The following is a 60,948-nucleotide window of genomic DNA, read 5'->3' as shown; positions in this document are numbered from 1 at the left end:
ACCAACTGGTGGGGGTATCCTACTTATTGCTTTTAGACATGCTGTCTTCAAGAAGGGGATTGGTTACTGTACAAGTCTGTAGACAAAAGAGAAGATGAGAGGCTAGAAGAGACAGCACCCAAATGTGATGTACTTGACACTTGAAATGAGCCCTGAATGGAATCCAGGCATTGTGGTGTATGGATCTTACAGTTAAATCATTAAATTAAATGTAAATGCAAAAGAATCCTGAGTCTTCCCACCTCTCCTATTTATAATTCACCTACTTTATGTAAGTGCTGCCACTGCACAGTACTGAGGACCAATGAGACATTATTTAGCAGTGTTAAGGGACCAAACAGACTTGAGATGATGACTGGCTTGCAGGTACCAAAGCAGTTAAACAAAAATCAGATAAAAGGGGCTCAACAAGTAGTCAGCTGCTGCTCTTACAAACCATGAGGCTGTCAGTTTGGATTGACGAGACTGCAAACACAGTAAAAATCATGGTTTTGGCATGGAAATGTAGCTTCTATCCTGTCTGCACAGACTAATTAAACAGATTTGTTATGTATGAAAATGCTTAGTATAAGCAACTTGAGTATATCTAATATATGAGCTTCCGTAAAATGAACGACAACATGAAAATATTTTAGTTCTCTGAACAAAATGAAAAATGCAGGAAATTTTGGGTTAGATCCACCTAAACAAACAAACAAAAACATCTTCTCTGGTAAATTAAAATCAAAGATCGTTAATGTTGTAAGATGAGTTTTGTGCTACCCATTTCAATGCTAGGAAATTTAAAATTAATTTTTAAAAAATCTGTCATTAAATTATAAAATTGAATTTAGGCAAATTTAAAACACAACACTAAGTTAAATTAAGTGACTATTTTATTTAGGGAATATTTACAAAGAACATTCTGATTTTCCCAAGAATAGTCTGATTTTTCACTCTGCTTACACTCTGTGTACAGAGTCTACATTGAACTCAGTGCTGTCAAATTTCAGATAATGTAAACCTTTTTTTCAGAATGTTTGTGAAAAACATTGCACTTGATTACCTTGAGAAGTAGACAGGCATTATTTGCATTTGCCTCTCCTGTACTGAGGTCAGATTCTATTATTAAACATTCCAAACAGCACTGAAAGTATTACAAGAACACAGGTGACCCCAAATGGAACATATTTCTGATTGAGCTGTGCCATGACTACAGGGCCAACTGTGTTCCCCTTCTCAGCCATATTCCCACTGAAATTTCTCCTCACCGACGTCAGTAGCAATGACCAATTTAGCAATAGACCAGGTCCTAAAATTTACAGTTAAGAATTATTACAACTTACAAACATATTTTACCACTTTTTTTTTTTATTTTTTGCAGAAGACTTTGATTGTGGCAGAGGAGGAGGTACCTAATAGATGTAGGGCTTTGTTGGCTGAGCTTTCTTATCCCAGCATCAGGATGGGGCAGCACAGGTCTGACTTTGCTGCTGGAGCAAGTCCTTCTGTGCTACTGTTTGCTTGCATTCATTCCCTGAGAGCCATTACTGATACAAATGCAGTCCCCAAGAGTACCTGCAGGACTGCAGTAAGGTTTAATTTGTCCCCAAATACCTCTTCCTATTGCAACTAGCTGGATGAAGACAAATTAATTTTTGAAATACTGTAAACTGAATTGTTTTAGACCTGGATATTTTCATTTTATGAACATTCTCTGTATAGGGAAGTGTGATGAGCCTAACCAAATAATAGCAGCTGAAGTCTCCTTGTTTACACCAGCACAAAACTAGATCGTGCTCAATGTCTGCTAAGGGACACAGAAGCTCAAATTTCCCTTTGGGAACAAACGGTACCATTCCACACATCACTGCATCTGGCATAACTTTGTAGTATCCAATTCTTTGTAGTTCCCCAATTTACTCTGAGATATTCCCAGTAAGTCTAATACTCACATAAAGACCCAAATCATACTGAGCAGGTGCAGTTACTTCACGGGGAATGAGTTCCTCAGGAAGGGCTTAAAGACTACTTATATTCAGAAACAGGCAAACAAGAGCCATTTTCCTTTAAAATTTTTGCATGGTATTTCTCTTCTTTAAGTGATTGACACTACATGGTGTTTTATCAGTACTTGAAAAAAGATTCATTTGGCGAGATGTGTTCTCATATCTGTAGTCAAATGGAGAACATGCACAGGAGCACAATTAACTGAAGATAGTGAAATGTTTGATTTCTTGTGTACACCCCAGCATGCCATCATCCTTCTCACAACTCACTGCAGTCCTCACTGCATAGTTTGTATCCCAACAGGAGGCTACCAGACTTCAACTCTTGTATTTACCACTTTAATTAGCCTTTAAGACTTTGTTTTTGAAAAAGAGTAGTTACTGAAGCTGTGGAGAGACAGGGTTGAGAAAAGAGCTTGCTGTTTTGTACAGCCTCGCTTTTCTTTACACACCTGATTCTTATTACCAGGGAGTGGCAAGAGAGAATGGACTGCCCTGGTCAACAGGGCTTACAGCTCACAGGCAGGAGAAAAACCTTTACAGCAAATAACTGTGAAATGCACGGCCGAGGTCCCCACAGGCACTCGGTTGCTCTCAGACGTGCTGGTTGTGCCATCTAGTGACTGCCACGTCTTCCATCCTTCACCATCCCTTTTTCCTGCCCGTTGCCTGCACACTGTGATAAATCACGCACAGGAATCAGGAAGCAGAAAAATGAAATACCAACAGAAACCTCCCCAAGAGCTCTGCACCTACATGGATGTTGCAGTTCTTCTAGAGACACGGGTATCGCTGTAGCGTGTTTTCACTGTTCAGGGAGTTGTAACTCGCTGGCCTCAACAGAGGACAAAAGGGGCAAGGAACAACAAAGGTAGCTTATGCCACCTGGTGGCACAGTCATGGCTCACGCCAGGAAGCTGCCCGGCTCCAGCAGTTCCAGGGGGATGACACCATAGCAGGTGAATCCTCTAAGACATCGAGCCTCCGGCTGGTTCCTCAGGCTGGTTCTCTTCCTCCCCACCCTATCACGATCCGTGCTTGAAAGGTTTCAAAGGACTTAACTTGGAGGGTAGAAGAGCAGGGCATGTCAACCTTTAAGACAGGACTCGAGTGAAAATAGCATTGCCATGTAAGAAAATCTTCTGCCTCCAAGAGCTTGTAATCCTAACACATGAAGCCGAAGGGTAATTACACACTCCTATTGTTTCTATTTGATTTGGGAGTGCGGGAGACGATACAGAAGCCGCCATCAGAAAGGAGATACTGAAAAGGCCCTGCCGCTGATTTACACAGCTTTGTCTGGAGGCAAGCAGCGGGGTTCCTGGGCTCCGTCTGTGCCTAAGCACGTTACCAGCTGTTCTGGTTAGCAGTTTTGGGACATTTCCTTTAGAAATACTGGGTAGGCTGGGAAAGGGAACGTTGAGCATATTGATAGTGGCAACGGTGGTGCTCTTGAGAGTGCTGAGCGGTCAGAACACGCAGCACAGACCCACCAGTCCTACGGGAACGCCTCCAGGACAGCGGGGCGGGAGTCTCCACACGCCAGCGCCGTCCCGTCCTGGAGAGGATTCTGTCACCGCACGCTACGGGCTCGTCACCGGGGCCCACAGGTAGGCGGCTGGACACCGAGCGAGCGGTCCAGGCCTCAGAAGAGACACCGATCCCGCTCGCGGCCCTCCGCTTCCGCTCCCAACCTCCATCGATTGCTCTGCGCTCGGCAGCTTCAGTCTCGGACGAGCCCTCCTGTCTCCGCCCTTTCCTCTCATCGATGGCTCAGCGCTTGCCCCGCCTTCAGCCGCGCTCTGCCGCTCCCGGCAGCCGGGACGGGCCGCGGCCGCCCTGCTGTGGAGACAGCCGCCTGCCGCGCGGGCGCTGAGGTGAGGCGAGGTGAGGCGGGCCGGTTCCGGGCGGTGGCTGGGCCGCGGCCCCTCAGGCGGGCGGGGCAGCCCCAGCGCGCTCTGCCGCGGGGGCCGCAAGCCCCGCCCCTCTCCCCTCTCCCCGCGCGTGCGCAGCCGCGGCCCCGCCCGCGAGAGAGGCGCGCGGCCGCTGCGGGCCGGGCGGGGATCCCGGCAGCGCCTCACGCCCGGCCCGGCCCTTTCCGCCCCCGCTCGCGCCGCCGCTCGTACGGCGCTGGCCCGCTTCGTTTCAGGCTGTGCCTAAGGACGATGCTGCTCGCGCATCCCGGCAGCCGGTGAGGGCAGCGTGCGCGGCCGCGATGGCTTCGGGCTGTCCGGCGGCCTTCGGGGACCCGAGCGAGGTGCGCGAGGGCTTCCTGTGCCCGCTGTGCCTGAAGGATCTCCAGGCGTTCCGGCAGCTCCAGGCGCACTACGAGGAGCAGCACTCGGGCGAAGACCGGGACGTCAGGGCGCAGCTTCGAAGTAAGGGCGGCCGCGGTAAATGCATTCGGCTTGGACGTGGGACATCGCTCTTCGTGTGCTCCCAAATGTCTGACAATAGTAAAGTATTAATTAAAGGGACTTACAGGCGAGGCACGTAGTTCCATTCTTCCGTAAACCTCCTTGGGCCAAGCTTAGTATTTACCTTCCCTCGATACTTGCCAGAAATCGGTTCTAAAGTAGGCGCGAAAGGACATTGCTTTTCAAATTTACAATTTTTACTATTGACCTTTTTGGGGTTTTTGTTTTGTTTTTATCTGAAAACTCGGAATTATACTGTAACCCAGTGAATACCCAAGAATTACTTGAAGACTGTGGAGAATATGGGGAATCTCTGGCAATTGTCAGATTCCAGTTAATTAATTTCTTGTTTTGACAGTAGATAAAACTGTGGTTGCTGTTAAAATGTGAAGTTAAGAGAGGTTGTTGTTGGGAAAACATGGAAAAGTATGTGAGTGGTGGAGCTGGCAGGAGATGCTGGGAGTGTTGCATGTCTGTTACGGATTTCCACCTTTCAGTAGTGTTTGGAAAATCTCTTTGAATTTTGTTTTCCTAAGATATTTTCATTTTTTATCCCCTCGTGTACACAGTGTCGTTTTATATTGAGAGAAAAATGTTTAAAATCATTATTTATAGCATTAATTATGTGTATTTCCTGCAAAAATCTCTGTTTTTGTTTTAGTATGCTAGAAATAGTGGCCTGGCAGTCTTGATTATTTTTTCTCTCTTGAGATAGATTTTTGAATTATTAATCAATTTTCTTGGTGAAACCCTAACAGTGGGCTGTTTAGTACTTTAAAAATCATTTATGTGTACAGGCTCACTGAAATTTGTAGTTTGTGCAGTAAGACAAGGAATGTGTTGAACATCCTTGAATCTGAAGAAAATAATTGGAAATTATGAGAATTATGATAAAATTACATGATGTCCTGTGCTGTGAGACCAATCCTGTAGTTTAAGACGTGACGCTGTTTTAAAGTGAAGTTCCACAATGCAATGTTCTATTCTGCTTCTTTTCCTTAGGACCTCATGCTGCTTTATGACAGACAACAGAGAGTATTTTGTGTCATCTGTGGTGCTCTGAACTGTATTTTTGTTCTAAGAATGATTTGAGGATAATCTTATCCAGGAAAAAGATTTGTGCTAAAAGAAGAGAAATATTCTATACTGGCTTCACATGACAAATATTTGGTGACTACCTGATATGTTAGATAACTTGAGTTTATCTTTTTCAGATCTAGTCCAGAAGGCCAAAAGAGCAAAGAAGAAATTGCTGAAACAAGAAGATGACAGAACTGATTCTGGATCTCAGGAACGATATGAGTCATTCAGCTATGGTGGAGTAGATCCGTACATGTGGGAGCCCCAGGAAGTAGGTAGGAGAACTAGAAAGTGATACTCAGTGGGGATAACTTTTGATCTGAATTGGGAAGGTGCTACAGTATTGCTGAAGTGTGGAATTGTGTCTGTGCTGCACTGGGTGGTATGGGGAAGACTCACTTAATGGGGAGAAGAAAAGACATGTCTAGAATCAGTACCCAAACTACTCTTTAGGTAGCTGTTTGTCATGTCTTTGTGCCTGTGCTGCTGAGATCTGCTTAATCCGTGTTTAATTCTGTGAAACTAGCTTCATCTTGTGACTTTACAAAATGGATTATCCACTAATTAATACTAAGGTATAAGTATATAAAATCTCCAGCTTTTGGGCTACACTTCAAGTTGCTGTTACTTTGCCTGTTTGACAAAAAGATTATCCATTGATTTAAACTTTCAGCCTTTTCCTTGGATTTGAGGTGGCAATCACCTCTAAATAAAAGGGGACTTACTTTTAAAAAAACAAACTAAAATAAGCAAACAACAAAGAAACCCCACTCCTCTGAACATAAATCTACATTTGTAGAATTTCAAGGATAAGCTGACTGAGCCTGTAATTATAAAGAACTTTTTTTGGCAGTTGCCTGAACTATAACTGAAATATTATGGTTATTTTTGGAAAAGGAAGCAGCACCATCTCTTGTGGATCCTGGGAAAATTTCCACTATGGTGTTGGCAGACTAGGACTGAGTCCTTTGGGTCTGCAGGGTGTGAGGTCTGTATGTTACTTTACTTTTGACTTTTTAACTATTGGAGCAACAATGATAGTGTAAATATTAGTTAAGAATAAATTTAGGGAGAAGGTTTATGACCATTAGAGAAGTGAGAACTGCTTTCTATGAGAGTTGAGAAGATGAACCTTAGGGATTTGATGGATCAGTGAAAAGGGTTGTGTCTCCAGAGCAGTGGCTTAAATCAGCTACCCAGAGTGACTCTTTCACTACTATAAATACATCTTTGGATATTTTTTTTTTTGTTATTTCATTAGCATGAGGAAGTGCGATTCTTACATTTACATAGGTAGCATCAAAAAGCAACATCTAATTTTGAGTTCTGCCAGCTGGAAGAAAGATGGTTGGTTGGTTGGTTGGTTGGTTGGTTGGTTGGTTGGTTGGTTGGTTTGGGGTCTTTTAAATACCTCACCCACCTTGCTTGGAAAAAGAGTAATCTTACTTGGGAAAAGAGTAAACCTACATTATCGACTATGAATTGTACTGTATTGTTCTTTTCAACACTCAGTGATCAGTTTTCTGGAAATCTAAACTGTCATCAGGTATTTGATTCAGACCCCTAAAGGTGTAGAGATGATCAGAATTCTGAAACAAAATTGCTGCTGCATAGACCTTCAGTAATCCTTAGGCTTGCCTCTTCCCTTTGTTCAACATGTAGCCAGGAAACTAAAGAGAGTTGGTTTTGAGAACACTACTACTAGGTAACAGCTGGCCAAGTGTAACTGACAAATGAAAATGGAGAAAAAAATTGTTGCAGATGTTCTCTCTAACATAGTGTTACTTGTTTTCTGTAGACGTAAAACACTGTTTATTGCTAACCTGAAGATTAGTCTTTAACCTGCATGTTTTATTTACAGCAACACTGTTAAAATGTAGGATTCCAATGTGTCTTTAAAACTGAATTTAAACATGAGAAATAAATGGTGAAAAGAAGAGACATCTGTCTTTCAAGTGGCATTCAAATCCATACAGAGTACTTGGGTGACCAGGACAACTTTCTATTATCCCTGCAGGTGCTATGAGAAGCCATCTTTGTGAATTCAAGAAACACCGAGCAGCCAGGATTGATCACTATGTAGTTGAAGTCAATAAGTTAATAATCAGGTTAGAAAAGGTAAATTTGGTGCTTTTTAATATTCCAGCCTTCTAAATGTTTCCTAGATCTAAAAAAATTATATTTCAGTATGAAGAGTGCCCATTTATCTAAGAATACACTTCATAAAGGATACTAAACTGTGACTCTCTTTACACATTACCCTGAGTACTGCACATGGTTTGACCTTGTACTGTGGGTATGATTTCAGGTTCTATGCACCATTTTCAAGCTGAAGATGCTACTTCCACATGCTTCAAGAACCATCTGTTTTCCTGTTTTATTTTCTCCATCTTTTACTTTACTAAATGTTGGCTGCAATAAGGGTTATTTATAAAATGTGCTTATTTGTACAGGTTTGACAAGCCATTGTTTAGCACTATATGAATATGGAATTAGAAAAAAATATGAAAATTGCATAAGTCTGATGTAAAACCAGCTGAAACTCCTTTCTCTTAAAAATGCCAGGCTTCTTTTTCTTGTTGGGATGAGTTGTGCTGGGTTTTTTTTCTTGCAAAAGTATAATTTTCTTGACTGTATTGTTTATCTTCTACCAGCTTACATCATTTGACAGAGCAAACACTGAGTCAGCTAAAATAAGAGGTTAGTGTGAGCTTACCTGAGACTATTTGCCCCTATAGTTTAAGCAGTTGAGGAATTAATTGCATACTTACGTGGTGTGTATTCCTGCTCACAGCTATAGAGAAGTCTGTTGTGCCTTGGGTCAGTGATCAGGATGTCCCATTTTGCCCAGACTGTGGCAGTAAGTTCAGTATCCGAAATCGACGCCACCACTGCCGCCTTTGTGGGTCTATTATGTGCAAGAAGTGCATGGAATTTGTCAGTCTTCCTTTGGCAAGTAAGAACTGTAGAGTTAATTCTTCACTTCTTAACTCACTTGGGGTGCATCTTGGCTTTTTCACCATTAAAAAAAATATGCTGGTAATAGGCTAGCTCTGCAGAAAACCTCTATTGAGTTTCACACAGACTGTGCACAGACTGGTCTGTGAAACAGCATACAATGAATGATTTCTCCATTCTTTGTCTCTGTTCCTTCTTCAGATTTGGAAATGTTGCATAACCCTGAAAAATTTACTAGAAGTAATAGTCGTAATGGCAAATAATAGATAAATAGTAAGTAGCAAAAAAGGAGTAACTTCTGGTTATACAGCTGTTATTTATTCTGAGTACTGTAACTACAGAGCTATTAACTTTAGGAACTGTCAAGCTTTTTGACATTTAAAAATATTGTGGATATTTCCAGTTTGGTCTGTGTTGTCTGAATGTCGGACCTTGGGACAATAACTTTGGGAAATTCATGTATAGGCCTTTAAGAGCCACTTTAAACTTTTATTTTTCTTATCTGGTGCACTGGAGAGGAGACTGTATTTTCTGTGGAGATAAATGACATAAACTGGGCCTTTCAGAGTATTCAAGCACAATGCCTGGACGCCATTATCATACCTGTTCACATTTGCATTGTTTTCTGAATGTACAGGCTCAAACATGAGAATGCTTCTAGGCCTAAGCAAAGTAGGTGCTGCTCAGCAGTCTGCTCCCTAGCTAGTTTTAAATACAGCAAAATTTGCAGTGAAGACCCAAATTCTGACTTGCAGTCATGGTTGTCGTGCAATCCTTGTATGTCTTTCAGCAGTCTTGGAACCTAGTTTTCTAGTACCACCTGAACGTAAAGTTTCTTTTAAAGGGCAGTTTATTTGTGTTGGTAAAATCTGTTGGCTTCTCCAGTTACTGTGAAATTCCGTCTGTATAATTTTTAGGCAAACTGACCAGTGCCAGCAAAGAGGCCTTGGGCTCTCATGTGAGCCCGAGCTCGTCCCCCAGTAGTGTGCACGGCTCCCGCCGCGGCAGCATTAGCAGCATCAGCAGCGTGAGCTCTGTTCTGGATGAGAAAGATGATGAACGAATCCGTTGTTGTCAGCATTGCAAAGACACCCTGTTGAAAAGAGAGCAACAGATTGATGAGAAAGAGTATACACCAGAGATTGTGAAACTCTATGAGGTAAGTCAAGCTCTGTGCTTCAGTCTATATGTCTGCAGTCTACTTGACTTTTGGCTTGTTACCTCATGTCTGAACTCTTACTTTATGACTTAGTACTGACTTGTGTTAGAAGACACTGTCGGGTGTTCATGCCATGTAGCAAAGACATAGCTGAAATGTTGGAATCAGTTGCAATATAGTATTTTTAGCCCACATTGACTTCATACATCTTTTTGAAATACATCTTCATTCTCATCATCTGGAACTAGTAGTTCAGACATGCCTCTTTCTTAAAATGGTGAGCTTGTTTAAACCAGTGAGTGATATGCTGTGCATTTTATTGGTGGGCTGCACTGGAACCATGGGACTCGATGTCACCACTGTTTGTCCTTACACTGTTGGCAAATGCATTTTTTTAACCATCTCTATCAACATTACATTCAAATGCTTCACAGCAGGTACTGATGGTCACCAGAAACCTTTTATAGTCCACAAACTGCCCGGGTTAGTATTAATGAGAGTTTTTTTGGTGCTCGTTGGTGAAGAGATGTAAGGCTAGAAGTTGTCCAAGTCATCCATTCAAACAGTTTCTTGATTCAAAGTCCACCTTGCAGGGGTACAGCGAGTCTTTCTCTGTTCCTGACCATGTGTTCTGGAAGTAACTGGAGAGTCTTGTCATCCTGAATAATTAAGGTGCCTTTCATCATGGCTAACTTTACATCTGCACAAACAGCATGAAAAGATTTCACGTCAGCATGTTCTTGCATTAGTGTTTTAATGTCAGTTTTTTTTTTATACATTTTGTTTTAATATTATAACAAGAAACTCCGACTCTGCATGGAGAAAGTTGACCAAAAGGCACCAGAATACATAAGGATGGCAGAATCACTAAAGTAAGTCCCATTGCTGGTTATGTTTATGAATATGAATATAAAGGACTGGGAAGATAAAATCTTGTGAAGAGTTTTCCCCACGAAGTCCTAATTTGTTTTATCAATAAAGTGGAGATTCTAGTATAAAGTGCCTGTAATGATTGTGTCCCTATGTAGACAGACAGTTACTGGCATCTTAAATACTACACTACTGTCGAGCATAGTATTTTGCTTTCTGACAAATGCTAGTGGAGGTAACTATTGTGCTTTAATGGTGTAGTTATTTACTCAGTCAGACATTTTTCCCACCAAGATGCATTGAAAGAAATCTCCACAGAATAGATACATTTGCTAAGCCTGTGTGCATTTTAGATATTACTTGTAAGTGGCATTTTTGTGTTAGAATACAGTTTCTCCTAGAGTAGTAAGTAATAATATATAAGTAATAGTATAAGTGATAATCATAATATATAAATTATTAAATAGTTGTATTTAATAATAAATACAGTTATCCTCTCTGAAGTGTTCATGTTCACAAAATTATTATAATTTTCCAATTCTGTCACAAAAAAAGGTTTTTTAAACGTGAGCTTGAAATAAAATCATTCAGCCCTTTAGTGTTAGCAGTTCTTATTGTTGAATCTTGGTCATCTTGGGATAACTAGTATGTGTTGTTAACTGGATGCATGGCTTACAGTAAAGTTCTGTTTATTCCTTAGTGCTGGGGAGACAGCCTACAACCTTGATCATGCTAATGACTTGAGGGTGGAGATTCAAAAAATGTATGAATTTATAGATGCCTTAAGGTAAAAGATTGTCTCTCTCCCTTTTCCCCCCAGCATGTATGTATCTTTGTTATGACTTTACTGATTATATGGATAATCAATTTGTCTGCTGAGTTTTAAAGAGCATTTGAAAAAGGTAGATGCTGTTCCTGTACACTACCAATTTCTACTTTCTTCTCCAGCCTTAAAATTCATGCATTCCTCTGCAGTAGGAGCAACTAAGCATAGAGGAAACAAGTAGCAGCACCATTTAGGGGGAATTGTTTGTTTGGGGTTTCTTTGTTTTTCTAAGGCTGGGAGGGAAAAGTGTTACAAGTTGTAATATCCAAAATTGTTTATCTAGAAGAACATCACAAGTTGTTGATTCAATATTGTCTCTCCACTTTTGTGGCATTTTTCTTGATTTTGTTTTTGAACTGATGAGGCTGTATGTTTTCTTTGATACAGTAAGAAGATTTTGAGTCTAGGCTTGCACGAAGATACTCAACCTCATCCTAAAATACTACAACTTCAGCGAATGATAAGATATTCAGCTACACTTTTTGTTCAGGTAAATAGAGCATATGCTGTGAGATGAATGTACGTTTTAGATAATGTTCTTTTCTTTGCCAGGCATCCCTGTGGTTTGAAACCTTTTTGACAAGAGCCTTAGTTCTATATTTTCTGAATTTTATTGTAGTTCCCCTGTTGACTTATGATAGCCTTAAATAAACTGTCTTGAACACAGATCTTTTACTCAAGGCAGCATTGGGCCTGAGGAACCCAAGAGTTATGTGTGCCTTAGCTCTTCCTCTTGCTGAGGTGTGAACCCACCCAGCAGTGCAGCTGTGGCAGCAAAGGTGTGTGCAGACCTGGAGCAGGGATTGCAGTGTAGAAGCATCTTCGATGTGTTTGTGGGGTTTCTGCTGGTAGTATCTCTCTTCTCAAGGACTTGAAAAATGGGCTGAATACCTGCAAGCAATATTGTAAATATTTCAATTTTTGCCAGGAAAAACTGCTTGGCCTAATGTCCCTGCCAACCAAGGATCAGTATGAAGAACTGAAGAAGAGAAGACTGCATATGGTAAGACAGGTTGGGATGTTACATCTTCTATCAGCCTTTCTCATAGATAGAAGCCTGGGAGCTCTGTGGGTATGAGTAGTTGCCTTCAACACTGAATTTCCATTTGTTTGTTTGTTTGTTTCCACTTTTTCATCTATATTGTCCCATCCCTTTTCCAGGGATTTGCCTAGCTGCTGCTTTGTTCTGCCCAGAACAGAAGTAGGTGGGCACAGAGCTGGACACTTCTAGAAAGCAGCAGGGACTTGGGTGCACAGGCTGTTTCTGCTGCAGTGCATGCAGTGCGAGCCCTGAAGTGAGTGTGTTAGTTTACACTGACTTTGAAATTGTGTTCAGGAACTCACTCACATGAGTAGAATTTGGAAGCTTCTTTAATTGGTGGAAAAGGACATACTAGAATAAGGATGCCTCTGCAGGGAGAGAGGCTTTTTCTCATTTAGGGAGGGGGGACATCATTAATTATAAACTAAAGCCAACTTAATCTTGAGGTATAAGTTGCGAGATAAGAATCATCCCACTCCAAAAGCCAGTGATATCAGTGACCTTAAACACTGGTGTTCTATTACAAGTGTCTGCTGTAGTCATATGTGATATGATTAATGTCCAAATCAGTGTAGAACTGCTCTTTGCACAGCTGCATTAGGCTTTTTTTTTTCCTCTATGAAGAGAACTTTGTTGCTCCTACTTTCCCTCAAGTTTGTAAAGGCAGATGTCATGGGTTTATCATCAGTATCATCACAAACTCACAGGAAGCATATAAGGAATGGTATGAAAGTAAGAATCTTCTGCAAAGTAACCAAAATGGCAGCTGATCCCTTTTAGCATCAGCCAGCAATGTCTTAAGATTGGCTAACTTGTACCTATGGATACTTAGAATGAAATATTTCAAGCTTCTGGTTCTTTTCTTACTGCATGTTTTCATTTTAGGTTGCTCTTGAAACACAGGGAAAACAAGAGGAAAAGCAGAAGGAGTTTATCTCTGTATCTGCATCTGCAGTTAATGGTGATGAAACTCAAATAAAAAAAGGAACAGTAAGAAAATCTGAAGGCTGGTTACCCACGTCTAGCATTTCGAGAGAAAGCGAGAGAGCAGACCCACTTCTTCAGCAGATTGACAATATCACATCCTTCATTAAGCAAGCAAAGGCAGCTAATAGAATAGATGAGGTCCATATGTTGCAAGAGAACCTGATGCAGCTTCAGGATGAATATGATCAACAGCAAACTTTGAAAGCTATTGAGCTTTCTAAAAAACAGGCAGAAGAGGAGGAGATCCAGCGGGAGGAACTTCAGGTCCTCCGTGAAAAAGAGCGGGAAAGAGAGCACCATAAATTCATGTCTCAGCATTCAAGGACACACTCCTTAGACTTCAGAGAAGTCAAACAGCATTTGGATGTTACTTGGATCAAAGGGGATACGAGTTTTGAAACTCCTGCTGTTGAGCAGCTGCCAGCTAAAGAGCACTTGACCTTCACACTCAAACCCCAGAGTGTCCCACAGTGTGACGAAGAGCGGGATCAGCCAGCATGTCTAAACCCCTTTGAGGATGAAGCAGATACCCCTCAGGTAGAGGAAGATCCCAGTAACCCATTTGCCAAAGACACCTCTCCAATGGTTTCTTTCTCTAACACATCTCAGCAAAGTGACAAAAAAGAATATAATCCATTTGAAAGTGAGGAGGAGGATGAACAAAGTAATGGAGCACCTGGCTGTGCTTCAAACCCCTTTGAAGAGGATGAAAATCCATTTGAAAAGCCTGGGGGCAGTTGGAATTCAGGGAATCCATTTGAAGAGGGATCCTCTATCAATCCCTTTGAAGTGGAGGATGGCAGTGAGATCTCTGGAGAAGAGGCTATAGAGGAAGAGCTGCTTCTCCAACAGATAGATAATATTAAAGCTTATATATTTGATGCCAAACATAGTGGACGACTGGATGAGGTGGAGGTACTGACAGAGAACTTAAAGGAACTGAAGCACACATTAGCAAAGCAGAAGGAGAAATCCAACTGCTGAAGCAGTAATAGGGCTGTGTAATAATTCAGTCTCCTGTTAAATATGGGAAAGTAAAGCAGAGGGAATTGGGAGAATCCTGACTTTAAAGCACTTTCATTCTGGCATTGCCACTACTACATAGTCTTGAAGAAAGAATTACTGAGGAATGCTGCTGGTCTCAAAAGCTTAGAGTAAGAAATTTTTAAATAACTTTTTACAGGACTTTTAATGATAACTGATCTTACTGAATGCTTATTTTGGTCCAGGGGTTAAGTGCTAATAGGGAACTATAATGTGGAAGTGGTTGGAATGTTGGTTTGCCCTCTTTCTCGCTTTCTGTTGTAGTGTTGGCCTTTCAAGTGTGGCTTTGACTAAAGAGAGATGAAGACTTTTCTAAAACTTCTTCATCCTCTCCTGACCCAGGGTAGTTGAACTGCTGATGGTGCTCTGGTTGTTAAAGAGCTGGTGTGATTCTCCAGGGTGCTGAATGTACAGGATCACAGATCAAGTTTGTGCAATGCTAAATAAATACATTTTAAAAAGGGATCTTGAGACTGAGAAGAACTTTGTAACTGATCTTAGTATGAGTAGCTTCTTATTGTCTGCATATAGATTCCAAAGTAAAATTTGGATGCTTCTTTTCATCACTTCTGGTTTCCCATTTGCTCTGAGTGCAAATGATGGTGTCATAGCATCATGCTGGCTTCAGACCTGCTCATGAGGGAGCAAGCATTTGCTCATTTCTAGGGAAAGGAGCATCAGGCCAGCACCACTTCTAACTGAAATATAAAGGGTGAACCCCAACTGCTAATTACATTGTTGAATCTACACATTCCTTTAAATCCGCTGGGTGACGGAATGATCATGTTTGTTGTATTTGTGAGACTGGAACACTTTTTTGTAGCACTCAAGCAACAAAAAATTTTGTTTATAATGGAAAGCTGAGATGCCATTGGAATTTTGTGAAAGCTGGGAGACAAAGTCTGTGGCTGCAATAGTGCCAAATGGCAATTCTCTCTCATGTTAGATTCCCCTCAGTTTTTATAAGAATCAGGCATACCTGTTTTAAATAAAGAAGACCTCTTGTGATCCTGTGGCTTGGGGGATGACCAGGGACAGCCAGTATCTGTGATGCAGGAGGGCCTTCAGCTGGGTTTTTGAGAAAGATGGAATCTAAACTGCTTTGATTTTTGAGGCACAGGCCCGCCAGCAGGAATCACTGTTTGCAGGAGTGGTGGTGGTGAGTTCATATGAAAGGGTTTTTTATTTAAAGCTGAAATAGAGGAAAATCAGGCAGATCACACTGTATAGCACTAACAATAGTGGGCTTGCTCAGAAGTGTGAAGTTCTGTGGAATGGGACATATCTTTTAATTATGTCTCTGATATTGGCATAGCTGTAATCACAGCACTGCTTAAGATTTTAGAGACAAATAACTTTGTCACTTAAAGAGCAGGAACTCTGGTTCCTAGCTGTGAGTAAGTGGAGGTAGGGACTTGTGGAACTGTTGTTTAAGAAGACCAAACCACCTATATCCTCACTTAATACCACTAGTAAGGGGTTGAAGTAACTCAGACCAGCCAGTCACAGATACTGATGGTCTGTCTGGTGTAGCCTGAATCTGGATTTGAAAGGTGTGCAGAAGAAGTTGGCTTAAGACCATGAAGTTCTCACGCTGGTGTTTTATTACAGCTGATTGAGTCCCCAAGTGTTATTTTGCACCAAGAAAGAACAGAGGATTCTGAATGGTCTTGATAAAACACGGGTGCTTGTCACCAGATTCATGAAGGCAGCAAAAACCATTCACAGATAAACAGAATCCCTGGAATTATTTAAGGGAGGTAGTATAAGGCAGGTATTTAGGACAGACTTGGTTGCTAGTCAGGAGGATTGCTTCCTGCACTCTAACCTAATGCTTTTCTAGGTATCAATATGAAAAAATGTTTCAGTGGCTCCAGCTTTCACATTAAAAAGTGTTTCTCTGTGGTAACTATCCTGCCTTGTTTATATTTTCTGGCTAATACACTAATAACTGAAGTATTGTTATTGTATATGTAATACATTATTTTTACAAGCAGGTAACAGACTGGCATACCTCATGATCATTTTCAGTGTTAAATGTGATAGACTAGACAGAAAATAGTAAAATCATCTCCAACGTGAAGACCTTTGCTCGTATAGGGACTGCTGTGAGGTTTGCAAGGCACAAGAGAATGAAGATGTCTGAAACATAAAGCTCAATAACTAATTAGCATTGACTTTTGTTACAACAGCATGCACTACTCTGTATGAAAACTTGGTAAAAAGAGATGAAATAAAACATGTTTATTTTCTGTTGTGTTTGTCCTCGACAATTTGTACAGGATGCTTGAATCAGTGTGAAATTATATATTCAACTGTGAGTTCAGAAATGTTGCAATACAGTTCTACAGTGACTTGTACACGTAAGCCCAGCATAAAGGTCTGTACAGCAGTCTATCATGTTTATACATATTACAGGTATGGTGTAATTGTTTGGTGAGGCAGAAGCTGTGATGATTTAGAAGGGATTTTTTTGATGTAAAACCTTTCATATACCAATTTGCCCATTCTCCTTTCCTGCTGCTATTCCTGACTTGACCAGTGCTTCTCAGAGCTGCAAAAGTTTTATCTTGAGGGAGATGAGACCCTGAGCTGTTTCTGATTCGTAACTACATAAGTTGGTAAATTCACTTGAATCTGGAATTGTACTATTATTTGGCTGCCTTTGGTTAGTACAATATGGATTCTTGCACCACTTTCTACAAATTATGGAATTCTGTGCTGCTTCTAAGATTTAACGTTTTAGTCCAGCTTCTCTATCCCAAAGAAAACATGATCTTGATTTTGCCATAATTGGTTACCTGCAGGCATGAGTAAGACTAGTAATTTTGTTTCCCAGTGCTGACTAGAAATACTTCATAGAACCACAGGAGGGTTTTTTTTGTGGCAGTTTTATTTATTTTTCACTTAATTATTCTAGTTGTAGCTGTAAGAAGACTTATGAGGCATAGTTGTCTGTATTTAATGAACTTGCTTGTTCCTGTTATCAGGAACTGCTGGCTTTTGTCTCTCACTGAAGCACCTTTATTATCCAGTCCTGAGGAAAAACAGCTGCATGACTTGAGGTCCTGAAATGTCAGGCTCATGCCTCATTTTTCATAGCAGCTTTGTATTTTCCCCTCATCTCTTTGGGCAATGGTACAACAGCAGGGCAGGGAACTTGGCCTTCAATCTCACACATACATTCTCGCAGATGATACTTCTTGGGCCCGAAGGTTGCTGGGTGTGATAGTTTTTTCCTTTCTCTTTCTTCTTTTTCAAGCATTTCTCTAGAAAAGAGATCTGTTTGTTACTATCGGAAGTCTGAATTGCAGTATTTCCCTTCCCTGGACCCAGGTTATCAGAAAGATGGATTTACAGTTCCTGCCTCATGGTTTTTATCTCACTGACACTCGTGTCAGTTTTGTCTGTGAAAAGTAGTATTTCCTTCTGCATTCCACAAAAGTTTGCATTATATATGCTAGATAATATGTTACTTACTTGTTATGATATTTGTGCTACTTACTTGCTTTTCCCCAGGATTTTTTTAACGTGCTCTGTTATCTCTTTGTTGGTTTTATTTTCCACGTCAACCAAAACCTGTTCTCCATTGTCTGTCAAGAAAAATTCATATTAATGTATCAAATTATACCACTGACTCATGCATGCCGTTTAGAGAGGCATTCTTCTGCAGTTAGTGTGCAATGCGATGTTCTAAGTGGAAAAGCAAAATCTCCATGAGGAGCTGCTAACGGCTAAAGCTCTTGTCCGGTTTAGCAGCTTCTTTCCCCGCTGCAGCCGAGGCGGGGCCGGGTGAGAACGACACAAACGCGGCGGTAGCGACGCTGTCGGTGCGACCCAGCCACGGCCCCGCGGCGGGCAGGACCTACCCAGGTAGAACCGCAGGAAGGGCGAGGGAGTCATGTTCCTGAACAGCATGATCTGCACCCACGGGTTCTTGTACTGGATCTGGGGGATGTTGAAAAATACGAACTTCCTGGAAAAAAAGAAAAGGACACACAGGCTGGCCCATTGTCTCTGCGGAGAGCGCGGACCGCGCCAGCCCTGGCGTCTTTGCAGGGGCAGCCCGCGCTCCCGCCCCGCTCCGCGCTCACCTCGCGCCTTCGCTCAAATCTCCTGCCGTGTTGTAGTTCACGGTCATCACCTTCACCGAGGTCTTAAACACGACGTCGCCCTGGCTGAGATACTGCAGGGTCCGGCGCACCGGGAAGCGCCCCTTCATCGGCATGGCGGCGGCGGCCGGAAGGGCGGGCAGCGCTCCCGCGCGCCCCCTGGCGGAGCCGTCCCGGCAGCGGCCTCGCAGTGCGCGCGCTGCGCGCGGGCCCGGCGGCGTGAGGGGACCCGGCGGAGTGAGGAGACGGGCGGCGTGAGGGGACCCGGCGGAGTGAGGAGACGGGCGGAGTGAGGGGACGAGCGGAGTGAGGGAGACGGCTGAGTGAGGGAGCCGGCTGAGTGAGGGGGCGGGCGGAGTGAGGGGACGGGCGGAGTGAGGGAGACGGCGGAGTGAGGGGACGCGGCGGAGTGAGGGGACGGGCGGAGTGAGGGAGACGGGCGGAGTGAGGGGACGGGCGGAGTGAGGGGACCCGGCGGAGTGAGGGGACGGGCGGAGTGAGGGAGACGGCTGAGTGAGGGGACGCGGCGGAGTGAGGGGACCCGGCGGAGTGAGGGGACGGGCGGAGTGAGGGGACGAGCGGAGTGAGGGAGCCGGCGGTGGGAGGGGACCCGCGCAAAGCGCTGCCAACCTCAATAAATAAATTAAACTTCAGGAGAAGACCTCTCTCTGTCTAGAGAAGCTCCTTGGACTCAGTAAGATCATGGAATTTCTGTTCTTTTAACCAGACTCGGTTAAATATCTTGTAAAATAAGCACCGTGGTGAAGGTAAAATGCTGTTTCTCCCCTAAGATATTCTAAATTATGTGTTTGGCTTAGAGAGCTCCTGTTCAAGAGGAAATTAAATTAACTTCAAAATAAAACTCAAAAATGCAGTTATATTTGTAATTCACTTTAATAGTAGAAACCTCATTTAGCCACTAGTATTAAATGCAACAATATAATGACACAACAGCATTTAATAAAATGCATAAGCTAGGTCATGCACTGCAGTACCCTATATACAAACACAACAATGCAAATTCTTCTTTGTGACTGAAGACATTGGTTATAAAATTTAGTTTAAAAAAAGAACATGCTATCGTTTTTAAATGCTATCACACACAACACTGATTTCACAAAAGAAGCTGTGAGAAATTAACAACTTTAGCAAAGTTTTTAAAATAAACATAAACAATAGTTTTCTAAATAATAAGGAACAGAGACTTCCAGAAAATATCCCAAGGAATTGAAAGGAGATGCTTTCTTTAATAAAAATTTGCTGTTTTCCTAGGAGCTCAGCATTCCCTAGTATGCCAATACAAATACAACAGTGTGCAGTTTTCAGTTAGGAAACTATGAACACTGGCTTCCAGTGTATTTCAGAGTACAGGTTAATTATTTGATCTAATTCCATATATGAAAAATTTAACCATTACATTCTATAAGTAAGTAAAATGTTTTCTTCTTAAAGACTGTGCTTTTTGTTTGGAATTTATTCCGTCCTACTTTAACCCACAATCATGAAAATACCATAAAATGGAACTGTGTTGTATTATTGCAGAGCCTTTATTGCCACTAAATTTTAGCACATTTTGTCCTTCAGAATACAAACAATTCAAATATGGATATAACACATTCAGTTTCACTGGACTTTGCCTTTTTCTGAATTCACAGTTGAATTTTTAAGTAGATTCCATCTTGATTAATGCCCCAATTGACTTCCTAAACTTTAAAACTGTTCCTGCAGTACAGTGACTTTAACAGACTTTCAGGTTTCCATTCACCTTTAAAGAGGTTTCCTTTAAAGTGGAAAGCAAATGTTCAAACAGCACCAATTGTCCAGACACCAAGTCTGTCACAGAAATTCCTGACATTAATTTAAAAATTTTTCCTGCTGAAAATTGCAGAAATAAGGTTTTGAAATGCTACAGGTTTATTCCTGTATTTGAAATAAAAGCTTACAAATGCTCAATAAACAATACACCAAGAAAGAGAACATTCTCAGCATTTTCCATAGCAAACTTTCCAAACTTTCCTCAGACCTGTGGTTCACTTTAAGCATGCATGAAGTTCACATTATTTTGATTGATGTCTTATTATCTGATTAAATATACACAAGTCTTTGCTGCAGTGAGCAAAACAAAAGGTGAAAAATTCTACTTCATCTTTTTAATGACAGAAACAAGACTTGCTGAACTACTGCCCTGCATGGTCTGTGAAATGCTTTTATAAAAACCCACAGTTAACATTTTCTTTATGGAAGGCTTCCTTTTTAACTTCATCAGAAGGGAGAGAAACCAAGACCGTTTACACTTTGATCATGTAAATGTTTGAATCTTCATTATGAATAAGAAATTGTCTTACTCCACATCTCACTTCCTAACTGTGTGCTCAGGTCCCACACAGACAGTGGGACTGTCACAGGCAGTGCAGGAGCTGCACAGATTCCAGACCCGGGAAGGGACAGAATGTGGAAAGGGACATTAGTCTGACAACTAAATCAAGCAAGTAGCTGTGTTCAGTTTAGGCTGGAAAATAAAGAGAAAAACTTTGGAAAGTGAATATATAATTGAACTGCATTGTGAAAATCCTGAAGATGTCTTGATGCTTGCTAAGAAATAAAGTACCTGCAATGTCCCTACTATTTAATTACCATTGTACCTGAGCTGCTGTTTTGCTGAACAGAGCACACAGTCTCTAACTCACAGGTTGGTTTCATGTGATCACCATGACAATATGAATATTGATTTATTAAACAGCATCCGTTACCTCCTGTTCTGTGTGCTGCACTTCAGTGATAAATGGCAACTTGGTTTACTTTCAGTTCACCGCAGATGAACACTTAAAAGCAGAAGATGAATCTCTTACCAAGCTGCACAAAAAAATAAACTTTACAAAAGTATCTCAGGAGGCTGGAAGAGAATGAGTATATAATGAACAGGGGAATATCTTTTATGACTATAGTTATTTATTCATTACTTTTAACAGGCATTATATGCTCAATTAAGTATTGACTGGCAGACTTCTATAGGTCAAATCAGAAAAGGTAAAGAGAATAATGTAAAAGCCAGAAAATTAATGGAATATATTTGTCAGTTCTGAACAGCAAATAGTAAATTCCGACTGGTTTAGAAAAAAGGTGCAAAGCTCTGAAATTTGTGAGGATTCACCAAATTAGGAAGCTCTGGATTAGCAAATGAATAAAAAACTTTAGCACATGGAACGGATGAATAATGGCTCCATATCTGTACATATATACATACACTACATATTTTCTATACACTGTACAGAATATATTTAGACAGAGAGGTATAAACATGTACATTAATACACACATACATACAGCTATGTACATATGCAGCAGCTGCTCAAGTAAATTCTAGAACTGAACATGCAGAAATGCACAATGGTGGGAGGCACAAAATAGCTGTGTACAACTCTATCAAACCCTTTAAAAAGAAAGAAGGCAGGTAGGAATTTAACAATAATAAGCCATTGCTAATTTCAAAGCATTCATGTAACTCAGAGGATTGAACAGGTTGTGGGAATTATGAAACATTACAACAGTGTTACCGATAATGAACTTAGCATGACTTCACAATAAAAAAAACATCTAAACTTTAAATGTTTAAACTTAGAGCATCTAAACTTTACAAATATTTTTCTTTAACTTTTAACTCCAATATAAATAATGTTTTGTTTTTTTTCACAAATAATTTCCTATATATTGATAATACTGATTGCAGCCGAAGTAGGGTTGTAGCATTATCTAACAAGAAGGGTTAATGGCATGAAACAATAAGCCTGAACTTAATTCAGGAGTATTTACTGTTAAAATGACTCAGCAACTTTAGAATTAAAAGGTGCAAAAGGTAAATGTTTTCATTGTCTCTCCTTTGCCATCCCCTGTTGGTATCTGTATCTAAACTAATTTCCAAATCATTCAAGAACCAGTAGATGCTGGCAATTTGTCCTTCCTCTGCCTCTCACTCTCCTTTCTAGGGTTATCATGCCCTCATTTGGCTGATCCCTCCTGGACAGTTGAAGATGTTAGGACTGCAATTGTTGTCTGCTGCTGTCACAGCTGGCCCATGCTTGCCAGCAGACTCAACTACTGCAAAAGCTCTTCTGTTGCTGTATGGACAGTGTGGCAAACCCCAGGTGGGAATTCACCTGTGTTTGCTGGCATTTCTGCTTTTCCTCTTCTGGAGTAGGTGAAAGAAAACTTCAACCTCCCCTGATTTAAAAGTAACCAGAAAGGGATCTCAAACAGAAAATCAACATTTTTGTTCTTTTCAGGATGGTATCATCCAGTAGATATGTGCTGGTACACCAGTGTGTCTGACTGACCTAGCAATTCTTCTGCTCACTCCACCTGATTCAAACTGGGCCCTGACTGATGCTGTTAGTGCAGGAAGCTACTTTGTCACTGCTTGGGCACCACCCTCAGCCCATTCACTTCCACTTCTGTCTTCCTGGTTAAACAGTATTTCTGAAACCCTTTGCTAGTCGTGCTATTTGGTGCTATTTTTTTTTTTAAATTGCCTTTTGCTAATTAAATAGCAGGTAATAATGAAAGAATCTGAAGTACTGTCTGAACTTTAACGGACAGGAAAACCTACTGACACCTGCAGTATCCTGAATGAAATAACTCAGGAATCTGTGAGTCCTGTGTACTATACAGAACAATTAAAAACCCACACAAGTGTTTTACAGTCTCTGCACAGGAGAAACAAGAGTCAGGAAACTGATTTCCTTGGGAGCTTCAGGCATGCCACTGTTTCTGTAACACAGCCTCGGAAGGCACCCTGTGCCACAGGAACGGTAACACGATGCAGGGCGGCTGGATCCTGCACACAGACCTGCAGCCAGAGCTCCCGCCACAGGCACCGCCAAGGGCTGAAAGGAGGCTTGGCAAATGACACCAGCTTATCAGTGGACAGCAACAATAGTTTCTTGCCCCAGACTGCTATGTAAACTAAGCCTTCTTAATAATCTAACATTTTAAGGCAGCTAAAAGAAAGCCTTGTAAAGACTTCTTAGAAGGATCTCTCCTTGGACATAATTTTTTTCCTCTTCTACCAGCTTCATCCCAGAGTAACTCCACAGACACCAAAGCATTGCAGCTAATTTATAAGCAAAGTAAATAGGCAGAGAGAGATTACTTTTGCACATGATTTTAGTTCTGACTATAGTTCAATATAAGTAAATAAAGGGAAGAGTATACCTTCCTACATTTGTCACAAATGCAATTATAAACATTACAACAAAGCTAGTCCCAAATGCTTTTTATCTACAAAATTCAATCCAGTTCCTTTGCGTAAGAGTTGGAAAACAAATGAAGCTCAATGGACATTACTGCCTCATTAGCACTTTCTGCATTGCTTCATTATCATGCCCCAGTCTCAGTCAGCACAGAATTCTAACATTTGTCTGAATGAATTGTGATAATTATACATTTGCTCAGGTTCAGATAAATCTAATCAGATAATTTCTGCCAAGTTAAAATATTTTCATTTCAAGAGCAGCAGAAATAGGCCCTCAGAAATTCTGAAGAGAATAAATTTTGGCACTAAGTAGAGCTTCAGTGAGATGAACTTTTCTTAGAATCACTTTGTGACTGTGATACTTTGACTCTAAGTTCTGTAAAAACAAATTTGGCATTTAAATTTCACCTCTATGAAAACAAGCTATTTCAATATTTAATACTAAATAAATAGTCCTTCAATAATTGTTACAGTAATAAAAAAACTTTCCTGTCTCATATTCATATGGAAAAGTTTCCACTTGGGAAGGAGAAAAAAAAATGGAAACTAATTTAACAGTAAAGCTACTAAGATTAGCCTGTTACCATCTTCCAGTCATTGCAGGAGGAACGGAACAAACCTCAGAAATTCCAAGAACTATGTTGGTGTTGCACTACTTTGTGCAGAGACAGTGCAAAGCAGCTGCACTGTGTGCATCACAGACTCCTGCTGCCACTGAGAGGGATTGGGACAGGCCTGCAAAACCGGCCAACAGGAACCTTGTGAAGTTCTAAGAGGGAAAGCACAAAGTCCTTTCCCTGGGGAGGAAATAGCCCAGGCCTCCACGTATGTTCAAATTTCTACAATCCAAAATGTTAGTCTTGGAATCAAAATACTGTATAGTTAGAGTAGTTTTTGTCAATGGCATCAGAACTAAGTATTCTGGTTCTGAGCTCTGCAAGCCAGCAAATCAGGCTAATGATGCTACACAGAGAGGGCTTTATAGCTTTTAGGTGGTAATATACAAATCTAAAGGATGGAACTGCTTCATTTCATTAAATGCATGCACAACTATGGATTGCATGGTTGTTACTCAATTTATAGAAATTAATATTTTACCCGTAATAAGCTCTTTAATAACCATTTGCAGAGTAAATAACTACCAGGGTTTGAGCAAGGATATCATTATGTGGCCTTGCATTTGTGGGGAGTGTAGTTTATTTGTAAACAGAGCTGCATGATATTTATTGTTTCAATTTACATATGTAATGCAAGACATACATTTTATGTTATATTTCACGTGATCCCTTTGTTCCCAAAAAGCTATAATGCCTTTATCTTATTTCCTGAATTGTTATGATCAGGAGTAATAAAAATTACAAATTTTCACACAAAAATATGGGGCCCTTTTACTTGAAAAACTGGAAGTTGAAATGATGTTTGTCAAGTAAAAGCTAGTTGGTGTGGACTCTGTAAAAGCCTCTGAGAAAAGAAGATTCTGAATGTGCTAAAAATAGTAACTGTAGATTTTAATGCATACAGAAGCTAAAATTAAATAGTCTTTTGTGTCACAGTAAGTGCTACAAATGTCAGCTTTCTAATAAGTATGAAGTATACAAGGTCTTTTTATTACTTTAGAAGCCTCATCTAAAGTGGCTCAAGGTCTTTTGGTTACAATTTAGACTCTGAAAAGTCACAAAGACCAATCTAGTTGATGTTTCTAAAAAAATAACAATAACAGAAGAAAAACCAAAGTGCTGAAGTTACCATTAGATAAGTTTTGTCACATAAAACTATGAAAGTAAGAACACCTCTAACACAAAAAAAAATTTAAAATAATTAATGCATCTAATGAACCAGAATCAGATGAAGGTATTAATTGCTATGATTTTTTAAAAAAATCTTTGATTTTAAAAAACTGAACAGCCATAATAATAAATTATATTAAAATGAGACCTATGCTAACAGCTAATGGCCAGTACTACTAGCAAACATGTTGATGGCTCATCACTTGAGACAATTAAAAAATAGCTCATTTTATATCTCCATAGTGTATCAGTCGTCAGCTGCAACTGTACATGAATGAGAGTAAATCCTAACTATATTTTGGTTTCAAACTGAGTGACAGGCAAGTTGAGAACACTGGAAAAATGGGAGCACTCAGTGAGGGAGGGAGAAATAGAGTGAGAGAACTTTTCTCTCTGTCTCTGCTGACAACCAGAGGTTCTGTACATTTCAGGTCTTAAATTGTACCCTGTAGCTATGTTATGAGGGTGTTCAGAACACAGAGAGGAGGAGTAAATTTGGAGCATACCAAGAGCATACTCAAAGTGCATCACACATCTCTATTTGAAAATTACTGCTCTTCCAGTTAATGACTGATTTGCCCCAAAGTCAAAAGGCTTCTTAGAATAACATTTGTCATGATTGTGTTTGTCTGAATAGACACTTTAAGGAACCTGCATATTTAATCATTATCGTGACAATTTTTTTCTCTAATGTGGGGAACTCTTGTAGTACATAATAGTAACTATGACTGCACTGTACTGTGTATTGCAACTGCACTAATTTAACAGATACAGTTTCATATAATGTGGATATCTGATTTAAGAATCCACACTAATATTTCATGCATAACATAACAGCAAGTGACTTTCTGTAGATTAAATGATTGTCTCCTTTAGCATTCTACATTTTTACAAAAATCACTAGCATTTTGATTAAGGACATATGCATTTTTTCCATACTCATAAGCAGGATGTCGATGATGCTGTTGCTCTGACAAGAAGTGATTACAAAGTGCTAGTATTATACCCTGGCATTTGCTAGACATTCATTCCAAGGATATTTTAAAATATATACATACTGCTCTTTTTAAAGTAATTTCATTACTACTCTGATATTATAAACTCGTTTTAACCACTGATAGTTTCTAAATAAAAAGCATGTGAAAAGTATGTTCAGTAACCTACGGCCTTTTAAATGAAAGGCATCAAAAACATTCCTTGTAGCAGGAAAGGTCCTATAGCAGGTCTTTTAATAGTTGCTTTAAATTTTGTCAGCATCAGAAAAAGACAAGGAGAAGTCTGTCAGGAAACTGATAACAAGTTGGAATTACCTGCACATACTGAAAACACTACTCTTTTAACTTTGTAATTATATGGTTTTTGTGAAAATTACTTCAATCCCTCAAATTGTATTGTTCCCTCTATGCAGATGTGCCAGTTATTTGACCATTATATTCTGCTGTTTCCATTTTGAGAATGTAGGGGATTATGCTGTCAATGGGAACATTTCCAATGAGACCTGTGAAAAACAGTTCCTCGGTGATGCTAGAGCTCATCAGCCTGAGTGCTGGCAGGCGAACTAGGATCCGGGCTAGCCTGAAAAAGAAGTTCAGTGCATTATCAATACATATATGACCAGTTTAAGGCTAAAGAGCTGGATCTGCCTTTATTATACCATAATTCATGAATAGGCGTAAAGAAACAATTAAGCTAATTTGCTACCACAAAAAGAATGGTTACTGTTCTATCCTGCAAGCCAAATGAAAGCCAAGTAGCTTTGTAGTTTTCCAGTGAATGGATCTTGTTCATGTCCTTTGTGGGCAGAACATGTATGTACAAACACACAATTTCCTTGGCATGCTTTTGAAATTCCCAGCTCTGGATGAACAATGCTGAGACTAATAATATTCATACTGATTACTGCAAACATTTGCAGCATCTTAAGAGCACAATGCTTAATTAAAATTTCAGCCATAAACAGCACAGTCCTTGGTTGCCTAGCAACTTCATGCTCAATCATATAGCAGGAAGGGGGCTGGATGTATATAAAGAAAGAAGAGAGTCTGCTTCTAATGAGAGAAGGAATTTGGGGGAATGTACTGTTAAGCATAAATACTGCCAAATGGGCCTGGTGTTTTATTTACCAGGATGTTAACAGATATCCAATATAATGAAGTGATTGTATTGAAATGCTAGACTTCCCATGCATACCAAATTCAGGTCAGTGATGAAAGCATTTTGCTGAGATTCATTGGCAGATGTACATTATAAATGCCAAACCAAATAAATTTTCTGAACCAGAACCGTGTAATAGCAACTGAGGTAGCACTGACCACAGGTGCTCTAGAAAATGCCTGAATATTTATGGAGAAAATATCTAAGGTCCATTCTGCTAATATACCATATCTTGTAAACTTCAAGGCAGAAAGATTCTAGCTATGCTGTTGTTTTTGTGAAAATTGTAACATTTGTTTCCTATCTCAATTTGTACTAGCACTCAATTGCTCAGAAATAATCAGATTTGTTCTCTAAACTTGTCTGTGGGTAACCATGGAGATACATTCCCCAAGCAGCGTCCTGCATTTTAACTAATAGTGTCTGTATCTCGATTTTCTTCTTTGAGACACTGTTATGAGAAGTAAGTGTATGGAACAAATTTTATATTTAGTTTTATGGTAGATATTCACCTTTCACTAATCAAACCAGAAGGACTCAATTGTACATAGAAGAATGTGGGATTTGAGGATATTTCTGAGGCAGACACTCCTATTTTCATTGTACCACAGTATTAATCCTGTAAGGTCAGTGCAGAAAACAGAGATGGGAGAAGCTCTCTTTTTCAGACAGGTTTTTTTCTTTTTTTTTAGTTACCCCAGCCTCAGACAGTGCTTAAGTGTATGGGATTGCTCCTTTACAGGAGGATACCTTTCACCTGTTCAGTAAAAAAACAACATTTTCTCATGTTCTAGTATATCTTGCTAGACAGAGGTAAGAATTACCCTGATAGAGCAGAGAATCGTGTTGATGAATTTTGAGTTTTGATGAAGATTGTTAGAAAATACTGTAATACTGTTTCCAGCACATAACAAATAGATTAGTTAAGAAGTGAAAAAGCCACACTAGATAATATAAGAAGTCCTTGGAAATTAAAAAAAAAAAAAAAAGGCAAAGGAGAAAATAAGTAGGATGTGGGAATTTCTTATAAACAGAAGTTTGAGAAATGGTTATTGTTCCCTACTGTATGTAATCCTTATTTTTCCAAGGGCTGTAACTGACAGTTTTAACATTTTTTTTTTACATATGACAAACATTTCAAGGATGATAATCACCTTTTAGTGATCAAAAAGACTTTAAAATAATAATAACTTGAAAAAAGTAGCAGTGTGAATTAGTTAGTTGAAGCAGTTTTCCCCAACATCTAAAAAAGTAAGTCTGTTTATTTTTCTAAACATGACTATGAGAGTCTCCAAAAAATCCTCAAAAACCAAGATAGTAAGGAAGTACTAATAAATTTAATTTACATGGAGGAAGCTAGACAGCTATTCTTGTTTCTATGTATCTTTAAACAAACCTGCTTGCTTTTATGAATTAGATTTTAGTTCTTTCTCATCAACAGTCAAAAAAACCCCCAAACCCCAGATGTCAAAAACATCAGTGATATTATTTTGTACTTTTGTTAGCTATAGCCCATAACATTACTTTGGGTACTTTAGATAATAAATACCTATAAGTATCTTCTGGATAGGTTTTTTGTACATAGTCCTGCAATTCCATCTGTGCCTTCTCCTGGAATTTTTCTATTTGGGTTGAACTGGTCAGACCAGGGTGATCTAAAGAAACAAAACATTTCTGTATGTCGATTGTTTCCCTACATACTGTGAAATAAATGTATTTATAAGACTCTCACATTTAATTTCAATTAAATATTTCTCTGGTATTGTGATGTTTAACGTGCTAGCTGTATAAAGGAAACCACTCAGGTAAACATTTACTTCTGGCTTCAGAATTAGCTTGTTCACTTTTCTCTCTAGAGCTGTGTGTATCCGTAAGAAAGCGGACAAAGATTAAGTCTGTATGTGTGTACCAGGCAATAACACAGAAATTGTTTTTAACTTTGCTTAAATGTAAAAATGTATGCCTCTGTGATTTGTTCTAACTAGGCTAGCTAAGCAGTAGCTAGGGTTATTTTCTTGATACATCAATGTCTTAATCTTCCAAAGTCTGTCTCATGTCTTAATTCAGCTGGCTCAGCTCCTCAGACAGCCACGTGATCAAAGCAATAAAAAAAAACCACACTCACAAAATATCACCTATCTTACTATGACAGAATACCTTCACTCTTGTGTCCAAAATGCTTGTCTCTTGAAATAGGACAAAGCTACCTTGAGTTTGGATAGTTTCTTGCTTTTCCAACTCAAACAAAACCCCTAATAAACCTAACTCTAATGGCACAATCTCTCCCCAAAAATTCAAAAGAACATTTCGGGACACCAGTATCTTCTAATTAAGTTTTATTACAAAGAGAAAAATAACTATCAAAGCAGAAATACCCCAAGCAAACACACCAGTAATAATATATCCTTTTACTTTGCATTCTGTTAAATACAAAGTGGTAAATACCTTTAAAATAAAATCAATAATGCATTTCTGAGCAAAAGTTTACCTTTTACTCAGCCTGTCAGCAGTTTTAGATTAAGAACACCTTTGTGTGTCCTAGAAACATCTGTCACCTTTGCTGAAAAGACTACCACTTCCAATTTCTTTAATGTCCTTACCTAATCATTCCACAAAATAGCCAGTGTTTTCTTTGAGTAAATTCTCATATTTCAGGAACACTTGACTATGTTGTCTGCTGTCATTTTTTTGGTAACAAATGTAAGACAGCCAGTTTACAGTCAGGTTTTAAGATTTTGTGGAAGTTTCATATAAATTAACTATTTCTGCTCATATTTCAGTTGTTCCTCTTAGGAGTATTTTAAAAATACTAAAATTTAGGCAAATTTCTTTCTGTCACTCAGAATGCATTTCTTCTTATCCTCCTCACCATTTACCTCATTAATATTGCTAGTACACATTCCACATAATTTATTAATCATACGTTCTCAGCTGAAGGTAACTTGAGAATCTAATCTTCTAGGGTGGATCAATAAACACCTGATAAACTGGAACCATAACTAACATGGATATGCTGCTCCGAAGTAATTTTAAAACACATATTGTGATAATCATTATGAAACAATAATTTTATCTGCAACTTAACAGGTAAGTCCCATATCAAGACATTCGTCTCATTTTAAAATTGCTAAAGAATGACATATTAAGGCTTATTTAAAAATATATGGTTACTAAATTCCTTACCAGGGCTAAAAAGGACTATAGCTTTAAGGTATGCATATTCATATCCATCAATATCAAGCTTGGCCATGCTGTTACAGAACTCCTGAAGTTTCCAGATGTGTTCCATGACTTGCTTTATTCTGTCTCCAGAAAGTTTATCTACAAAAAGATATTGCTTACTATGTCATCTGAGCTCAAGCATTTCTAATATATTAACAAATAAAGTTTTATAAACAAAGTCAAGTGATATTTGCAAGTCTTTCGCTGTCTTAAAACCACTTAACATGTAAGGATGGCCTGAATTATTATGAAAGTGAATTAATAAAGTTGAGTCAGACCCAGGGCTAGCAAACAGAATGTTAACTCTTCTGTGTAATTTTGCCAGGACAGCATAATCTGCCATACCAAACTTTTTCCAGTGATGTACTGTTCTGAGCAGAGAATCAAACATTATGTTACATTATTCTACAAATGACTAGAGTGATTCTGGGAATAAACAGAAGCACAAAGCCAATACTAACATGCAACCCTAATTTTAAATTCAAACATTATTGAATTAGCTTTTGCAAAAGTGAATGCAAGAACAGTAATGACAGTGCCACTTTCTCCTCTACCTGTACTTTTAGGAGTGAACTTTTCATTAGCTATGGTAAATAGTCTTTTTCCTGCCTGATGGGGTAAATTCACTGAAATAGATGTACACAGATCCTTCTATCATTTGAAAAATGACATTCCTTATATGGGGTTCATAATCTATCTAAAATTTCAATTTTAAAAAAGTATTTTATTGATAGGTATGTTATGAGTGAGTGGTATTAGCTGCTAAACCAGGAAGGGAGAAATTTCTATTTTGGTAAATAGAAATCCTTGTATCTACAAACTAGTCAAGGAATAAAAGCATTAGAGAATACATTCAGACAATTTTCTGAATATATAATTACTATTATCGAACTTCAGAAGTAAGTCAGTTCACGAGGGATAAAACCTTTCCTTGAAAAACGCATTAGAATAATTTTATTCCAGTCATAATTTCCAATGCTAGTATTTAATATAATTTTAATTTGAATGTTTTATTTTCTCTATACTGCTAATTGTGTATAGGATTGCTTAAACCTCATGTGCCTTAAACTGAATCTTTGATATAGTTAATTAATATTTGATCTATTTTCTGGAACTGCAATAAGAAGATTGAATGAATGGAAGAACCATTTTTTATAGTCTTGAAATAAGAATGCAAGCATAATCTACATTTCTTAAATCATTAATTGTGATACAAATTTTTAGTTACTCAAGATGGATGAAGACAGACATAATGTAATGTTTTTATTCTTGTATTAAGTGGGAAAACATGGTCCAGAAAAACTCAGGAAAAGCAAACTGGAATTCCAGAGTTTCTAGGTAGCCTCATCACTTATATGTTCCTAGATAAAGTTCTGCAATTTATTCAGTTTGTTTTCAATTTCAAAGGTATAATACACAATATAAAATGATAACTTTGCAGAATAGAAAAATAACACTAATGATCCTCTTTTCTTGGCTGGTCTCAGCTAATACAGTATGACTGCAAGTACAGGTTATAGAAAAAAATATTTTTTTCACAATTTTGATGCACAAGAATGGAAGTGGAACCAGCTGTAATAGCCCTATCACTTACTCCTGCCTGGGATGGAGGTGGAATAGAGACAGCTGTGTGTATTCTGAAATAGATATAAAGTAAACTGTGTAGAACATCCATTGTGCAGGTTTCCCTACTGATCTTTTCAAATTTTGCCTCTCTGTGCAGGAGAGGAGCAGCACTCTGTCACATTTGGGGACTCTCTCTTAAATGAGAAAACAACAAACCAAACCAAACAAAAATGAACCAAAAAAAACCAAAAACACAAAACCAAAACAAAACCCTATATTCATTATGAAAGCAATTAAAGCACACTATCCATTTAAGAATCAATTTTCAGTTTAATTTACTTTATCATGATGAAGCTAATATAGTAGATTAAAACTTGATTGTAGAACTATGAAATGTACAAAGCAGATAGCTGGAAAAAAATTTAATATTCTTCAGCTGTAGAAAAATACATCTGTTTTACTCTCCTCTGTAAAAATCGTATTTTCTAATTTTTGCTGTGTGCACAATAATGACACCTTAAAAATTTTTTAAAATGGTACCAAATAGTGCTCTATAACTCCTTTTAATGCACATTTAAATTTGAAGTAGTTTTCATTTATTATGCTTTGTTTGCAGAGTTTAAAGCTACTAGTTTGTTTTCTTCCTCCTTTTAAAAATGAATATTATTTTCATGCTAATCAATCCTATTGGTTGGAAGTGTCCTTAAAGGATTTTTAAAAAAGCAAATATAACAGATTTTCATCCATTCTAGATATAATCATCATTATCAACAGACCAACATTGAATTAAAAAATAAAATTACATACATCTTGTTAAGAGTGTCCAGAAATTAGGTTGCTTAATGCTTCAAGGGCACTTCAAAACACATCAATCATTATTGCATTACAGTAGTATCCAAAACCATTATACTTGCAAGAATAAGCTTGTGATAATTGTCAAACGCTGTGTTTTTACACTGCAAAGAGGAGAAGGAAAGATCTGGAAGGAGAAAATCTGGTGTGGTTTGGAAGATGATATCATTATTCTACATTTGCATGGGAAGAAAACTCTCCAAGCACATCCAAAGAATATTTTAGGATGTACTGTCTTTCTGTGTAATGTCAGTCAGGCATAGAAGAACCCCTTGCCCCTATGGACAATTCTCTCCCACAGGTATCTCTGTGAGGTCAGTGCAACAAAACTGCAAATGATCAGGGGCAAGAGAAATATGCAAGAGAAAGCTTCACCTTCACCTGGTTCCTGGTGAACAACTGTGCCACTGCTGGGGAAACACCTTGTGAGCAGTGTGACCCAAAGGGGCCTGCACTGCTAGCAGCACTGGGAACGTACCTTCCTGGATGCTGTTCTGCAGGTGGTTGACAATGGCTCCCAGGATAGTGGACAGACTCATCACCTGGGCACACTGGGCCAGGCCTAAGGTGAACAGCTCGTTCCAGCAGGCACGCACCAGGCTGGTGTTACAGTCCTGCCTGCAAACAGCAGGAAATCAAATGACACCAGGTAGCAGATCAGCTTGCTATTGCCCTATCTATAATTATGTTCAGCATAACCAGTCATAATAAGGATTATTCTCTTGCAAAACATTTTGGTAACAGGCATATATTAGCATAGTACAAGTATTTCAGGAAGCAAAAAGAAATTATAGACTATAGGAAACCATTTCAGGTTATTTGTGAAATGGTGCTCATCAATTCTTTAGCAAGGAATCAAAAGCAAGCCTTTAATTTCTACAAATTAATGCTTGCTTTTGATTTGGCTTTAGTTTCTGTAACCACAGTAACATCAGATATTGTAGTTACCCCTTCCCTCTGCCATCTTCTCTTTTATTCTCCAAAAGAGGAAATATTGGACAGTCTTCACACATTTTAAAGTATTCATTAAAAATTAAACAATATCATAACTAAAAAGTTCAAAGTAGCTGGGAAGTGTTCAGATCAGTGTTTAAATTGATTCAAAAGCAAACCATTCAAACAGATTATGTCCATTTACCCAAGAGCTTGAAATGCAGGTATGGACCTAGCCCAGTGCATAGAGAGGAAAAGGAGTCGTGATGCTGACTCACAGATGTAGTGTACATTAAGGTACTCTGGCATCGGACTGGGCATTGTCAGCTGCAAAAAATAAAAGTACAGTACAATACATATAGTTCAGACATATACCAGTTTTATCATCAGTGAAATAACCAAAAGACATTCAAACTACTCTTATAGTCCATCATAATCAACAGTGTGACAAGAAGCTGTCAAAGAAAAACTGTACTAAATAACTCACTACTACTGGCAAGGAATGCAAATTGGGAATATGAGACAAGAAATTATGTAGGAGCTCATACATCTTAAGCATTAGTTTATTTAGTAAGACATTTAAAGAAGCACATACCTTAAATGTGACATGTGTATCTGTAAGTAGGGGTCCTTCCACTTCAATAATTGGTGTCGACTGATCTCTACTGATTACGTGAATATTCCCTCCTCCTGTAGGATCCATGCCATCTGCCAAGTCATGAGCTGTTGTACCATCTGTGGAACTAAGTGCTTTAGCCAAAGTATCAAATGCCCTAAAAAATAATAAATAAGTAAACAATGAAAGAGTGCTTCCTCAGATCTTAAAAAATTCATGGTGCTCAAATTAAATGCTATAAAACATTTCCACTTAGAGGCAACACACACAATAACTCTTTAGGCTGACACAAAGTCAGACTTTTCATTACAATTTGGTCCTTCTGTACTCTTGGGCATTGATAAAGCAAACAGATGTGCCCAAGTATTGCTGGTAAAAGATCTCCCCTGTAAGGGAAGGACTTCATACTGTAAATCCTGCTCTGATAGTTTTATCCTAGTATTTGTACTAGTAAAGGGGCCTTGTGCTGTGCTAGTTGTGGCTGGGATACAGTTCATTTTCTTTGCTGTAGGTAGCATGAGGCTGTGTTTTGGATTTGCACTGAAAAGAGTGTTGGTAATATAGAGATGTTTTTGTTATGCACGGCAGTGCTTGCACAGTGTAAAGGCTTCTTGTCCTCCCTGCAGTGAGGAAGCTGGGCATGCTCAAGAAGTTTGCAGGTGACACATCTAGAATAGCTGACCCCAACTTATACAAGGGTTATTCCATACTCTGTGACATCACACTCAGTGTATAAAGAAGGGGGAAGAAAGAGGAGATGGGGGGACGTTTGGAGTGATGGTGTTTGTCTCCAGAAGTAACTGTTACACATGCAGGAGCCCTGCTGTCCTGGAGGTGGCTGAACACCTGACTGCCCATGGAAGGTACTGTCTTTATCTCAAACCCACAAGTTTTCACACTTTTACCCTTCTGGTTCTATCACCAGTCCTGGTGGGGGAGTGAGGGAGCAGCTGTGTGAGGCATTCACTATTCTCCCTCCTCACATGGGGATTACAGACCAGATGGACTCTGAAGAACCAAGTCCCTGTCCTTGTCCTCATCCTTGATCTCCAGCTTTTTGGAACAGTGGAGAACAGTGTGGTTTACTTCTAGACAATATGTCTGAATTTCCTTTCTGTTAAGATGAAATACGGCCAGGCACTCCTGATCTCCCACTACAGACAGAGCCTTAAAAGCCTTATGACAGTAACACAAGAGAGATGGTCCCAGGTTCTCCTTTATACTCAAGCTATTGCTGGATCATGACCCAAATAAATCACTGTAAATTCTCTTATGATTAACAGACCTTAGATGTAAAGAAGAATTTTGTGTCCCAATTTGATACCAGTATACAGTATTACGGTATAGTGCTCCTTTGCCACTTTTTTTTGTCAAGATGTTTTTTGGGAGACAGATTTTTATAAATTTTTTTTTGCTTTAAAGAAAGAAGTTGACATAAGATGACATTACAGTGTCAAGTATTTTAAAATATTATCTCTTCACTTGAAGAGTTCAAATGAGAGACTTAAGAGCCTTAAGTAATGTCCTTCTCTCTCTCGCCCCCAGAGGAGTTGCCTTCCAGTCGGTGTAGTAGGCAGACTAGGCTGGTATTTGTTTATTGTCAGCTGCTTTTCTTCGTAAATAGTTTCTTTTCTTACACCTTTTGTTATTAATATTGCTGCTGTTACTGTTTCATTTTGCTGTTACTGTTTGTTTTCTAGTCTCATTGCTGTTTTCAGTAAATTGTTCCTATTTCAACCCATGATCTCTGCCTTTTGTGCATCTGACTGGAGGGGGAGCAAGTAGCAGCATTGTTTAAGTGTAAACATTAAATTGGAGAATACCATTCCTAAACCATGACAGTTAAGCTCCTCCTAAAAATCTTTTTGAGAAACAGTGGACAGTATTGAGTCCAAATATTTTATTTTATAACCTATACTGCTAAATTCAGCCAACCTGCCTCTCCCCCACAAAAACACAAGCAAAAACATCCAACAACAACAACAACAACAAAAAAAAAAAAAAAAAAAATCACAGCCTTGCAAATCTCAAGGTGTGCTGGAAATTTTTTTCATATATTTTTCATGAATAAGAAAAGAAACACTTTGAGCTCTTTCTAAATCTACATTACCAGGAGATTTTATGGCAGTGCAGTCTCACAAATAGATCTGCAGTAAATGTAGACCCTTAAAGAGCAGAGCTAAGGTCACAAGCATTGCACAGAAGCTTACATAAAACACTCCTGCGAAATAAAATGGCACTGAAATGTTGCTGAGTTTTTCAAGGTCACAAACTAGTCATTTATTATTTTTCTGACAACCAAATCTGGTCTAGCTTCAGACCACTACATTTGTAACACAGGACACAGCTCTTCACAAGAGGGCAAGAGTGAAAACTGATTTCTAAAGAACTCGTTTTATGTTTCAACGTACGGGCAATCTGGCAATCTGTACCCTGTCTGGTGTAACAATACCAAAGTCATGAATGTAAGGACATATCACATAGAACAAAAATTACTAAATAAGGTGTAAATATAAACACATACCGTGTAATCTCACTTGCAGATTGCTCTTCTTGTTGAACTTCAGAAGTATCTCCATTATTTAGCGACTCACTGAGATTAGCAAGAGATGTTACAACATTTGCTAGTGTTCCTAAGGCACCTTGGCTTGTTTCAGCCTAAAAAGGAAACACTGTATTAGTAAATCAAAATTATAATTAATATATCATATATGATTCCCCCCCCCATTTTCAATATTTTTGTTCCTTTTCCCCTACGCACCTTTTCCTTCCTCCTGAATGCCAGGAAGAACAATGGCTCTCAATTATCTTTAAATCCTATTCTAATTATCAATCTTAATCCCAGAGGAGACATCATATGGAGAACTTTTTGCAGAAATATACTTGCCAAAAGAAACCACAATCCTATTGATCAATTTATTACATCCATTCAAATGGTTCTTCTCAAGAGCAACAACTGCTTGAGATTATGTTCAATAGATAAAGAAATCTGAACAAATCAATAGAGATGCTCAGAACTGAAGAGCCAGTAATACCTTGGAATCAGCAGCTAGGAGGACTGTACCATCATCCCTGATCAAAGGCTGTTGAATATTCACGAGCATTCCCGGATCAAGAAGACCAGCCGACCTGTTCAAAAGCATAAGGCATCTGATAGTCAACAGTATTTTCCATTAATCAGAAGAATGTGTAACAATTTATGACAGCATGAAAGGAATTACCAGTTTTTAAATAAACAATTTAGTGAAGCTTACATTTTATTTATCAAGACTTAAGTCTTTCTGAAACAGTTGCCAAAAAGTAGCTTGAAAGACAGAAAGACAGAAATATCTTTTAATTTCCAGTGCAGAACAATGACAACTTCCCAAATGTGTATCTTCTCATTTGCTGCTTTTTCTGCTTTAAGGGAAGCTGTTGTCTTCTCATGCTCTCAGAAGTCACCTAGTAGCTCTAGTTTTATATTAGACTTTGGAGGAAGGCATAACTCTGTATTCCAGCACTGAATAAACAGCCAGCACTGAATAAAAGTCATAAGAATATTTTTTACATTCCAGAATATAGTCAGAAACAACCATACAATCAAAGCCTGCATAAAATCTCTGCTGCCTTTACTTCTACTGCTTTTTGACCAAATATATTTCCCCTCTGCTGTATCTAATTTAGGGAGACAGTGGAAAGTTTTTGCAGTCAGCAAGACATTTACTTCCTAGTTCTGTGATGTTCCAAGTGTCCATAACACAATACCAACGCACACAACACAGGTGCAGGCTGCAGGACGTTACAGTACAAAGGTCTGACACAAACAGCTATCACTGTGAGCATGTACAGGCCGCAAATTATCACACATTATGCAAATCTGAATCCTACATAAATAACAGAGTGGTTCTCAATAACTATAGTATTGTTTAGAGGTCTGTAATGGATCTGTAGCTCAAGGAAATTTCTAAGAGGCAAATGTGTCTGTATTTCAGTACAGACATGAGTACTTCTTTCAAACAAGAATACTGAAAAACAATTCTCTATGAAACCTGTGGCCAAAACTTCCTAACTGCAGTGTCATTTGTTCAACAAAAATATATAAAAAATTAAGCACATACACTTCCCCTCCATATGAAAACTGAGTAATAAAATCCAATTTTTTATGTGGTTCTCAACCATTCATAAACTACAGTTTTTAAAATGTTGTATTTAACCAAGACATTTTTAATTTGATTAAGAAAAAATGAAATCTTGCCTTTGTTTGTTATGATGTGCATTTTCACACCCACTGCCTAAGGAGACATCTGAGAGTGCAGGAACCATCTTGGAGTTACTTCCATACAGTAAAAGGAAGCTGCTGTTTTGCTGGAGTTGAAACCAGTCTTTTGGCATCTGAATCAGCAGTCACTGAGTCTCCCTAACTACTGTCTCAAGGAGAAGGAAGCCCAGGTGTGCCATTTGCAGATCTGATTTCAGAGCAGTGCTAACCTGAATGCATTGCAGCATTAGCCTACATGCTTTCTGCCTGGATATTCACTTGCCCTGCACTGCTCTGACCTGGCTGGACAAGAGCTAGCTCTGAACTGAAACTGAAAACCTGCATGCAGACATAAAAACTTTCATGAGAAGCAGAACCTACATTGGCCTTGGCAATGGAAACAGATGATGTGTGCATTAGAGTTCTTTTCTGTTCCCTCTGAGAGCAGAGGAGAAAAAGAATATACGCGTGACTGCAAAGCAATATGCACAAACAACGTGAAAGAAGAGGCTGGAACTGAGGTACTCACCGTGTCCCATCTTTATCTGCCACAAATGTTGGAGTTGCTATTAGAGGGCTCGAAGATCTTTTCTTATATAGATTTTTTCTGTAGAAGCTGCACAGTTGGTTGGTTTTTCACGTTGCACATCAAAAGGCTTTCTTTCACTCTGAACCGCTACATAAAGACAGATTTGAAAGGAAATAATTTAAACTAAAAATATAAAAAGTAAGTAAAATTCCTGCAGTTATGATAGTGTACCAGCTCAGTGCAAAACTGGAAATTCAATACCAAGAGTGAAGAAACGCAAGCTCTGATGTTACTATATCTGTGAATGTGTGTATATTTATATATACTTTTAACTAAGAAAGTGACAGATTGCTTTTTCGCTTCAAGTTTTACTGATCTGGAATAAAACACTGCTCTTTTTTTTGGCATTTGATAAGATGGAAGATTCTACAGATTGTGTTTTCATTTTTTTTTTTTTTTTTTTTTTTACAGGCACAGCTGTATCTAAATGTTAGGCACATTCCTATTATGGATGACACAAAATAATGCAAACCCAGAAGGAACCCTGAAAAAAATCAGGAGATGCAAATTACCTGAGAAATGCAGGTTAATTCTTTGAGAGGATACTCTGCAGACAAAAATTTCACTCACAGACATTAATTCCAGCCAGTTAGGGAAAATGTTCCAAAACTAACCCTTTCCTAATCTATATTTATACTTGAGAATTGAAACAAACTAAGCTCAGTCTCAGAAGCCGTGAACAAGTGTAGCAAATGTTTTAATAAAAATAGTAAGAAGCAGTTACTTTGTAACTTTTAAAGACATTGAAAAGTGCATCTTCATAGTATTAAAAAACTGTTATTTAACAAATTACAGAAAGTTATCATTTCAACCCATAAGAGTTACTTTGTTCCTGATTTTATTTTTGCTAATATTGTTACTATTAGCAAAATTTAGGGGCTTAAAAGTTGGCATATCAAATTTATTGACTTGGTGAATACATATTAGTTAATCAGAAGCCAATGCCAGTGAAGTCAGTAAACATATACCCTAATCATACTTGGATAAGAAAGGTTTACTTTCTGGAACTGTAGCAGTCTTCTCTTGTACAAACGTCTCATCTTATATTCAGCACATTGTGTGCAAAGCACCAGAATCATCACAACAGGTCTGGAGTTTCAGAGTGCAAATACAACAATTATGTCCCTGTTTACAGCTTAAAGTTCTGCCTCCCTTGAACTCAGTGGCTGGAACTGACCTGCTTAGATCAGATCACAAAACAACCTTGCAATTGTTTCACATAGTGCTAAATTGAAGAACAGGTGATAGAAACTGAAAACAAAAATATATTGAAACTAGTCTTTGGCTGCTAGCACTGGAAATGTATGCAGAACTGCATACAAACATGAAGGCATATTTTAAAACATATGAGAGTTTATTCAATGCCTCATAAAGCACTGCTCACAAATTATCAAAAATTTTAAAAGAGGGGAAAAAAAGACTAACTGCTTTCTATCACTGGTAGAAAAAACTGCAAAAATAAACTGGAAGGAAAGCAGATTCTCAAAACAAAATATTAGACTCAGATTCATGTCAATCCATGTCAAAATATTTTCTATTATAAACACACACTGTGTTTGGAACATGCATTCTAAGTGAGGCTGTAACTGGGCTCCTTGAAGTCAATAGTACTTGGAGAAATGGTTCAAAACAAACCACTACTGCATCTCAGACATAAAATGGTGATGAAAGAAAAGTGCACTAGATGCTGCCAAAAAGTTCTGTTTCCTTCAAGCAACATACACCAAAACAGAGAGAACACACTAACAAGTGGTAGTCCACATAATTGTTATTTGGTAGGCACAGTATCACATTGAGTACTTAACACTCACATTCCATTTTCATGCCCATCTCTAGACATTTCTTAAGCCTACAAAACTGGCATCGATTCCGATGGTGTTTATTGATGATACAGTCCTGGTTGCTACGGCAACTGTAGGTCAAATTCTTCCTTACACTCCTTTTAAAGAAGCCTTTGCATCCCTCACAACTGACAGCACCATAGTGACGACCTAGGAAACGGATATATTATCAGTCGGAAATTACTTACATTTTAGCATTAAAATATTCATTTTGAGCAAGTAAAACAGTCTAAGTCACCCTTTAAATTTGTTTTGTATTTGTACCAACATTTTGGACCATGAAAGCATTACTACAGTCTCACAAGATACTTCTGGTTCACCTGTTGTCAGGGGTTTTGGTGAGAGAGTGGAGAGAAGAGAGGAAGGCTCAGCCTATTTCTGAATGTGCAGTTGATGAAGGTGTAGTTCCCATTCTGTGTAAGTACAGATACAATTCTGTCTGTTGTTACAAACCATAGGATACATTTAGAGAACATACCAGTAAGAGCTCAAGTAATTTCAGAAAACAAGTAATTTTACACCAAAATTTAAAATGCAATCTTCATTTATATTTCCTGTCCATATTAATTCTGGTATCTCTCTATGATGAAAGCACAGAACACCCCTTGACTAATACAAAAATTTTATCCTAAGAGTCCTTGTTACTGCAGGGAACTGAAACACTGAGGACTCACATGATCTCTGCTTGCCTTGTTTTGTGATAGTAGAACAAATTCTACTAGGAAGTGTCAAGTTTGGTAGAGAATATGAAGAAGCCTTTTCTTGGACTAGTTAGACATTTTTAGGTGACATGTTTATTTCATGTCTGTGCACCACTGAGGGGAACTTGACTACATGCTTCAAGTAGTCTTTTTTAATTACCAGGAGCGATTGAATCATTATCTTACATTTCAGTCAATTTATCATATGCTTTAGTTCAAGGGAAAAAACCCAATATTCTTCCAAGCAGAGTTTAGCTATTTTTTGTGTATAGATACAGAGTATGTTATATTTTTCCATTTAAAAACTCAATTGCTTGTTCCATGAGCATAACTAAAATCAGTTAAAGCACATGAAAAAAATCATCTCTTCATTCCGGTCATCCTTTCAAGCAAATTTCTTCAATACCACTTTGTGGGCTTTCTTACCTGATGCTTTATCACCACAGACTACACAATATTCTACTACCTGGGGCCGCTGAACATCAGTTTTTCCTAGCAGACGTTCCACTGAAGCAGTGTCTGTCACTATCTAAAGCAAAATTCCAGAACAAGAAGATGTAATTAGCCAGATATGAAGGTAAGGAGCTTTGCCTATAGAACAAGATAGGTGTATTAGCTAAGAGGAGGATTTATGAATAAGTATGATTTTGAGTAAGCAGGATTATGAATAAGTATGGCCTGTGGAATGAAATTAGGTAGTGTAAAATGCAATTTAATGAGAGTTCTTACTGCAAAGAGTGTGAGTTTTGAAACGGTCATATCAAAACAAATTACAAATAAAACTGTTAGCTTTGTTAAGTACAAATGTTTCCTCACTCGTGCAATCAACAGTATTTTTCCCTTCTTGCAAATACACTCAAGCAGCTGCTATCTTTTAGCCAAAGACAGTTGGCTTTCAGATGCTGTTCCCATTTATCTCTTCTCTAGCTATTAGGGATGTATGGTTCAAAGGGAATAGCCTGGAGCTCAGATCTACCATAGAAACAGTTTAACTTCCAAAGGCCTTCCAAAACTTCTGCTCTGAACACTCTGTTTAACCAAGAAAAATTTAAAAACTCAACCCCTCTGTAATGTTAAATGTCCTCATTAACATGGAAAAATTAATTTTAGAAGACTGTTAATACCGTTTAAAAATATTTATGTAAAGATTACTCTTCTTCCTGTAAAATATTCTTTATTGTAGCAGTAACAAGAGGGATCAGGCACTTTTTCTTTTGTTTTTCTTTTTTAAGACTGCTAGGAAGAAACCTGAAATTACAGAGAGGTAGATTATTGTTTACATCCTTGGCTTTGCAAAGCTCCTGTGCTTGTAGATTATGCTCAAGACCCACAAAAAACCAGCAGTGCTTTATTGCAGCATCTTGATACTGAATGTAAAGTATGAACTCATGTAAATTTGCTCAGGTGAGCTGATTCTCTGTATATCTGTGAATCTTGAGCAGACTGAGAAATCCTGGCACTTCTCACAAGCACTATCTTAAGTATTCACTTATGTCTTTGGAACTTGAATGAGAACACATGACAAGGGATGATGAGTGCCATGGAGTACATGAGGAAGGTAAAGACTGAAGGATTTATGATTGAACAATGACGTCTAAAATTAGTATGTCTGATCCATGTAATGAGAAAACTACTGCAATTGGTCTTAAAGCAATTTAGACTTAATTTAGAAACCAAAAAAAAGTAAACCCAAAATTCCATGGTTTATCAAAACTACTGTATTTACCTGAATTCTGCCTGGCACAATGTTGTCTGTGGTGGTAAAGATAAGCTGCTTGGCATTAGATGTCTCAGGTGCTGCCAAGATCACCTTTCCTGCACCAGTTCCATCTGGACTAGCTAAAATGAACTGTTGCTTTGGAGACACAGCTGAATCCACTGCTGTCACTATTTGAATTTTCTGACCTGTTTGCTGATCTGTCACAATCTGTAAAACATTGAAGATATTCGTGACCACGGGAAATTTTATGTTTTAAAACCTTTCATTCCATCTCAGAATTATATCAGTAAAAAATTACAAAGAAGCTTTCTCCAATTTTTCTTTTTAAATGGCTCTAAGGAAATGTTCTCCACTTAACATTTACCTATGCATTTACCTACATATTTTACATAAGATATTACTCTTTGAAGTTATCCACAAAAGATGGAATCAGGCAGCCTTATTGTTTTACATGTTAATTCTCAAGATTCTCTTATGACGGAAGATTTATGTTTCTGATACAGTTGTCTGGTAGCATAATCTCTATTTTGCCTGGTAGAGTAGCCATATCAATATGCAATAGTATTTAATTAAAATTTAGTAAGTCCTGTATAACTTCCCTCTGAATACATTCTGATACATTAATGACATCTTTTTATTATCTACCAGTAACAAAGACCCACTCTGCGGCATTCCCGAAGGCAAACTTTGTGCTGAATAGATTAATCCCCTACTGGCTCCTAAATAAGTGGGAAGAGGAATGCACTTGGAGACGACCTCAGATTTCTGTTGACAATATCTCACCCTTTGCTGTGGTCAGGGCTCAGGAGATTTGCCTGTGTAGGCGAGGTTTAACCTGTGTAAATACTCCTTATTGGCTAACTCTTATATACAGCCATCTAGTCAGCACCAAATAAATACTGAGGAAGAAAGAATTCTAGTTTTCTCTAAAAATATCTGTTCTCACAAGACTTAAAGGAAGTATTCCATAGTCGTTAGCATGCTTTTGTATAAAACTAAGTGGAAGGAGGAGAAAAAAAGAAAAGATGTGTTAGTTGGTTAATTAATGGATTTTTACCTGAATGCGTTGTGGTGAAGCTACAGAGGAGTCTGTGGAAATTATCTGGATACGCTGTGAAGGGCTGGTCATCACTGGAGATTCAGATAGTGGAGTCTGAACAGTCGGCACCTGGAAATAACACAGAGAATTTTAATTCACTGTTATGGTATTGAACACTTCTAAAAATACCTGTATTTCTAAAATATCAGATAGCCCTATAGTTTAGAATCTAAATTTACTGGAAAGGTTACAGTCATTTAACCGACTTGGACTGCCTTTCATTGAATTATCAGAATATTTTCTTTATCTGGAAATACCAAACCACCACTACTACCACCACTCTGCTCAAATGAATCACTGGGTAAGTACTATATGATCCCTTACCTTACTAAAATGCAGAAATACTTTTTTCAACTTTTGATTATACACTTGTCTCATTTTTTGCTTCTGTATAAATAAAATACATCATATATAAATAATGTAAAGAAGTTCCCCTTTTAACAATTTCTAAGTACTTTTGAATGACAGAGATTAACTTTGGCATTACTCTGAGTACTCTTGTTTCTTGTTCTATTCCATACCTTTCTAGACTACCAAACTATAATGCAAATTTAGTTCTGAATACTCAGCTTAAAAAACACCTCTTACAAAGCTGTTTTCAGAGCAAAAATGTTAAATCTTGAATTAAACATCCATTATAACATTTAGATTAGATATTGGGAAAGAACTGTTCCCTCTGAGGGTGGAGAGACGCTGGCACAGGTGCCCAGAGCAGCTGTGGCTGCCCCTGGATCCCTGGAAGTGTCCAAGGCCAGGCTGGCACTGGGGCTGGGAGCAGCTGGGACAGTGGGAGGTGTCCCTGCCATGGCAGGGAGTTGGACTAGACTGTCTTGAAGGTCTCATCCAACCCAAACCATTCTATGAACCTCTAATCTACAGTAATGCATCCAAAACCAAGATGGTCACAAGTAATTTTTGTCAAATCCTCTTTTAAATAATCTTGGAATTACATAAAAATTTGCACAGCTGGACAACAGGGTAGTTTCAATTTTAGCCTGCTTTGAAAAATATTTGTTTAATATACAGAAAAGTTCATTTATGACAAAGAAAGAAAAAACAGTTTGGATAGCAAGCAACATGGACTACAGTCTCTTTGGGGAAGCAGAGGTATTAAAATACACAAGACTTAATGAAACCATACCATTCTACTCCCCTGTTGCCTGTATCATAAGTAGTCCCACATACTCTAGAAGTATAATCTAAATTGAACATGCAATCTCCAATTAGCTCTAATACACAGGTCACAAAAGTTGCATGTTAAATGAGGAAAATAGACAGGAAGGATGTAGATATAAGAGGGATCTTCTAATTATTGGATGATTCAAAGCTTTCAGCTGCAGAGAACAGATACCTAGGTGAGAAAAAAGACTCCCAGAAATCCAGACTCTTAGAGGACACATTTAATTGATGATCTTCTTGTCTTCCATGCCAAATTACTGACAAAGCTATACACCCTTTAAAATGTCTAAATAAGAGCAAGAAGGTCTTTTAAAACTGTTTTAAAGTTGTTCAGTTGTAGTATCCTTGGCCTTTCAGTGATGAATCTTCAAACTTTATACCACAATGTACAGCAGGCAGCTTGGAAATAAAGAATAGTCTATTCTTCCACATTGTTCAAGGCAAAAGATAGACAGCTATAAGGTACCTGCATGGAAATTCTTTAAACATTTTGGAGCTAAACCGCCATGTCTTTTTCTGGCTTTGCAAAGCATGCTCAGCCTGAACTCCCCTGTGGCACAGTTTGAGGCCATTTCCTTTTGTTCCCCCACGCAGCTCAACCTTCCTGTCAGGGAGTTGCAGAGATTGAGAAGGTCCCCCTGAGCCTTCTTTTCTCCAGACCAAACCAACCCCTCAGCCACTCCTCTTTGACTGACTCTCCAGAACCTTTTCCAGGCCCTCAATGTCTTTCTTGCAGTGCAGGGCCCAGAACTGACCCCAAGATTTGAGGTGTGGCATCACCAGTGGCCAGTATTGATCCAAGGCAGGATGCCATTGGTGTTCTTGTGTGATCTGGGCACACTCAGCTCACATTCAGCCACTGTTGACCAGCACCTGCAGGCCCTTTCCTGATGAGTGGCTTTCTAGCCACCCTGCCTAAAGCCTGGAGTGCTGTGTGGGGTTGTGGTGACCCAAAAGCAGAACCCATGGTCTTGGCCTCAATCCCCTCACCCAGGTCATCCATAACGATATTAAAGAGAACTGGGCCCAGAACTGAACCCCACCAGTGACGGAATTGTGGATGTGGCACCAGTCCCCAGTCACCCAGCCAGTTCTGAACCCAACCTGCCCAAGCCATGGGCAGCAGCCTCTCAGGACAGTGCAGGGACACGGTGCCAAAGGCTTTGCTGAAATACACCCACAGCCTCTCCTTCAGCCACTAGGTGTGTCACATCGTCAGAAAATGACATCATGTTGCACAGGCACGACCTGGCTTTCCTAAACCCATGGTGGCTGGTCCTACATGTGCCATATGATCTTACTTGAGAAAATTAATTTCAAATTAGTGAAATTGAAAGGAAAGTTCATCAGATTCCATGTCGAGCATCTTTAGCCTTAGAAGTTCATTCCACAACAAAACATTTTTATGGGCTGCAGTGAAAGCTAACAAATAGATGAAAACATTTTAAAGATTTTAAAAAGCTAAATTTGTTGAAGTTCCAGTACATGAAGTTTTGAGAAAGTGACCATGTACTTGACAGGTTGTACAACAATAAACTTACTAACAACAATAAACAACAAAATCCAGTGTACTTCCACTAAAAAATCTTCTGTGGCAAATGAAAAACTTAGGTGACTAAGTAGCATAGTATTTTCTCATAATTTCAAGGACTCCTTAGCACAGAAATATGCTCACTATTGAAATTAGGCACTTTATTTGACAGAAAACATAGTCATCTATTGTACATCTCTCAAAAAACAGTATCTATATGCAATTACCTACAGGAGTGTATTTACAGCAGGGGTACACTGTAAATGTTAGGCCAACTAACTGTGATCTAATGCAGGTGAAAGTATTATTTGTACCTAGAATACAATTGCTTGGGCTCTCAAACCAGTAAGTACCACTAGCAATAATTCCATATGCTGAAGTTTATAGAAATTAATAATTATTTGCCTTAAGGGACATAGCAAATCTATACAAAGCTCAAGAAATATAAAAATACACTTAAACACATATGTATTACCTTTTTCATCATTAAACTAAAAACAAGTATTTAGCAATTAGGTGCATAATGAAAGCTGGAAAAATGAAATTTGGTTTCCTCTGTTTAAAATATTAATAATTTTCCCATTTTAAAACATAAATATATGTAATTATATATTTACCTTATTTTTTCTACTTTTTTTCCGTTTCTAAATTTTAGCTGAAATCATATTAAACTTCCAGTAGATGGATGTATATATATAAAATAGATCTGTATTTATAAAATCAGTAATCTGAAGCTAAGTTTCTCCAAGCATTTCATTATTTTATGTCATTAGAAATAAATAAGGTTTCTTCATAGGCATACAGTCAAGTTTATACAGTAATTTACTGATTTGTCCATCATGTACATATGCATCTGTGTTTGTACAAGCATATGTACATATATAATAAATATCTGTACTAACAAATTTTCAATATCTTCTGTAGCTTATTTCCCCCCTCCCCCCATTGATTATAAAAGCAGTATTTGAGCAATAAATTGAAGGAATAATCCACTGGCCACAGAGAGAGGAATTTTTAAAGCCTCTAATCATTTTTAACTTAAGCAGAAAAATAATTTTCTGTATTCACTCCAGTAAAAGCCAAAGTAATTGTATTGCTTGAATACCCTATGTGTAAATCAATTTCAGAGACAATAATTTCTATTCTCTTTGCTATAATATTAAAGCATAAATAATCACAGACCAAATATTTTTAACTGCACCCATAAACTTAATTGAAGAATTTCAATGAAAAATATAGTACCAAGTTTTACACCTGTAACTCAAATCAAAATGACTTATTTTTCCATAGATATTTTTCGTAACGAGCATTTTTAGCTATTACATTAATAATAGGCTTTTACAAAAAATGTATAGCCAAATACATTTCCTTCACAGGTATAAGACATATCTAAAAAAAAAGTTTCAATTATTCTCTTTGGAATTAGCTTTTCTGACTACTTGGATCTTTTGCAGGATGGCAGACAGAAATTGAATCCACCATTAGAAGAGCTCTAGTTTAACTTCCCTAATAGGATTCCAGTGCAAGATTTTGTACAGCACATAAAAAGGCAACTGTCACAGGCAACTGGCACATCTGCAGCAGCTCTTCTGTAGCATCCCCCACGTTTATTACACCAGCAGCTATGCCACATCTGGGAACAGTCTGCAGCTCAAATGCTGCCAAACTGCTAAAGCAGATCCCATCTCCTCACTCCCATGGCACTGCCTGTGGATACCTCTCACGCTCATGGCATGTCTAGGTCTTTTACCATTAACAGGAACTTGAGAAAAGCCAAACATTGTTTGAGAAGATTTTGCATCAAAACTCCACTATATAAAATCATCAGAAATGAGCAAGTGACCAATGATAGCAATAAAATATTAAATATAAAGCGTCTTATGTCACACTTCATTAATTCTTAAAACAAAGTAAAAACGTATTCCATTAGAACAACAGTGTTTCTTCTCTCCTTTTCCAGCACACTGTCTTCAACTGGACCAAAATCTGAACTGCGGAACTACTTATGATGTAATACGTCAAGAGATGTCTGAAGAGGGCCAAGAAATATTTTATGTGACAAAGATATCCAGTATTATTTGAGCTCCATGGCAAAACACGCTTTCCGAAAGGCACAAGACACTGAAAGTTTCCTACCAGGACATTGAGGGAATTGAAAGCAACTGAAAATTCTCTAGCAATGCAGTTGTCATAAACAAGATCCAGGAAGCACAGGGCTCAACAGTCACCTCATTTGACTCTCTCCCTGTAGCCTCTAAGAGGAAAAAGGATGCACCAGGAATAGTTTGTGCCTGTCAGAGAGCTGGCCAAGGACACTTTTAGCAACTACTAAAAATTATTCCTGGTCACACCAGAGCTGCTGTTGGAAAGATGAAATAGCCCTTATTTCCACCACCACACATTCTCCCCTCCTCCCCACTGCCCAGGACAGCTCTGTTTAAAAATTTTTAAAGTTTTGCATTAAAATCAAAGGTACTACACAGGGAACGTACCTCCATTTTAAAACAAACACATTTTTCTTAAACAGTATTCAAGTCAGATCTAAGTTGGTGCTGTGACTGCAGCTAGGCCACTTGCATATTGCACAGTGACAGTACTAAATAAATACTTGAGAAAAGCAGCATTACTTATTTTTGCAGTAACGCTGAAGTATTTTTCCTGCTTTTCAAAAGCTGCTCAGGATGAGGAGAAACTGCTGAAATTCCCTCTGAATCCCCTAGCTGCTCTCTTTTCTTCAGTTTCATGAACTGTAAGTAATGGCAAATTCAAACACTAAAAATGGAACTGCCATCCAATCTGTTCAGAAATGCACAATTGGAAAAAAATGAAACAAGCAACACTATATAAAGCAGAACAAAGCAAAAGCAGTGAGACTCTTTGAAACTATTACAAGAACAATTTTTAAAAATCCTAAAAATATAATAAGTACAAAAATACATGCAACACACGAGCACACTCAGCAACTTCTGTGAATAATTCAGTTTCATGATAGACAAAGCTGATGAACTATTGCTTAAGAAAGAGAAACAACATGTAGTCTACTTGCATGACAGTCTCATTTGGTGCTTGGCATCACAGTTCTCAATAACCCATGCACTACATATGTGGTATTTACGTTGGAAAAGTGATGCCAATATAGGTAAAGATGCTGATATTTGCATCAGGTTATCTGGATGCAACTTGTCTCTCACAGTTCATAACCTGAAATCTAGCACATGGTCAGTGACCCTCTTCTTCCATCTAATTTTCATCGATAAAAAATAAGATATTCCAAAAATCTCTCATTTTTAAAAGTGCCAGGTTTGATTCTGCACTTTCTCTAAGATATGATGAGTACAAATATAGAATTTTAGCTATAACTAGTTATGTATTTACCTGCATTAAAAACTATCTGACAGAAGACACAAATAGCAGGCAGCCAGCCATTCAGAAAGAAATGACTCAGTATTAACATCGTCATAGATTTAATGAATTCCTAACATAATGCTGCTTACAACTGTTTTTCCATGAACAAAGTTTTCATGGCGTTACATAGTGGACAGGCATATCATTTAAGCAGCAGCTGAATACTATAAAGAGATGAAGCCCTCTATTTACCCACCGGCCAGGAAGAAATCACAGAGCTTCACACACTCTTGAGATGGAGCGATCTCTCCAGTGGCAAGATACAACCATCACACTATGATACCACGGTGCATTTCCTGCACAAGGAATTACAAATGTCACATATTTTATGTGCTTTAGATGTTATTACAGCACCCAACTTCTACCAAAATAGTATAAAGTTAGTCAGTATTTCCATTACAGGTTTCTCTTTCAAGTATATCTGGAAGTGTTTTTAAAAAATGCAGCTTGCCAAATTCATACCTGATACAGAAAACTAGAGTGAAAAATCCCTTGCTGGCTTTCACTGTAAAACTCAGGAAGGTTTTTGAAACTATTCCATAGATGTTACTTACAGGCCATTTTCCATGCTAAAAAGAATGAAATTTCTTTTTAAAAAATGTACTTCTAAGTAGGGAATCTCAAATCCACTTCTAAAAACAGAATTAAACTTACATTGTCTTCTTATATAGGGCTTCTTCTTGAACAAAGAACATTTTTTAATATACAGGTGTAATCTTAGCTCAGTAGGTGAAGGAAAACTCCAAACTAACCTGAAAAGTAGCCTTATCTACACAGGTCTTTCAATTCATTTGCCCTTTATTTATTAAATCCCTTAATTATGTAACCATATGAAAAATCACCATAAACTTGAAGGATATTAAACCAAGTAATTTTAATCAGACAAAAGATCTAGTTTATTTTTTTGACTGACGTTTGCATAGTGAAGGAGATAAATTATTTACTATAGCCATGATCAGCTGCAGTTTGTGTTTATGAATTGATTTAAACTTTTCAGCTCTTGAGCATCCAAGCTTCAGTAAATATGCATCAAGATGTCCATCACTTAATATCACTTTAAGTAGGTTTTTTGCTTTTTTTTTTCCCTTTTAAGTATAGGCATAAAATATAATAACTGGTCTAAATTAATCACCTTTCTGGAAATTCAGTATAGCACATGAGTAAAACAAGTAACTTCAAACACTGTGGTGGATCTAGATTACAATTCAAATTAGGTGCAGAAGCTTTCCATGTCCCAAACGGTCAATCTAATGATCAATTTACAAGAGATTTTGTCGCATTCATTTTTTAAACAATCCATAATACAGCCAGGTTTCCCTATAGCTCACGTTCAACTTCCTATTTGCATTCTTAATATGGGGGCCACAGAACAAAGTAGGGTGAACAAAACACGTCCTACTTGCACTGGTTTCATGCTTGTCTCAAAGTGTAAAGCAACACTTTTCTATAAAGAACTTCTGTTTATCCTTAATTGCAAACAGCAGGGACTCCCTAATATGGTTTTAATTTCAAAATCTCATATTACCAACTGTTGTGATATAATCTGTCACTCACCTCAGCCACCTGCTGAGTCTCCACTACCTGCTGAGCCAGCACCTCCATATTGGTTGCCATGGTGAAACAAGACCATTAGAGAACCTGTACGGAAAGATGCCAGCAACTTCCATCAGGCACAAAAGTTTGGGATTTTTCTTAGTATTAAAGAAAGCTCTGCTATGACTTTTTGGAATTTTACAATTCTGCTTGCTTTATCTGGCAAATAAGAGAAGATGCCATAGACGTGTGTGCACACATACATACAGAGATGGGACATGCATACTAGAACCATGCTGTTCAAACTGCTGAGGTACAGTTATTCTTCTACTTTATTAAGACTCTAATGTATTATTTTCCTTCTGTTATTTAAGCTGTAAAGAAGAAATGTTAATTTCATAAATGAGAAAGGGCTAATTTCAAAGTCAAGTACTAATGCAGTGTGTAGAGGTCACAGATCTCAATGGTGCTTTCCCCAGCTCAGGCAGGAAAAACTTTGCAGTTCAGCTGCTTCTACACCACATGCTGAACCAGGGAGCAGCAAGCTAAGACTGCTGTTTGGCACAAAATTTTATCAAGTCAGTCAAACAGCTATGTTAATCCATATTCTTAAGAGTAATCTTACACAATAAGGGAAATAAACGGTTACAATTAGAATGTATCTTCCAGTATTTAAACTATTTTTTTAATATAATGTGATACTATTATTACAATGAGAAGAGAATACTGTAGAATCATTTTATCCTATTCCAAGTAACTCCACCTTCAACTTTACAGGTTGGAAAAAAAAAAAAAAAAAAAAAAAAAAAAAAGAAGACCAATCAAAGACAAAGAAACAAAACAATTCCAAAACACTTCCAATGTATTTTTAATTATCATTATTAGGGGTGTGTTTCTTCCAAGGTAAATTCAATTAAGATTTACAATTAATGCATTCAGTTTTTAATTGTGACTTGCTAATTATAGGGCTAGACTTCATATTCTGATCAAGGTGTAGGCAATAAAATTGCATTCCTGAATGCTGGCTCATTTGAAGCTTCATTGGAAAACTCTGCTTGTAATTGCAAAGCAATCATTTAATATAAAATTTTAAAATACAGCAAATAGCAACACACATAACAGAAAAATGTATGCGTGTCTCTAGCACCCATTCAAATGTAACTTCTACAAAGCTAACATTGTTAAATATGTCAAAATTCATTAAGTTACAAGGATTCACCTATAATGTGACTTATTGTCACTTATATTGTGACAAATGTGAAAGTAATTTTGTATATGTCAAGTAATGATTATTTGCAACAATGCATAATCAAAGTTGAGACATCCCCATGGAAATTGTATTTTTGCTAGTTTCTCCTACAGCTTGCCATTATTATATGAAAGTATTGCACTTGATTAAGACTATGAACCATTTCTACGAAACCTAGCTTACGGATGGTTTCTCAGTTGTTCCTTTTCAGTGTTTCCTCTTATTTTTTTTTTCTATTCAGCAAGAAGCATAGGAAGCATAACCATATGCTCATAACATGCTGTTCTCTCAGTGCTTCATGATGACAGAAACCCTGCAGATGAGATACTTCGTTCATGACAGTTCCTTTCCCAGACACAAAACACAAGTGTTTGGTGTAGAATGACTCTGACAGATTTGCTATTGTTGGTGTTATCACCGAGGCTTTTTTGTACTTTCGACCTTCATAAAAGAACCTTAAGCTGAGACTATCTGATGAAATCCAGCTGGAGCACAGAGACTATACACAGCCATGCCAAGCTTTTTAAGGGTGTCAACTCCCAGAAGGCAAAATCAGCTTCCTAGCAAAAGCCCCGAGCAACAGTTTGTAAGGCAACCACAACAAAACCTCCCAAACAAACCAACACAAGAGGTGAAACTTAAAAACTAGGAAGAGGCACCTGGAACGCTAGGATATTATTTTCTGTGTAACAGGGTGGCAGCCAGCTCAATGTACGTTGTCCAAAACACAGGTGTAAAATCATTAATCTTTCCCTAAGGTGTCGTGAAACGTCAAAAGCAAGTCATAAATTCCACTTGAGAGGTTCTAAGGGTTTTGGCGCTACTGATAAGACATGGCAAAACGCCGAATTCAAACTTATTGACATTTGTTCCTTTGTATTAATGAAACGAGATTCTTTACGCTGTGAGCTCGACCCGGCTAAACCGAGCGGCCTCCAGCAGGCGAGACGCGCGGAGAGCAGGTCCGGCCGTGCCGGCAGTCTCTGGTAGATCGTCCCGCCGGGGCAGGCAGGGGGGACTCGGCAGGGCCCGGCGGGGCTGGCAGACGCAGGCAGGAGGACACGGCCCTCACCCCGCCCGAGCAGCAGCCCCGCGGCCCGGCCGCAGCTGAAGGCCTTAGGCAGCTCCCGCCCCGCGCGCCGCCGAGCCACGCCCCCGGCCCGCCCCCAGGCCCGACCAATGACCTCACGACAGGCGCAGCGCTCTCCCGCAGAGCGCCCATTGGCCGAGCCACCCGCTTGTAATGGCGGCGGGGCCGCCCCTCGAGCGGAGGTAGAGTCCCCCGGGGATTCACGGAGCACAAGATGGCGGCGCTGGCCGCCCGCCAGAGCCCAGGCGGGGCTGTTGCTGCCGCCGCCATTAGGCCCCTTCCCCTCCCCTCCGGTATAGCCTTCTGTCCGCCTAGAGGAGGCCCAGGCATGGCAATGAGGAAGCGGCCGGTAAGATGGCGGCGGTCTCAGCCCCGTATGCAAAGTACCCACCGCCCCCTCCCCTCCGCCCTCCCGGTGGCAAAGGTAAAAGGGTCGGGTTCAAGCCGCCGCCTCCGCCCGCTCAGACTCCATCTTCTGTCTCTCCGTGTGTCCCGCGCTCGTCATCCCCGCGACCATCGCCCTACGCCCCTTGGACAGCAGACTTTGCTCACCGCGACCGGACCAGCTCCGACCTCAGTCGGCCCACGCTGCAGCCAGTGGCTCCGGCACGGCACTGCCCCGCCGATCGACCCAGCACGCCACAATGGTCGTTTTCTCTCTCTCCCTTCCTCTCTCTCTCTCTCTCCAGGAGCAGCAGACCAGGCCAGACCACGGCCGGTGCTCGCTTCCCAGCCAAATATCGGAGCCGTGCAATCCCCCTCCCCTAAACCCACCGTCACCCCACCCCTCCCCTCGCGGGGGTGTCCAGAGTAAGGCCCGCTACCGCCTCCCCGCGCCCCCTCCCTCGTCCTGGCCCCCACGAAACAAACCCACCGGGCCGCTTCAATTTTAAAAAATGTTTTTTACCTCAGGAATGGGCGCCAAAGGTGCAGTGGCGGTGACCCGACCGGGCCCGGGCAGGCCGGTGCCCAGCAGCGGCCCTCCCTCCCCCCGCGGGGGCGGCTAGGGGCTGTGGGGCCCGCGGAGGGGAGGGGGCCAGGGCTGTGTTGGGGTCGGGGGTGTTTTGTTGTGTGTGCCGTGCCCTGTGACAGGTCAGAGTTCGTGACCCCCCCCGTCGCCGCCCGGGAGCCGCTTCCTCTCGCAGCGCCCGCCCGGCCGCGGCCCCTCCATCCCCCGCGGGGCGGGGCCGGCGGCGGGGAGGGGCTACCTGGGCCTGCCGAGCCCCGTGCCGCTCCGGCCGGGCCGGGCAGGTGCCAGGAGGAGCCAGGCCTCTGCAGCAGCGAGGGGAAGGTACGTTCACCGCCTTTGTCCCTCTCGCTCGGGAATTTCTAAAAGAGCCGGAAGCCCGTGGTAGTGGATTGGCGGTGGCTGTCCAGTGCGCCGGTGGTATTGATGTTCTAGGTGTACCTTGGTTCCCGCTGAAGATGCAGTCAAAGGTGGGCTCATAGTTGAGTAGGTGCGCACAAACACCACTGCCGGACTGGCGAGTTTGCATTTAATTTTGTAAAGTCAATGTCATTGATTAGGGCTCTTATAGTAAAGCTGGCTGTAAGTGAGGAACGTTGTGCCTCCAAGTACACAATGGCAGGCACGAAACAGGTTTACGTGCAGCTGATGTGGTTTAAGAGTTTAACACTTTTCAGTGCTTGTCTTGTCACAGGTTATCAGATGTTCGCCCCTTATCACAACTATTTCTTAACCTACTCTTATCGAAATGTTCTTAATGCTTCTAGTAGGTTTCCCTTTAGTCCAATAATTTTTACAGAAGCTAATTTAAGGAGTAGTAAAACTAAAAGAGGTGGTAACACCTGAAAGAAAATGTATGAAAGAGATAGCAGTTGAATGCAAGAGTCACATAAACAAGAGGTGCTGTTGACTGAATAGTTACAGAGTCAGTATGCCGATTTTATTTTTGTTGGATTTTTTTTGGAGGGTTGTTTGTGGTTTTTTCCTTGACCTGTCTCTTTGGGGTAAGGACATGAGAAATGTACTAGACCCATGAATTAGAGCCTTACCTTTACAAAACAGAAATTAGTAAAGTATGTGATGTACAGATGTGTTTTCAATGCATAAATAAAGGAAAATGTTTCAAAAATGTCTTGGAGGTTCATCTCTGTAATGTTAAATGCATGAAGAATTTTCAAATTCTCAAAATATAAATATTTGCTTACCTTTAGAAGCAGATTTTTCTTTTAACTTCATAAAATATTCTATAAAAGTGTGACCAAATGAAAGGAAAAATGGAAAATGCTAAAGCCAAATGTGAATGGTTGCTTTCTCCCCTTAGTGTTTCCTGATTTGAGGAAAGGTTTAGAAGGCAAGAGGGTTTGTCTCCTCCTCTTCCTTGTTTCTGCCACCAAGAGAAATCTTTGCAGCAGTTTTACTCTGAGCTTTGGTGGAGAGCAATCATCCTTGCTGTACAGCTCCACCACGCACACTGAGGTTGAGAAAAGCCACATTACAATTGTGGCAAATTTCACTGTGGTTTTTGCAACAATTTCAATGAAGTGTAGAACTACAGTGACAGTGCATACCCTGAACTTATTTAATAAGCAAGATTGTACTAGATAATGCTGAAATTTGCTAAATTTATATACACAGACATATAAAGGAGCTTTAGTAAAAGCTGCTTTTTGGCCTTAGCTATGACTGGAAGAAATTAATAGAAGATGGAGGAGGTGAAAACATCAAAGAAAACTGAGATTACAAGTCTGGCAGCAAAGAAGATAATTCTATCTACCATACTGTGATGGGCTGACAATGGATTGCAGCCACATGATAAGCCAGTCACTCACTTTTCCCTCCTCCTCCATAGCAGGATGGAAAGAAAATGACATGGAAAAGCTCACAGGTCAAGATAAAGACAGAGAGATGACTTAAAAATTACTGTCATGGGCAAAACAGACTTGGGGAAAACTTACCTAACTGCAAGTTAAAATGGATGTGGATGGTGAGAAAGCCAAAAATTAAAATACCACTTCCTCTAGCCACTGCTTCCTGCCAAGTGTAGTTTCACTCCCTCTCCTATCCTGCCCTTGAGGCACTCCAGCTGGCACACATCAGCTCCTGCTTGTCTTTCAGCTCCTCGCGGAGGGCTCCTGTCCTCAGCCTGCAGGTCTTACCGGGAGCGCGAGCTGCCCCGGGGGCCGCTCTCGTCACGGGGAGGGAACCGGGCCCGCTCTCCTCACGGGGAGGGAACCGGGCCCGCTCTCCTCACGGGGAGGGAACCGGGCCCGCTCTCCTCACGGGGAGGGAACCGGGCCCGCTCTCCTCACGGGAGGAACCGGGCCCGCTCTCCTCACGGGGAGGGAACCGGGCCCGCTCTCCTCACGGGAGGAACCGGGCCCGCTCTCCTCACGGGGAGGGAACCGGGCCCGCTCTCCTCACGGGAGGGAACCGGATGGCCCGAGGGCGCCTCTCCTCGGGCCGCAGCTCCTTCGGAAAGACTTAATTGCTCCCAGCCTTAGCTGAGGAAGGATTTTAGTGGTGGTGACTTTCAAACGCACCTATTGATAATAGGTAAGTTTCAGCTCCTCTCACTAAATGGGATAGTTGCCTGGAAAGAAAAAAAAGTGCTATAAAGCTGCCATGCAAAAAGAGAAGGGAGGAGACCATGCAGAAATTATTCCTTGCCCAGGAGAACAGACTGAACTCCCTACAGAGGAGAGCTAAGAAGTGCCTAGTTACCGGGAGGGAAGGAGGCTCTAAGTGTGGAAGGAGAGAAGCTCTACAATGCATGTGTGATCTGCAAGAGGCTAAAGCTCTCTGGCCGTGGTGGTGGCATCAAAAGTACACAATGGACTAAAAGGGGTCAAAACTCAGGGAATACCAAGTAGTATAAAATACAAACAGGGTTTGAGGTGATTCATGTGTTATGAATGTTTTGGATAGACAGTATTGTAGACCTCAGTTGTTTGGGTTTTTTTGAAGTTCTCGTTTCAGTTGCTTAAAATTTTCTGGGAACTTTCAAGGTAAATTGTCAGAGCCAATACCTAGTATGAAAGAAATCAACAATTACAAGTGACTGACAAGGTTTTAACAGAACTGGTCTTGCTAATGCCACATTCAATTTCAATCTCTCTTTTAACTATTAGTAGGTGATTTTTAAAGTATGAGTCCTTATGCTTTTCATTTGGGTTTGTAGATGGCTGGGCAGTGCTGAGGGAAACCAGTGACCTCCATCAAGGGTGGTGGGGGGGGTTGCCCTCATTTCTTCATGTTTATCTCCTAGTAAAAGGTTGAGTTTGCTGCCTGCTATAGGTTTTGTGGACTGCAGAAAAATATCACTACATAAAATCATTAAGGTTGGGAAAGACCTTCAAGATCATCAAGTTCTGCCTTTGACCTCATACCACAATGCTCTGGAGTCTAGAAACTTGCTTGTCAAAACTTGATGAAAAGTGTTACCCAGGCTGAAGAATCACACTGCTTTTAATACACAGAAGTTTGTATGTTATGTTCCCAAGGTACTTGTGGAGTTAGACAGTAGTTTTTCCCTTAGTATTTGAAGGAATACCTTTTTTCCTCACTGAATATTGACTCTTTCACCTTCAAAAGAAGTGATATTTACTAAACATTGTTACAGCCAACATAGTTTTTACTACTTTTGTATCAAAGTAGCATGCAAACAGGAAAAAAGGAAAGATAGGTTGGTGTTCAGAACTATGTGGTAAAAGCAGCAGAGAAACAGCTCAGAAGGGTAGCAGTCCAAGGTCTTGACCAGCAGTGCTTGTGTAAGCAGTATAGGATCTTGTCACATTATTATTCTCCATCTCTGAATGACTTGCACTTTGATTTGGAAGAAAAATTTAATAACTGTTTAAAACCCAGATTTTAACTAGGCATATCCCATAAAATAGGTCTAAATATGATTTGCAGATAATAACTAATAACCTTAATGCTTTTTAATAATTAAATTAATAAACAGAAAAACTCTGAAAAAACAAACAAGAGCGGCTTGATTCCCAGGTATTAGTTGAGCAGCTCGTACATAGTGACTTACTGCTAATTATTTTTGAAGACATGGAACAAACTTTTTGTTTTGAAGGGGTAATATTAGCTATAAATTAGTAAGAAAAAGCTGTGTAAGTAAATGTCAGGTAGTAAGCTGAGTGTGTACTTCTATTTTAAGATGTTAGTATTTTCTAAAAGGTGATTACTGGGTTAACTCTGAAATGAAAATTTCTGTCTCTGGTGCTTAACTTTGCTCAAATTCGGTTAACAGTAGGACTGAAATTGTGGGGACATTTTCATTTCTTTGCTCTTTATGCTGCATTGAGACAATTTGTAACTGAAGATGAAGTAAAGTAGGTGGGCTCTACAGAAGATAAATGCAGTGTGGCTGAAACACGTCATCATACCAATTAGGTCTAAATCCTGTTTCTACCAGAAGGCCTCCAGTACCATCTTCTAATTTGATGCTCTTCCTTAGTTTGTCAGAGAACTGTTTAATAGGCAAGTGAATGTTAACAGTAACTGGAACTGCAAAGCTGGAATTAAAGAAGGTAATAATGGTGTAAAGGAAAAGCCTGTAGAACTGCAGTTATGTTTTGCTCTTTTATTTTTCTACATTACTTAAACCAATGTTTAATAGCACTGTATCTGATTTTTTACAACAAAATATTCTCATGTTCATTTCCTGCTTCTAACTGAAAGCTTCATACCACAGTCACTAAATGTCAGCACCTAAATCTTCATAGTATTGTCATTCTGAAGTGCAGTTTTGTACTGTTTCAGACCATGGTTAGAGATCTTGCTCTGTATTCAGTGTTGTCTTATTTTTCGTGTCAGTGCAAAACGCTTTCAAGAGGGGATAAACATTTACAGTATATTGGTAGCAAGGCCATGGCTCTTACATGAAACAAAGAGTTAACCTTGCTGTTCATCCATTAACTAAATAATACAAAAGGTTT

The 60,948-nt window shown here is 39.3% G+C and overlaps 3 protein-coding genes across 4 annotated transcripts; 1 reads left to right on the top strand and 2 right to left on the bottom strand.

The window, feature by feature from the left end:
- Nucleotides 1-3,787: 3,787 nt before the first annotated feature.
- On the top strand, nt 3,788-16,623 carry RBSN (rabenosyn, RAB effector). Of its 2 annotated transcripts, XM_056501206.1 has the most exons (12): nt 3,788-3,865; nt 4,138-4,366; nt 5,620-5,760; nt 7,503-7,603; nt 8,140-8,185; nt 8,280-8,441; nt 9,361-9,602; nt 10,404-10,474; nt 11,173-11,259; nt 11,686-11,788; nt 12,227-12,301; nt 13,226-16,623. In XM_056501206.1, the coding sequence occupies exons 2-12, from the start codon at nt 4,204-4,206 to the stop codon at nt 14,309-14,311; spliced, it is 2,277 nt and encodes a 758-aa protein (XP_056357181.1). In that variant the 5' UTR covers nt 3,788-3,865; nt 4,138-4,203; the 3' UTR covers nt 14,312-16,623. The 2 variants fall into 2 exon arrangements, with proteins under 2 accessions (XP_056357181.1, XP_056357180.1); XM_056501205.1 differs by lacking the exon at nt 3,788-3,865 and having other exon boundaries at nt 4,002-4,366.
- Nucleotides 16,624-17,322: 699 nt separating this feature from the next.
- Nucleotides 17,323-18,675, bottom strand: MRPS25 (mitochondrial ribosomal protein S25). The gene is made up of 4 exons (XM_056501213.1): nt 18,466-18,675; nt 18,241-18,347; nt 17,877-17,964; nt 17,323-17,640 (listed from the first exon to the last, which is right to left on the bottom strand). The coding sequence occupies exons 1-4, from the start codon at nt 18,597-18,599 to the stop codon at nt 17,454-17,456; spliced, it is 516 nt and encodes a 171-aa protein (XP_056357188.1). The 5' UTR covers nt 18,600-18,675; the 3' UTR covers nt 17,323-17,453.
- A 1,446-nt stretch (nt 18,676-20,121) lies between these two features.
- Nucleotides 20,122-56,541, bottom strand: NR2C2 (nuclear receptor subfamily 2 group C member 2). The gene is given in 16 exon segments (XM_056501240.1): nt 20,122-27,093; nt 29,222-29,327; nt 30,856-30,993; nt 33,791-33,930; nt 34,451-34,572; nt 34,841-35,018; nt 37,386-37,519; nt 37,897-37,990; nt 39,628-39,676; nt 39,679-39,774; nt 41,499-41,678; nt 42,656-42,758; nt 43,956-44,156; nt 45,007-45,117; nt 52,718-52,801; nt 55,943-56,541. Coding segments are annotated over 15 exon segments (1,887 nt in total). The 5' UTR covers nt 52,778-52,801; nt 55,943-56,541; the 3' UTR covers nt 20,122-26,918.
- Between the last annotated feature and the right edge of the window lie 4,407 nt (nt 56,542-60,948).

The sequence above is a fragment of the Oenanthe melanoleuca genome, chromosome 12 (genome assembly GCF_029582105.1).
Source record: "Oenanthe melanoleuca isolate GR-GAL-2019-014 chromosome 12, OMel1.0, whole genome shotgun sequence".
Classification (NCBI taxonomy): Eukaryota; Metazoa; Chordata; class Aves; order Passeriformes; family Muscicapidae; genus Oenanthe; species Oenanthe melanoleuca.
Note: the sequence above shows the minus strand (reverse complement) of the source record. Positions and strands in the feature narration are given on the sequence as shown.

Coding starts and splice junctions, on each gene's coding strand:
- RBSN (XM_056501206.1), top strand. CDS start 4,204: ATGGCTTCGGGCTGTCCGGCGGCCTTCGGGGACCCGAGCGAGGTGCGC. Junction 5,761..7,502: donor GTGGGAGCCCCAGGAAGTAG/GTAGGAGAACTA, acceptor TTATCCCTGCAG/GTGCTATGAGAAGCCATCTT. Junction 10,475..11,172: donor AGGATGGCAGAATCACTAAA/GTAAGTCCCATT, acceptor TTTATTCCTTAG/TGCTGGGGAGACAGCCTACA.
- MRPS25 (XM_056501213.1), bottom strand. CDS start 18,599: ATGCCGATGAAGGGGCGCTTCCCGGTGCGCCGGACCCTGCAGTATCTC. Junction 18,348..18,465: donor GATTTGAGCGAAGGCGCGAG/GTGAGCGCGGAG, acceptor CTTTTTTTCCAG/GAAGTTCGTATTTTTCAACA. Junction 17,641..17,876: donor AAAATCCTGGGGAAAAGCAA/GTAAGTAGCACA, acceptor TCTCTTTTCTAG/AGAAATGCTTGAAAAAGAAG.